The sequence below is a fragment of the Helicoverpa zea genome, chromosome 21 (assembly GCF_022581195.2).
Source record: "Helicoverpa zea isolate HzStark_Cry1AcR chromosome 21, ilHelZeax1.1, whole genome shotgun sequence".
NCBI lineage: Eukaryota > Metazoa > Arthropoda > Insecta > Lepidoptera > Noctuidae > Helicoverpa > Helicoverpa zea.
Window position 1 is genome coordinate 9486380 of NC_061472.1, and position 72089 is coordinate 9558468.

General features: G+C 37.9%; 6 protein-coding genes and 1 pseudogene across 7 annotated transcripts; 5 read left to right on the forward strand and 2 right to left on the reverse strand.

Moving 5' to 3' along the window:
• Positions 1-324: 324 nt before the first annotated feature.
• LOC124640743 (putative nuclease HARBI1) lies at positions 325-1950 on the forward strand. The gene is made up of 2 exons (XM_047178654.1): positions 325-929; positions 1037-1950. The coding sequence occupies exons 1-2, from the start codon at positions 709-711 to the stop codon at positions 1899-1901; spliced, it is 1086 nt and encodes a 361-aa protein (XP_047034610.1). The 5' UTR covers positions 325-708; the 3' UTR covers positions 1902-1950.
• On the reverse strand, positions 1937-4580 carry LOC124640744 (myb/SANT-like DNA-binding domain-containing protein 3). Of its 2 annotated transcripts, XM_047178655.1 has the most exons (7): positions 3979-4580; positions 3439-3664; positions 3160-3333; positions 3032-3085; positions 2735-2797; positions 2524-2659; positions 1937-2312 (listed from the first exon to the last, which is right to left on the reverse strand). In XM_047178655.1, exons 1-7 carry the CDS (start codon positions 3996-3998, stop codon positions 2071-2073), a joined length of 915 nt encoding a protein of 304 aa, XP_047034611.1. In that variant the 5' UTR covers positions 3999-4580; the 3' UTR covers positions 1937-2070. The 2 variants fall into 2 exon arrangements, with proteins under 2 accessions (XP_047034611.1, XP_047034612.1); XM_047178656.1 differs by lacking the exon at positions 3032-3085 and having other exon boundaries at positions 3979-4578.
• Positions 4581-9701: 5121 nt separating this feature from the next.
• LOC124640804 lies at positions 9702-13597 on the forward strand. The gene is made up of 3 exons (XM_047178734.1): positions 9702-10223; positions 10866-11090; positions 11513-13597. The coding sequence occupies exons 1-3, from the start codon at positions 10107-10109 to the stop codon at positions 13571-13573; spliced, it is 2403 nt and encodes an 800-aa protein (XP_047034690.1). The 5' UTR covers positions 9702-10106; the 3' UTR covers positions 13574-13597.
• Positions 13598-16076: 2479 nt separating this feature from the next.
• Positions 16077-17478, forward strand: LOC124641058. Its single transcript, XM_047179065.1, has 2 exons — positions 16077-17120; positions 17320-17478. The coding sequence occupies exons 1-2, from the start codon at positions 16077-16079 to the stop codon at positions 17476-17478; spliced, it is 1203 nt and encodes a 400-aa protein (XP_047035021.1).
• A 24212-nt stretch (positions 17479-41690) lies between these two features.
• Positions 41691-43989, forward strand: LOC124641059. The gene is made up of 2 exons (XM_047179066.1): positions 41691-42305; positions 43240-43989. The coding sequence occupies exons 1-2, from the start codon at positions 41943-41945 to the stop codon at positions 43987-43989; spliced, it is 1113 nt and encodes a 370-aa protein (XP_047035022.1). The 5' UTR covers positions 41691-41942.
• Positions 42336-47762, reverse strand: LOC124640907 (protein ALP1-like). Its single transcript, XM_047178868.1, has 3 exons — positions 47019-47762; positions 44117-46092; positions 42336-43199 (listed from the first exon to the last, which is right to left on the reverse strand). Exons 1-2 carry the CDS (start codon positions 47333-47335, stop codon positions 45168-45170), a joined length of 1242 nt encoding a protein of 413 aa, XP_047034824.1. The 5' UTR covers positions 47336-47762; the 3' UTR covers positions 42336-43199; positions 44117-45167.
• A 434-nt stretch (positions 47763-48196) lies between these two features.
• Positions 48197-49466, forward strand: LOC124640909 (annotated as a pseudogene).
• The last annotated feature ends 22623 nt before the right edge of the window (positions 49467-72089 follow it).

Consider the following 72089-nt stretch of genomic DNA (forward strand, 5'->3'; position numbering starts at 1 on the left):
ATCCGCTAGCTCCGCAATAAATTGCACATTTATTATGCTGTCATGTGAAAGAATACACCTACGGGATGAGTAGTACTTTGGCAATTCCATATTGCCCACGCAGACGAAGTCGCGGGCAACAGCTAGTAGCTAAATAAAATAAAATATAACAATATTCAGAATATTTCATGGTCTGTGCCGTCGGCTTGACCATGTGAGATTACACCTTCATTCTAACCCTTGGAAAACCTATAGATCCTTGCGTTCAGTGTCCTCTTGCGTCTGTCTAGTCGCGGCCGCTGCTACCCCGCACCGCGCGGGGTGTGACGGGGGAGCGCGGGCGGTCGCGTCGCCAGTACGCTTTCGTTATTCCCGCGGAATGCGTGTATTTCCTTCGAAAATAATATTTATTAAAAAACGACGTGTGTCGTTCGAGACCAATATCTAAGGTCGCTAATTAGTTGTAAAGTGTTTAAGAGTGAGTTGCACCAACTTACTTTAACGATAACAAAACTCGAACCAACGGTCAAATCTCTGGTTAAGTCAATAATGGATTGCACCATTTTAACAATGGTTAAAATGACGTCATATTTAACGATAACCGTAACCAGTCAATTTTGGCCGGTTATCGTTATTGCTAAGTTAACAAATGTCAAAATCTTGTCAAAATAATAACCTAGTCCGTTGTTTTCTGTTGTTTTATCATATTTAAGTATAAAAAAATTAAAAATGTCTTTAGTACGTGATATTTTATGGGAATCTAGTTCTTCTGACGACGAAAATTATAATGATTTACCTAATTCTCGAAAGAAAAAAGTGTATCAACCACGTGTTAATCGATTCCTAAAATGGAATGAGCAGGAGTTCTTGGATAGATTTCGGATTTCCAAAGGTTTAGCACGAGCCCTGGCTTCTCATTTAGCACCATTGCTCCAAACCAGAACCATGAAGTAAGTGCCTGTTTAATAAAGGCTTTAAAAACTATAGTGGGAATATTTGAGTCGTCCTATGTATGACTAAGGTATAACTACATAAACAATATTGTTTTTCTTTTCAGAAACTTTGCAGTTACTCCAGAGCAGCAAATAATAATGGCATTGGAATTTTACGCATGTGGTTCTTTTCAACGCTGCATTGGGGATGCTGCAGGTGTTCACAAATCTACTGTTTGTCGAATAATTCATCGAGTGAGCAGAGCTATAGCCGGACTAAGAACAGACTGGATTGCAATGCCTAAAAATATTGAGGAAATGGAAACTGAGGCCAAAAAATTTTATGAAATATGTGCATTTCCTAAAGTAATAGGAACTATAGACTGCACACATATACCAATCAAATCGCCAGGTGGTGCAGATGCAGAAACATATAGAAATAGAAAACAGGTATTTTCTCTTAATGTGCAAGTAATCACAAATGCTGAGATGTACATTACAAATATAGTTGCTAGATGGCCTGGAAGCTGTCACGACAGCCATATTTTCAACAGCAGTGTCATTAAGGGACGCCTAGAAGATGGAGAATTTGATGGTTTTTGGTTACTAGGAGACAAAGGTTATGCCAATAAACCATATTTGCTAACACCTCTACGTAATCCTGTTACAGAAGCTGAAAAACTGTACAATGAAAGTCATATTCGTACTAGAAATATTGTAGAACGCAGTTTTGGTTGTTGGAAAAAAAGGTTTCCTGCAGTGTCATGGAAACTCAGAACAAATACAGCAAGAGCCCAATGTGCTATAGTGGCAATGGCTGTCCTATATAATATTTGCAAGAAATTGAGAGACCCGATGCCAACATGTTACGACTCTGATAATGAATCATCAGATTCTGATGACAATGACCTGACCTCTGCATATGTTAGCCAGCATGACGAGCATAATAGGAATATGCTAATAAATACTTATTTTGATAGATTACATTAAGATAGACTATGTTTTAAATGAATAAATAAAAAAACTTCAAAAATAAAAATGCATTTTTATTTTTTTTCTCAGTAGAAAACAAAAAGTGCATGGCATTTTCAGATTCCCATAATTCAGAAAGATAAGGATTTTGATGAAATTTCTCCTATACAAAAAGTAAAAATGTATCTTAAAAATTTATTTTTTTCTCCCTTAAAATATCTATTTCAAGTTTAAGTTTATCCACTTCAAGCTTATGTTTTTCTTCATTGTGCCTCAGTAACTGGCTGTGTAATTCATTTTGGTGACTAATAGATAACTTTATCTTTTCCATCTCCAACTCATGAAGGCCATCTAAAACTGTCAGTTTCTTTTCCCTTAGTGCTTGTTTTATGATATTTTCACTCTTCCCTTGTTTTTTCTTTATGATACCTAAAATTGAAATAAAATATTAGGCTACACACTCAATAATTAAATGGCCTATTAGCGCAGTCGGTGGTAACCCTGCTGATGTACTAGATGGTGTGGGTTCGATCACCACCAAGGAAAAACACTTGTGGTGAACTCTGGTGTTTTTGTTATATATTTATCTATGTATGTAAGTACAAAGTTTGGCTATAGATTGTCATTTAAAAATACTTACGACTTAGTTGTGGTGCTACTGGTCTCTTTAGTGATGAATGTGGGGCACTAGCATCAAAAACTTCATCTGGGACAATATTTTCAACATTATCAAAACTTTTGTCTTGATCTGTAATAATTGTGTTGACTACAACATCCTGCAAACAAGTTAATATAATTAATTAATGCATCTAATCCAAATACATATTAAATAATTTGGAATACATAAATACCTTGAGTATATTGGGCATGTCATGTTGAATTTCACTATCAGTATTTGTGTCTAGTTTCACTTTCTGTAAAAACATTGCTTTTATTATTAATCTTTTCAATTTATTACTAAATCTAAACAGCAGATTGGTGGCAAATAGTTTTGAATAAATAGTGCAATTTATTTATTTTTTAAATTTTTAAACCTACAAGCTTAGTACTTATAAGTTTTATCACAATCACTAAATATTTGTGATGATATGTAGATAACAGGGTCTAAAAATAATCAAATTATCTTTAACAATTCAAACCCTCATTACTTTTTGTATAGGAGGAATTTCATCAAAATCCTTATCTTTGTGAATTATGGGAATCTGAAAAAAAAAAAAGAATATATTTTATAGTATCTCCTTTACACCTTATTTATAATCTGCAATAATTTACTCACTGTAACAATGGAATTTGGGGAAATAATGTCATCATCATATATAGCCTCATTTCCATCAATAGATCCAGACATAATGGATCTTAACCAATCAGTAGCATCTTCTGAATCTGGAGGAAGTGAGGGAGGATTTCCTCCACCTGTGCGTCTCATTTCCTGACGTTCTCTACTTGCTACCTGCAAAATATAATTTCTTTGTTATAACATTAGACATAAATTGATTCATGTTTTTAGAAGGTGAGATTAGTTCACTTCCAAGCAGCGGAAAGTAGGTAGAATTACCTTCTTTGCAGATCTTTTCATATTTTCAAATTTATATTTTAGCTGCTTCATGTTTCTAGGTACTTGACCAACAGCATTAAATTCCTTTGCGATGCAGTGCCATGCATGGTCTTTTTGTTTTGTACTACTCCCATCAGTTTTTTTACACATAAGTACATTTTTATATTTGTCTACAAGTATCTGCAATCGACTAATCTCTTCCTTAGTAAAATTGACACTTCTTTCCCTGTAAAAATAACAAATACTTTATTCAATGTGGTAAATAACAATAGGCAGTAAGGAATATACCATGAATTTTTCATATGGATGTTTAATTATGTTATTTCACATAGTTTTTTTTTATTTATTGTATGAACAATTAAATAAAACATTTTCTAAACAATGTTGTATGAATAAAAAGTGTGGACTGAGATATTATTTTATATAGGACCTAAGTAAAACACGCTTGATTTAACTTGCATAGGCTAAAAGTTATAATGTACTAATGTAGTGGCGCACTTTTTATCAGGTATAATAAATTTAACATAAAATTAAACTCACTTTGTCTTGAAGTCATCCATTATTACTATTACAATATCCGTGCTTGATTCGGCAAACAGACGGACACAACAAAAACACAACAATTATAATAACACAAACCTAACCTCACGAAACGAGATTCGTGAAAATAAATTTGACATAAGGCTTAGGAGTGGGTGATACAAAACGTATATAGATATTGAATCTATATATTGGTGCAATATCTAAAATCCGATATCGGCTTAATCTGAATCTATATATCGGGCGAAACACTATATTGCTCCAAAACGTATCCGAGGGCGAGTATGAGCTTGTCGTACGTATCGTATTAAACCGATTTACCGAATAAAGACCGAGTATACACGATGTGACACGATCTCTAGTCTCTACACCGACGAAATAACTTAGCAGCCGGCCGAGAGAGGGAGCGCGTGATTAATAAAACCAACGTAGAACGTAGCTTAATAATCCGTAGGTACTATTCTGAACCTTATGTCAAATGCAATAAGTCTGTTTGAAGAATTGTTTTAGTATTTTGGCAAGATTGTTAAAGGAATTTCAACTTTCTTTTAAAGTAATAATGATGCATATTACATTACATAATTTGCAAGGATTTATTAACTTCGCGCATGACGCTTGTTGTCCTCTGGCCTTGAACTAGAAAGCAAAGAAATTTGGGAACTATATTTTTTGTCACCAAAATTTATTTTTGTCATCAAGTTGTATCACCTAATAAATAGATTTATCGCCACGAAATATTTTCGTTCTCAGATAAACAAAGAGTGTTCCCATGTATGAATTACCAAATTATTGTCAATATAATGTATAAAATATGAGATGGATCACCAATAAAATTGTAGTGCATTACATGAATATAAACTTCGTTCTTTTAATAATAGTTTTATTACTTAAATAATAGCTTGGTGCTCAAAATGGTAGATCTGTCACCAAATAAATCGATTAATCGATCCCTGACTGCGACTGCTTTTTATTTGTTATTTTGTCACCAATACAGTAGTTACATTTTATTATGTTTAGTTATTAAAATAATGTATTCGTTACCAATTTAATACATCAGTTTATTTTTAATGAAAATATGTTCAAAGGGAAGAGGAAGGGAAGGGAGACAAATTGGCGCGCTTTCGGGCCTCAACGAATGGGTTGTAGGTTGGTTGTAGGTACGATCATACGATGCTTATTTTGACTTTAATTACGTGTTTTATTTACTATTCAGCTAGAAATTTAATTTAAATATATTTATACTACCTGTGGAAATTAAGACCTTTGGGGGAGGCACATGGCCAGTGAAGTAGTAGACTCTTTTGGTTGAAAGGATGATGACGACCACCCTACATTTTAATACAATTCATGAAATTTTCTAGTGATATAATATATGATTTATTGGTGATCTTTTTAAATTAGTTTGCCTAAATACTATTAGGACAAACCTATTATAATACATACAAAACCATTTATTTGGTACTTGACCCCATATCTCCATGATTTTCGGTAATTTATTGTGGAATTGATTTTATATTGTTTGGTGATACATTTTGGTGACAAATCTACTATTTTGAGGGCAAACCCTATTATTTAAGAAACACAAAATGAATTAAATTGGTGACAGCTTAAATCATACCCAAGAAATTTTAAAATTCTATTTTTTAGTTTCGTGCTAGCAATTATTGAGTGAGCGCATTATTGTTGTTCCTCATTATTACTTACTTACGATTTGATTTTCTGTTAATTTGTGTTAGTTTAGTATTTAAAATAGTTTAATTTCTTAACTTGAGTATTAATGTGTGTAGGTATTAAGGTGTAAATAAAATTTAAGTGTAAAAATTAGAGTAGGTTAGGTACTTATATTGAAACATTTTGTGACTCGTGTTAAAAACTATTTTTAAAAATGTCTCGTATAAATTCGAGTATTTTATGGGACTATTTTGACAAAACAAATTTAGTGGACAAAAAAGCCAAATGTCGTGTTTGTGGTGACAGTTATAGTTATAAAGGTACGACAGGCAATCTAAAGGCACATTTAAAAAAAAAGCATTTAGATGCATATACGAGAGTTGCTACCGGGCAGCAAGATATTACGACTTTCCAAACTGCCTCAGCAAGTCAGATTATTGCCGCAGATTCATCTGCAACACCGTCAACATCGGCTACAATAACTACGTTAGCAAACCCAATCGCCTCAACTTCAACAGCAGCGAATCCAACAGTTTCACCCCCACGTCACGTAAGACAACAAGGTATAGAAAGATATGGCGCCACTAAAAAAATATCAGGTGACTTGAAAAGAAAGATCGACAATGATGTACTAGACTTATTCATAGATAGTTATCACCCCTTTACATTAGTAGAGGAACGAGCTTTTAAAAAAGTTATGCGCTGGATCCCTGGCTATCAACTCCCGACTAGAAAAACTATTTCTAACGTCATGATTCCTGCCTTGTACAATAAAAACGAAGAAACTTTAAAAACGACATTGGGTAGCATTGAACATTTGTGTCTTACAGCTGACTTATGGACGTCAAGAGCCAATGAATCGTATTTGGCTGTTACCGGTCATTTTATCACGGAGGAGTTCGAGCTAAAGACCATCTTGCTGGACTGTTCTAATTTCGAAGATTCTCATACGAGTGAAAACATTCAGAGTGTGTTAAATGATGTAATGAGTAAATATGAATTAACATTAAACAAAATTAATTTTATAGTAACTGATAATGCGGCCAATATTCAAAGAGCGGTTACTAACATCGGTTGGAAGCATTATGGATGCTATGGACACACGCTTAATTTGATTTTACAGAATGCCATTACAAGAGAGCAGACTCTACAGTCCGTATTAGATAAAGTAAAAAAAATTGTGCGCTTTTTTAAAAAAAACAGTACCGCCTTAGAGAAATTATTAAAAGCACAAACTAATGATCAGCCAAACTGCGTACCAAAACGTTTGATTCAAGAAGTTCCGACGCGCTGGAACTCCAGCTTTCACATGATACGGCGCTTCGTGGAACTGGAACATTGCATTAGGTCTACAGTTGCAGTCATCAGAAAAGACCTTCCCATTATTACCAACGAAGAGTGGTTGCTACTTGCCGAAGTCACAAAAATATTGAAACCGTTCGAGGACGCGACAGAATCGATGAGCGGCGAAAAGTATATGACTGGTAGTTCAGTCATAGTCATGACACGGTGTCTAATATCATCATGTGATAAACTCCTGGACGAAGAATTCTGTGATGTATCTAAAGAGCTAATTTACACTTTAAGGACAGGACTAATAACCAGATTCTCCAATCTTGAAAGAAGTGGAACATTTTCGGTATGTACATTTTTAGATCCTCGATACAAACTGGCTGTCTTTTCTGACGAAAATGAAATTATAAATACTAAGAAACGAGTCCAGGACTTAGTAAGTGGTATTATAGCGCAGGAGAGAGCGCGAGAAGAGGCACCCGTCTCGGCATCTGAGGACCACAATGCTGATAAGTTTTCACCATGGACAATTTTAAACGAAATAGTGGGAAAAAAGCAAAATGTCGGGACACCGGTGTCAAAAGCCATTAAAGAAATAGATGGCTATTTGAATGACGACCTGTTGCCAGTTTTCACAGGAACTACGTGGAACTGCCCTCTCGAATGGTGGCGCAAACATAAGTTTACATATCCATACTTGGCGAAACTATTAAAAAGATATGGAAACATCATGGCGACGTCAGTTCCATGCGAGAGGATCTTTAGCAAAACGGGACTAATTATAAATGATCGTCGCACTCGGCTGACAACATCAAAAGTAAACCAGCTCGTATCTTTGAACGTAAATCTAGATGAAAACAGATTTAAATAAATGCTGAACAAACAACGTAAATAGTTGAAAATGTAAAAAGACAATGTAAATAGTGTAAATATAAAAAGTTTGTATATATCATCAAATGAACTGTTAAATACGCCTGCATTATTTTATCGTTCGGCACCTACATTTAGGTATAATTTATTATAAAACTTTTCATAACAGACAATAATGCAGCCAGTCCTAAGCCTGGTAAAAGTATGAAGGACAGTTCATTGATGATGACGATTGTATGTTTTCTCTAACTACGTAATAGGCTTTTTCATCACGTGAAATTAGTGATGTTTAAACTTCAGCTAAGTATCTAGACAAAACCGTTGTTTGTAATTTAGCTCCTTAGAGATACATCGTATTACGATATTTACAATATCGCATGCCTAGGTGGTTCTCACTCACAATACGCTTTATGGAATGATACAACATCATGAGACGGATTACGCGTATCTGTTAATATATAGTTTCAGAAAATATATAGTTTCGAAATCCGATATCAAATATCAATATATAGTTTCGATTTGATATTGTGAAAAAGCTATATTACCCACTCCTAGGCCTTATTAAGGCTCACAGTGTTGTCATAACAAATAATTTTCCCCGTCAGTTTTTAGGGATAATTTATCTTTTTATACTGTCAACCCCATTAGCGTTAACTGTTAACAAAAAAATCATGGTGCAACAAACATTTGTAAAGTTCTGTGGTCATCGTTATAGTTACTGCTAAAATTAATCTTAACTATAGCATTAACTACGCCTGTGGTGCAACTCACTCTAAGTGTTTATCACTACTGTGGATTGCTGTCGTTAAAGGTACGTCGTTTGTTTTCATTATAATTTTTCTTTATACTTACCCATGCTCCTTCCGCAACAAACAGAATATAGGTACCTACTTATTTTAATAGACTCTTAGAAAAGTAGACCTAGTTGTGAAACGAATATAACATAGATTACCTACATAAGTAGGTTATTGTTACAAGTAGATATTTTGTTGCGGAGGGAGAGGGTATGTAATTGGTGATACAGGTAATTAAGATAGCTGGTGACTCGGAACCAATTCCAGTCATTCTGTTGGAGCCTATAAATTCACTCAACGACTCTTAGTCTCGAATTATTTTATTTTACAACCCGATTCGTTCTATACAATTGGGTAGCGGTTTATAAGAACATTGTGCTGCGCGCTCCGGCCCACACAGGTCATTATAAAAAACCGAACGCCTCGATTTGACGACCCATACGGTCCGACTCGAGGAGCCACACGGCTCAATTCGAGGAGCCGCACGGCCCAATTCAAGGAGCCGCACGTCCCGATTCGAAGAGCCGCACGGCCTGATTCGAAGAGCCGCACGGCCCGATTTGAGGAGCCGCACGGCCTGGTTTGAAGGACCGTCCAACCCAGTTTAAGGAGCCGTTCGGCCCGATTGGAGGCGTCGTCACTCTAATTTTGTCAATCTTTTGTCACAGATGGCGGTGCCGAAAGAACCATCGTCACTGGAGGACCTCTTAGAGTGGGAAACAGATGATCCAGATGACAATCTAATTTTGGAACGAATAAAGAAGTTGGCTTCGACCTATCTACCTGATGGATGGCGCCAATGGAAGATTATACCTCATACCAAAGAGGATCTTTTAGGTTCGCACCTGGACCCTCTTGTGCTGAATAGGGCTTATAATTGGCCCACCGTCCATTGGATCTAGAATCAGAGGTTCCGCCGTTCAAAATGAACTGATCGTAGCATCTCTAGCAGAATTAAAACCTTTGCTCTTAAGCAGAAAGGAGGCCTCGAGGGAGCTTGCAGATAATGAAGATGTAGATGACTCATCGACGCTTCGCTCCACGTCGTCCAAATCTAAAAAGCTCATAAGGATAGATAAGCTAGAACAAAAGGAGAAGGGGACTTCTGGGCCCAGCAGTTAACTACCTGAAATATGTATTAAAAAAACCGTTACATTTTTTTAAATAAAATCACAAAATATGGTACCAGGATTCTACCCAGGAAGAGAGAAAACTTAAATTAAGATAATAAGACTAAATAATCGATTAAATAATGCCTGAAATGCCTGAATTACTAGTAATCTACTGTATTTTTATTCCGGCAACACTTGTTGGTGGCATGCGTCTGTCACTGACTGACAGATGCACTCGTTTGTTTTCTTTCATTCTGAGTGCGCACATATTTTCCTGGTTTTACTATTTAAACCCACGACCTTGGCTTTTCGACGGATCTTGCTACTCTGAATTACCTGGCTCTCGATTTTGGACAACTGTTACGCCTATCGATTGGATATCGACGACATGGATCGCTGTATGAATTGTACGATTGCGCTTGGTCGCAGTAATTCTATTGGAAGAAAAGTCTTGGAGGATGAGGCGATTTTAACAGTTATTCGTCAGTGGCGTGCATCTCAGCCTGTAAGTTTTTACCCATTTTTTACATATTCAAATCGTGCTTTTAGCAAGCCATTTTAACTTCATATCTATCGGTTTATTGGACAGTATTATATTAGATCAATAGTCAATTAGTTAGCTTAAGGTCTCTGCACACAGCGGGCGCGGCGCGGCGGGACGGGACGGCGACGCGACGCTGAGCAGTTGTAATGGTCTATTCACACAGCGGGCGTGGCGCGGCGGGACGGGACGGCGACGCGACGCTGAGCAGTTGTAATGTACTAGAGCGACAGTTACCGTCGCGTCGAGCGGGGCGGCTCTGTGTGAAGTCGTCCATAGTATCTAGACGACTACGACTTCACACAGAGCCGTCCCGCTCGTCGCGACGGTAACTATCGCTCTGTGTGAAGTCGTCCATAGTATCTAGTACATTACAACTGCTCAGCGTCGCGTCGCCGTCCCGTCCCGCCGCGCCGCGCCCGCTGTGTGCCTTTAAATAGACATATATTTTAATCTGTGGAATGTGGAGTTTGATCATTTCTCTTATAAAAAAAGTGAAGGTCACCCTCGAGTCCCGATAAATCAATTTCGGTCTCGGTTGTGACATCGACATTATTGAACATGCACTAGGGGTTGAACAAGATTTAAATGGTTATGTTATTTCAGGTAACCAGTGAGAACGTTGTATGCCAAGCATGTTGGGACTTGGCCCAAGATGTGGTTCTTGGAAGACGTGCGATTGATGCACCAACCCAAGTTGGCCATTCAAGCGTATGTCTCCGCTGTGGTCGTTCACTCTTAGCCCGGCGGTTCAACCACCTTCTTCGTAATGATTCTGCTCGTGAATCTGCGATATATAATGTGATTAGAGAGTGGATTCTACCACAAACGGTAAGATAGTTTAGTATTATATTTTAAATTATTTAAACTATATCTATACTAATATTATAAAGTGAAAGAGTTTGTTTGGTGCGTTCAACGCACTAATCTCAGAATCTACTAGTCCGACTTTAAAAAATCTTGTCTGTTAGATAGCCTATTTATTGAGAATGGTTACATAACATTACGCTACATCCAATAGCAGCGGAGCAGTAAACAAAGATGCTAGTGAAACCGTGAGGTTCAGCTAGTTAAAATAATAAAACATTTATTTGTAAAGCTAACATGATTTAAAACTAGCACTAAATCATAAAAATAAAACACTTAACTGAAAGACAAGGGCACCCGACACAGGTTAGGTTAGGGTTATTTTTTTTTATTACTATCTGGACTACTGTATTATAGTATAATAGTGAATTTTTATTTTTTTGAAGGTGGACGAGGCAAGTCGTATATGCCATTCCTGTTGGATATTAGCAGACAGAGCTGCTGTTCATATGAGTACAGGTCCTTCGACTTCCTCACAAAGTAACCCACCGCCAGCCCAATCATCAGTTGGTGTTTCTGTTGGACAATTGGATGAAAATCATGACAACATTCTACACGAACCTGAGAATGTTTCCATTCAACCAGAACAAAACCAAGGTAATGATGATGTGCATGAACCCTCAGTGGAACTACATTCACCAAGTGCCCCAATTGTGGAACCAGTACAACAGCACCCTGAACCAACAATTGTATTGCCAGATTATATGCGGGCAGTTGAAACAGAGCGACGGTGCTTCATAGAAGGTTGCCAGAGAACTGAACGATATAGAGTTCCTCTAGCAACGAGAAAAATGTTGCTTAATGAGCATAAATATTATGTACCACAAAATAATCGACTTTGTGATATACATTTAGTAATTGAGGCATGGGACTTCCTTGATAGTTTAAGGAGTAATTATTTACAAACATTTACTGCAAGACATATCCAAGATATGTTTACACTAAAAGAAACCCCAAAAGAAAGGTTTTTGAATTTTGAAAATATTGATAATATGGACGACCATGTTGTGCATACCTGGATCGGGTTTACTAAAGTTCAGTTCCGTCAATTATTTGATGAGGTTCCACAATTGATAGAAATTCGTAATAGTTCTTCAGTTTTAGCAGCCTATCTTATCAAATTAAGAAGTGGGGACTCAAATGAAAGATTAGCAACATTATTTAAAACATCTAAGAAAACTTTAGCCAAGTGGCTGTGTCAAGCCCGTGACATATTAACTGAACATTTTGTGCCTCGGCACTTAGGTTTAGAACACATCACTAGAGAACAAATAAAAGAAAGGAACTTAGCCATTCCTAGTGCTTTATTTGAAGGAGATTCTAGGCCCATCGCTATATTTGATGGAACTTACTGTTATATTGAAAAAAGCTCTAATTATTTATATCAAAAAAAAACATACAGTTTGCATAAATATAGGAACTTAACCAAACCTTTTTTAATGGTGTGCACAGATGGTTACATCATTGATGTTTTGGGCCCCTATCCAGCTACCACGTCAGACTCAGATATAATGAGACATGAATTTTTAAGTGGAAACCCACTCCAGGATTTTTTCCAAAATGGTGATGTATTTATACTGGATAGGGGTTTCCGAGATTCATTACCTTTGTTAAACCAATGTGGATATAGGACATACGTGCCTGCTACTTTGGCGCAGGGTGAAACACAGCTGTCAACACTTGACGCAAACAAATCGAGGGCAGTCACCATTTGCCGTTGGGTCGTTGAGATTGTGAACGGTAGGTTTAAAAGAGATTTCAAATTATTCAGGCAATGTTATTTTAATACAGCCTCAAGAAGTTTAATAAGAGATTTTAAGGTGGCTGCTGCTCTCATAAATAGGTTTCACCCTCCCATAACCGATAGAATAGACTGTGGGGCTATCATTAATCAGATTAATTTAAATATGAATAGACATAACATATTAGGTGATTTTATTGTTAACAACCAATATAATAGACGTAGGGCTGATTTTGAAACAATAACTATTCATAATGATAATTTAAATGATTTTCCCCAGTTGTCATATGATGAATTAATTCTTGTATGCTTAGGTACATATCAATTAAAGCAGGCACGGTCCTATTTTGGTGAACATTTGCGGGGAAATGATGGGTTTATAATAGAAGTGTGCAGGGAGGTAAGCAGCAGCCTTCTTCGACAGCTGTCAGCTTCAAATACTTCTTGGTTATTGCGAGGCCGAATACAATCCCGCCATATAAGTCGCAAAACATATTTTGTTTATATTTTAGTTGATAGCTGTCGAAGAGGACGAGATTCAATATTATCATATTATTGTAATTGTATTGTAGGTAGAAGAACTGTAGGCTGCTGTGCCCATGTAATGTGCATTATATGGTATCTCAGTTGGGCAAGATTCCAAGAAAATATCGTACCCCCTGCACAATTTTTAGATGACATTCTAATAATAATTGAAGATGAATGATAATACATGTTTAATTATTAAGTATATTGGTGTTTTATTTTACTTCCTTCTCCCTTTTTTAGTTTTTAAAAGGTTGGTTCCTGCTGCTTATAGGTTACAGGAAATTGCAAGTAGAAACTTGTCTTCGACTATAGCGAAAGGCCGCGTTTCCACTGACGCGGAGCTGGGCGGAGAGGAGCTTAGCGGTGCACAAATTGACCAATGATTATGCTTGAAATCTCCGCTCCGCTTCAATGGAAACAGTACGAGCGGGGTGGAGCAGAGCTGAGCGAATATTCATACATCGAGGCGGTGCAGAGCGGAGGACAGCGAGCATTGGGGTGCAGAGCGGAGGACAGCGGGGCGGTACGGAGCGGTGCGGAGCGGGGCGGTGCGTGACTCGCGTGCAGTGTGTCTGTAAAAATGCGCGATTCCAAAAGCATGCTCCACTTCGCTCTGCTCCGCTCACTGACCACTCACCGCTCTTCATCGCTCCTCTCCGCTCAGCTGCGCTCCTCTCCGCCCAGCTCCGCTTCAGTGGAAACACTGACCACTTTTCACCGCTCTTCTCCGCTCCTCTCCGCCCAGCTCCGCGTCAGTGGAAACGCGGCCAAAGTCCAGGGCACGCGCCGGTTGCCGCTGCGTAGGGTGATGTCTCGAAGATCTAACAGGTTAGGCTTTCACATGCTTCATGCATAAAACCATTACACAACCGAAGTGATTCAGAAGTATTTCGCAAATTACATAAAAAATACAATGTTATAATATAACCTAACTTTTACTATAATTCAGATAACTTGGTTTCTGGGTAGCCAAAATTCACCAAATTTTTAGTGAAGCCTTGTTATTATATCCTCTTACAAATAAGGCTACTTTGATTCAGTTAACACCTGGGCCCAGGAACCTATGGAGCCATTCCCTTCTCCTTTTAGCGAGATGAAGGATATGTTCTCCAGCATCATGGCCAGGTTTAGTAGCAATGTCGACGATGATTCCGAAGCAGAGGCGGCTTACCCTTCTTCTGATGAAGATGACATGATGATACAGGAAGAATATCCAAGACGGAACGAGACACTAGAATCTTTAGACTGGAAGGCCCCAGCTCTGACACCAGAGGATGATGATGGAGATTTTGATTTCTCCCCTCAAACTAAAGAACAGGAACCTCCAATTCCAACACCAAAGGCACACATCGAAGAGCAGGGTATAAAATGCATGAGATTGGGCGAGTTGGCGTACAAACAGATCCGGTACGCTGAGGTCCAGAAAAAGCTGCAGGCGTTTCCAGTTTTCCATGCCTCGAAGGTTAACCCTTCTCTAATAAAACTTAATCCGGCAAATGCTTCATCTGATTCTCTAGCCAAGCAGGAATCTTCTTTTGGGACAATCTTACATGGGTTGCTGCTGCAACGCGAGGCCCTTACTAGTGCTATTAAGGAGCTCTCAACCAAGCATCCTTCTCTAAAGTTGGACATAAAAGAAGCGCTGTCAGGACCAAACGCGGCTTTCAAGACGATCTCTGATGACATCCTGCAATATGTTTGTGGTCGTAAAGTGGAAACGATAGAACTTCGAAGGAATGCGATCGTACTAAGAGACGAATACTACGCAACACTGCTTAACGCCATCCCTTAATTCTTCGACACATCTTTTTGATGAACAGCAGGTCTCGAGTTGTTGAAACAACCTTCATTACAAGGATTTTTTCGGGGTTACTCTGCAAATTCCTACAAACCGAGAGCTCAACCAAGAACCTCGACAAACTTTGAACAAAGGAAGAAGATCCCTAAAACGCCCAAACCTTCTTATCGACCAAAATCCCATACCTTCAAAGCGACGAATGCAGAATCGGGAAAGTCCTATCCTAGGAAAGCGACAAAGCGTAGCCAGGTCCCCAGTTCCAGGGACAAGTTCCGCAGAGAAAATGATGCCAAAAAGCCTAGGAGATCTTGACTTACAGGACTTCAGAGGGGGGACACTAGGCAATTACGTAAACATATGGCGACTTTACGGGGCTCCTTCTGGAATCTTAAAGATCATAGAAGGGTACTCCATTCCATTTGCAATCAAACCCCCTCTTGTCCCTCTAACAAGCAACCTTCTATCCAGATTTCAAACTACAGGGATAGACTCAGAGATAAAAGCGCTAATGTCTCAGGGAATTTTGGAAGATTGCCGTTCCCCGGTCGGTTACCTATCGAAGATGTTCCCAGTTCCGAAGTCCGACGGGAGTCTTCGCCCTATTATAAATCTACGCGGACTAAACAATTATTTATGCCCAAAGAAATTTCGCCTCCTGAACCATCACAAGGTGCCAGATTTTCTTCAAGAGTCGGATTTTCTAGCAAAAATAGACATATCTCAGGCATATTTTCATATACCTGTAAAGCCAGGTCACAGAAGATTCTTAGCGATAGTTTATCAGCAAAGGAAGCTTCAATTTACTTGCCTCCCGTTTGGCCTATCAACTGCTCCACTGACATTCGCAAGAGTGTCAAACTGGATAGCAGCGCAGCTAAGGCAGATGGGAATAAGAGTCATTGTATACCTCGACGATTTCCTCATAGCCAGCCAGCAGGAGAACAGCTTAATAGAAGACACAGCACGCGCCATAGGTTTCCTAGAAGAGCTGGGATGGATAATAAACAAGAAGAAGTCTTTAAGCCCACCCACTCATTGCCTTGAATACTTGGGAATAATGTGGGATACAAAAAGAAACAGAGCCTCTTTGCCAGACAAAAAGAAGGTCGATTTGAGAAGGATTCTTGTGAAGATAACAAAGTCACGAACCTGGAATTGGATCACGGGAAAGCGTCTCGTCGGAAAGCTGAACTTTGCTTCGTTCACGGTACCCCTGGGAAGACTACACACAAGACATCTTCAACGCGCAGCCAATTGTCTTCCTCAACATCAGAAGACTCGGAAATATCTACTGCCGACAGAAGCTCTACAAGAGTGCTTTTGGTGGCTCAAGAATCTTCAGAATGGAAGAGAAATTTTTACACGTCAGGAGACAATATTCATCACAACAGATGCTTCAGAAAAGGGCTGGGGTGCTCAAGTCAACGGGTTGCTGTTCAGCGGGCTATGGACAGAATACCAAATTGCATGGCATATAAACCGCAAAGAGCTATTTGCAGTATATCAGGCATTCCAGAGAGCGCTACCTCATCTACAGGACCGACGAGTAATTATTCAGTCAGACAACAAGACTGTTGTTTCTTACATACGAAATCAGGGGGGAACCCGATCCAGTATCTTGACAGACCTAGTAGCGAATATTCTAGAGCTTGCTTACAAGAACAGAATAGAGACATTTGCTCACTACATTCCGGGTATTTACAACGAGATTGTCGACAGCCTATCACGTCAGAAATCGCTTGCAGACTGGCACCTATCAGATCAAGTGACAAGCTTACTGTTCAAGAAGTGGGGAACCCCCCAAATAGACCTATTTGCAACCCCTCTCTCAAGAGTTGTTCCAATTTATGTGGCCCGGGACGCGAGGGACAAAGGTGCGGCTTTCATAGATGCTTTCAGCAGGACATGGGACTTCGATCTAGCCTGGGTATTCCCTCCGCCGGCCCTGATTCCGCGAGTACTATCACACTTGAACAAAGCTCGCGGAACATACATCTTGATCACCCCCCGGTGGGAGCGGGTGTTTTGGAGGGCCGACCTGAAACGGAGGTCTCTGGACCCGCCATTTCAGATTCGCAATTTTCATCATCATCTGACGGATGCAACGAAGAACATTCCCCTACCAGATGCTCGAAACTTACGCTTGGAGGCTTGGAGGGTACGGGGTGGACCCGTATAACAGCTACATGGCCCAAAGAGGACGTCGAGTTATTAGAAAGTTCATGGAGGAAATCTTCTTTGAAGACTTACGCTGCCCCTTGGAAGACATGGGTAACGAGATGTAGACAACTACACTTGGATCCAAATGACCCTGATCCAGCGAGGGTAGCACAACACCTTAGTTATTTACATAGAGTGAAACAGTTTTCTCCAGGAACAATTAAATTACATAAGTCTGTAATATCTGTCTTGGCTAATCCTTTGAAAAGAGAGATTTCTAGTCACCCTTTAGTAAAACATATGATCAAGGCCATTGAGATCTCTAAACTACCGTCCACAAGGCGATGTATTTGGGACATAGAACAGATGGTGCTCTGGTTGAAGAGCAAAGCAGTAAACGAGAACAGCTTATTTGAGGTATCACGGCATGTCTCCCTCATCCTACTATTAGCATCTGGGCGGAGAATACATGACCTTACATTGCTAAGAGTAGATGAGGATTATTTAAGAATGGAAGAGGAATCGGTGACCTTCTGGCCAGTTTACGGTTCAAAAACAGACAGGAGCAGTCACAGACAGTCAGGTTGGTTATTATCTAGGTCTTCAGAAAAGAACCTAGATCCTGTATTTTGGATTCAAAAGCTAATTACCGTGTCTTCCACAAGAAGGAAGCTCGGCTTAAACTCTCTGTTTATTTCTACCCGGGGAGTCGTAAAGCCCGCTTCGAGAGCGGTAATAGCTGGTTGGATACGAACCGCACTAGTGGCTTTAGGAATAAACTTCCCCCCTGGAAGTATAAGGTCCGCGGTTGCTTCGTCAAGAAAGGAGAATGAGGTCCCTCTTGACGAGATCTTAAGACAGGGTAATTGGAGATCGGATAAAAATGTTTTCAAATTCTACTTTAAAGAAATTATTAAAAAACCGTCTACTGCCCAACCTGTAAGGGATCTAATTAGTAATACTTTCAATCCTGTTTAATTGTCTAATTTCAATAAACATACTATCTTTTTCTATACATTAGTTTTCTTTCTATAAACAACCTTGTTGAATGCAACAATCAAAATTACAACTCAGTCAACTGGAAACTTACTGTGTGTGTCTAAATAAATAAATAAATAATTTTACCGACGTAGAATCTTTAACCTCTCTGCTCGACAAGGTTTTGACATATGACTTTACCGTTTATTCGGCGGGATATTATGAATCGCGACATGGAAGTCAAAAATTTGTACGAACTTTCAACACATGAATTTTTCATTTCAATTTTCATTTTAATCGTAGTTTATGGCGAAAGGCAAAACACCTCGGGCTGAATAAATCAAAACTGTCTATGATACATATCAAACTGTGCACGCAACTGGCAGACTTGCCGCCAAACTTCTTAGAAGGGTGGCTATATATAATGGAGGAAAGTCCAAAAAGTGCTCAAGTCATAGTATTTACGGACTATTTTGAGCATGATGTTCTTTCCTCAACGTGGAATTTATACCAACAATTTGATAGAACGAACAATATGGTGGAGTCGTGGAATGCACGAATCAAAAAAATATTCCCGAACATCCTAACATTGCACAATTTCTGAGGGGAATACAAAAAGATGCTAACTACTACTACGGCCAAGTTAATGTCATGGGTGAGTTACGCATCACCAAAAGAAAACCAGAAACGGTAGAGTTCAACCGAAGAATAAAAAACATTGTTCAGGACCTACAAAGTAAAAAAAATAAGTCGGCCATTGCCTAGAAAAATTAAAGATTTTAATTTTGAGTTTCATCAAAATCTATTCAGTATTTATTGCGTTAAAGAGTTACAAACTTCCATAAAGACAATTATTTTTTACTCTGAACTCAGTACTGGCAAACGCCAATCTGGAGGGCAATATTTGCGATACAGGGACGTACTAAAGCGCCACCTAAGATCAGTTGGCTTATCGCCAACTTCATGGGAACAACTAGCGACCCAAAGACCTGAGTGGCGCAGAACTGTTCATAAGAGCGTACAGGATTTTGAACACCGGCGTCTTGAAGCTCTAGACGCTAAACACCAGCTCCAAAAATCCCGCCCTAAGCCCTCCTATAACTACACCTACAATGCGCACGGGCAACTCTACTGCGCTATTTGTGACCGCGTGTTCAAGGCAAAGTTTGGTTTCGCTAGTCATGTACGAGCCCATGAACAAAACCAAACTGCCGATATATGCCAGGGTGTCGCTGTCGACGGAAACGTCTAGGAGGACATCATCATTTTTGAAGTTGTGGTAAACATACAATCGTAAGTAAAGCCGGATTTACATTTGTCTGACGTGTTATGTTTCTGACGCATCAGAATGGTATCGGTTTCATACATTTGGTATGGTGAGATTTATATTTGTGTGTCGCTATCTGTTGTGATGGCTTCTGATGCGACGCGTCAGACGAGATTCCAATCGCATCAGAGGGGTGGGGGTAGGTGGGCGGGGGAGCGGCCGCCGTACGACGCATCAAACAATTGTGAACGCGACAGTATTGCGTTATGACATGTCAGAGCTAGCCACGTGCGTTTTTATTTACGTTTGTCTATCCACTCAATTTAAAGTTTTAGAAGAGAATTTAAGTATGGACGACTTGATAGAAATAGTACGACAATATAAAGTGATTCATGACACCAAATGTAAAGAATACAGGGACCAATCCATTAGAGCATCTGTTTGGGAGGAGATAGGAGAAAAAATTAAACAACCCCGTAAGTACTAGACTGCTTTATTTAATTAAACTGTGTTCTACCTTGTGTAATAGCTTGCATTTGCCATGGAACTTGCCCCTGGGGACTTACAAAATATGTTTTATACGCTTCACGAACTTGAATAGCTTCTTGAGATGGATTTCTATTTAAGGGTTCGATGTCTATTAAGCTAATACCGTCGCTCACCTCGCTTTCATCCATCAGTTTCTTGTGTTTCCTGTTTGTCTTGGGTCAAAAAGTTATGAAGGCAGCAGGCAGCAAGTACGATCTTGTCCGCCATGTTTGGTTGTACTTGTAAAGGTCCCTGAAACACTCTAAATCTAGCTCGTAATATTCCAAATGCATTCTCTACAGTACGGCGAGCACGTGATAAGCGATAATTAAATATTTTATTTGGATTATTGTTAACTAATTTAGCTTTACTGTACGGTTTTAATAAATACGTTTTCAGTGGGAATGCCGCGTCTGCCACAATAGTGTAGGGTAAAGGTTCTGTATTTTGGTTTATAGGTTTATTCGGTGGCACATTCAATTGACTGCTTTCAAACATTTTTCCCATTAATGACTCTTGGTAAATGCCACCATCACTATTTCGGCCATGCGCTCCTACATCTACCATAATAAATCTGTAATGCGCATCAACAAGTGCAAGCAGTACAATAGAATGCTCATTTTTATAATTATAAAAAGTGGACCCTGCATTTATTGGACATATTATAGAAATATGTTTCCCATCCAATGCTCCAATACAATTCGGAAAATGCCATACATTTTCGAATCCTTTCGCAATCTCTCTCCACATTTGTTCTGTAGGTTGGGGCATTACAATAGGGGCCAAATTCTTCCAAATTGCGTTACATACTTGTTCTACTATGACCTTTACTGTAGCAAACCCCATACGGTAATTGAACCCCAATGATCGAAAGGAATTTCCAGTTGCCAAAAATCTGTAATATAAAAACAGATAATTTATTTTTGTTTCAGCGGAAAAATGTAAAGATAATTGGAATAAATTACGAAGTTGTTACGTCAACGCGTTGAAGTGCCGTAAAAATAAAAAAAGTGGGCAAGCCGCTCAATTTGTCCCGCCGTGGAAATATGAAGAACGAATGAGTTTTTTACAGCCATATATGGAATCAAGGTCGACAACAACAAATCTTTCATCACCTCCAGAATCTCCAGATTTCCACTCAGACAGTACTCAATCAGACAAGTCTCGTCCAGCAACACCACATACTGGTAGTTCCTCGCACTCCCGACAGCCTGTTAGAAAACCAACACACTGGACATTCTAAAATACTGATGAAATTTTTGAGCATCGTTCTTAATCTCTTTAACGAGACAGTGAAACTCGCCTTTAGACTCTCTTTTATTATTCACTGGATGAACCCAATATCTTCTTCTCTTTATTTCTTTCTCTTTTATAAGAGTTTCCAGCACCAAAAATTCAATATCTTCTTCATACTCTGAAATTCAGAGTCGGATGATTCATGAGAAAACATTGTAAACGTGTGTACTCTCCGAGAGCTATGACTGTATTGATTCAAAATATCGTCACAGGCCGTCAGAACACAACTTTAGATGTGAACACTAGCCATCACGTCAGAGCCCGTCACGAAACAAAACACGTCAGACAAATGTAAATCCGGCTTTATAAGTACATATCGTCGGCATCAGTGCAGGACCTTCTACACTATTCTACAGGGTCTATTCACTTGGTACAATCGTAACTTGTATGGAGAAACAGACGTGGGCATTAGTCCTGTCTTTCCTCAACAGATGGCGTTTGTACAACCATCTTAATCTAATCTTACAAAAAATATATATTTTTTTATTAATTAAGCATAGATGAACTTTTAAATTAGGCTCAAAATAAAAAAATATTGAAACTTAGAAAAGAAAATGACTCATTCCAAAGAAGGCTGGAGAAAGCCAAATTGCTGTCCACGAATTCAGCGTTTCAAATAGCACTGAAAAAATTGAAAACCTTGGCTGCCATATTTACAGTCATACAGTTTAGAGAAATAAGCAAATCGAAATTAGGACGACGATTTACGAAAGAGGAAAAATGTTTGGCATTAAGCATTTACAAAATGGGACCAAAGGCATATAGATGGCTAAGCAATGTATTTGTTTTACCTTCTCCAGTAACTCTTTCAAGAATGATATCGCGAGCTAATCTGAAACCTGGCATCAATGAAAATTTGTTTCAGCAACTAAAAAAAGAATTAAAAAAATGAAAACGTGTCATCGTTTTCATTGACTGTGCACATTAGTCTTTGATGAGATGTCACTTTCTCCACACTTTGAATATAATAGCAAAAAAGATCGAATCTCAGGCGTTGTGAACTATCCTGGAGAATCCAAACAAAAAATTGCAGAACATTTGCTTGTTTTCATGATAAAAAAGAATTATAAACAGCCTGTGAGTTATTAATTTTGCTCAGGAAGCACACAGCAGGAAATATTGGCTACACAAATAAAGGCAATTATAACAAAATTACAAGATATTGGATTTATTGTTTTACCCACTATATGTGACCAAGGCACGCCCAACTCAAGTGCTATTAACTACTTAATAGAAGAAACCCGAACAGATTATTTGAAAAAGAATAAATGCCTAAAATCGTCCGTATTTGAAATCCAAGGACAACAAGTGCTTCCTCTCTACGATGTGCCCCGCTTATTAAAGGGAATAATCTTCTTACGAAAAATTTAAGATTTGTTATTGTTGGTGATGAGAAAGTTGCGAAATGGGAGCACATTACTCAATTATATGAAAATAACCCGACCTATAAAGGATTGAAATTAATAAAAAACTTATCAGAAAACCACTGCAATAAAGATAAAATCCCCAAAATGAAAGTAAAATATGCTTCACAACTCTTCAGCCAGACTGTTGGGAAAACAATGGGTTATTTAGCGGCTAATTAAATATTATGGATTTATACCTATATCAGAGACTGACCTCTTTGCTATTATGTAAGACTGCCTCGTTGGTCTAGTGGTCGCAAGCGCGGCTGCTGTGCTCGAGGTCTCGGGTTCGATTCCCGGGTCGGGCTGAAATCGCTTTGTGAGTTTTCTTGAACTTTCACAAAGCAGCCCGTAGTCTGGAAGTTGGTGATTGATTCACCCGTGCATCGGAGAGCGCGTAAATGTCGGTCCTGCGCCTGATCTCTTTCCGGTGGTGTCGGATTGCCGTCCCATCGGGCTATGAGAGTGAAGGAATAGGGAGTGCACCTGTGTCTGCACAAATGCTCGTGCACTATAATATGTCCTACGCAGCTGGCTGATCTCCTTAAATGAGAACAGCCGCCGTGTCCAAAATAGGCCGTACTTACCTACATGCATAGCGAGTTAAACTAGTTTTTAGTAAGTTTAAGATTTAGAGTTTTTTATATATCCTGTGTTATGGGCACCACCTTCTAACTAAAATACTTATTTTTTTTATCTGTCAGAAAATGGCATTCTGGCAAAAGAATCCATGGACACTGCTGATTTTATTTTATTCATTGATGATTTATTTGATTCATTAAATGGAAGTCAGAAAAATTCAAATGTAAGGTCTGGTAAAGATTTACTTTGCAACGTAACTCCAAAATCTGGAACACAGATTTTGGATTTTGGATTTTGTTAAAAGCCAAAACAGTTTGTGAATATAAAGGGTAGTGCTGGCACTGTATCATCAATCAATAATTTTATAAAGACAATTGATGGCATGGAACTTGTTAGAGACAAACTAATAAATGATTATAATATTAAATGCTTTTGGTGCAGACATTTGAACCAGGATCCGTTAAAAAACTTTTTTGGAAGTATACGTAGTCACGGGTTTAGAAACATTTCACCGTCATGTGCTGCTTTCGAAGCTGTATTTGCGTCCCTTTTAGTGACGAACCTAAGTAGCAATTATTCATCAGGAGCTAATTGTGAAAATGATTTTTGTACAACCTTAGAATCATTTGAGGAAAGAGATGAAAAACAATCAAATTGTGAGATTGATATGAATCAAGACGCTTTCAGCTTTAAATCATATTCGCATACCACGTTGGGTTTGCAGTGACATGGCTGTCATAACCCAAATACATGTATTCACAGTTGCTTCAAAACGTGCCTATGGAGCATGTGTTTACATCAGAACTGTCAACAGAGAAGGCAAAGTATGTGTCAGATTACTAGCTTCTAAAAATAAAGTAGCGCCTTTAACACCCGTGACAATTCCTAAGCTAGAGTTATGCGTAGCGTTATTAGGCACAAGACTTTGCACTAAAATTTTATCAATCACTCACAATAGAATTTAATGAGTGTTATTACTGGACTGATCTGACTGATTCAATGATCGTCATAGGCTGGCTTAACACTACACCAAGCCGCTTAAAAACATTTGTACGTCATAGAATAGGTGAAATTCAAGACTCTAACTTGAATAACAGATGGAGTTACGTATTAAACGAAAATATAGATAACTTTGAAAATAAAAAAGAAAGCCCACGACTGATTGCTCAGCTCGAATATGTGACGGGTTACCTTGTACGTAAATCCAAAAAAATAACTGCAAAATTTGTAAGATATATCTGTATACAAACGATCCTGGTTCAAATAAATATATTAAAAAAAGATATTAAGAAATAAAAGCCACATAAATAATTTGAAAAATTACATGAAAACAATTTTATATTTTAATTCAAACACAAGCTTTATTAATTGTAAAAGACATAAAACAGAATTAATAGAGTTTTATACGGAGTTCTCTAGCAGATTCTTTGCTAATAATTGGGCAAGAATTACAAACCAGATTTTGAATGGTGTCAGTGGTGTCAAAGATGTAAATACAGCAGATTATGTACAAAATCTTCCAATATTTTATAATAAAAAAAGGTAGGAACAAAAATAAAATACAATTATTTTAAAATTATATATCGGGTGTGTCGTTCATAATCGCATTAAATCATATCACATCTACTTTAACATATTGTATAACGTTTAATTTTAACCAAATCCATTCAGTGGTTTAGCCACAGGAATTATTTTTCGTTTTTATAATTTTGAACAGCATGTGTAAAGCAGAGATAAAGTACTCCAGGGTCAATGACCCCGGCTAGCTATCAAAATAAAGGTTGCCGTTCTTAGCAAAACCCTTAGATGAAAGAGGAAAGAATATTTAACAAGGCAAAATAAAACTTATGTTAATAGCAATAAGGTCCATAGTCATACGTGCACGTCATGAGCGAAAAGAAAAGAAATAGTTTATTGTGTCATTGCTGCCAACCTAGCACTTTAAAGAGCAAATTTGGCACTATTTATGTTTTAAATGCTGTTTTCTACTCATCAATAATTACAATAAAATACTGTAATAACTATTTTATTTTACAAAGTTAAATAATGAGTAATTCTTACATTTTTATCGTGTCATTGCTGCCAACCTAGCACTTTAGATAGCAAATTTGGAACTATTTATGTTTTAAATGCTGTTTTCTACTTTACAATAAAATACTGTTATAACTATTTTATTTTACAGAGTTAAATAATGCTTAATTCTTCCATTTTTATTTGATTTTTCCAGCCGACACACGTTTTAAAAGGGTTTTAAAGCTTTCAATTAACTAAAATTAATTTTTTGCTCATTTCCGTGTTCGGGAGCGTTTAGTGCATGGCCGCCTCTCCCGCTGGTTTCTTTGAGGAGATTTATTTATTTAATAGTTTTGTACACATAAAAACACAAAGAAGAATAAATAATAGAAACAATTGTACAAGGGCACAGCTTATCTCTAAAGAAATTTCTTCCAGCAGGCCCGTTATGGGAGAGTTAGAATAAAAGAGATAGGTACAGATAGACAGTGTAAAAAGAAAGAAGATATAACCAATATATAATCACTAACATAAACTACTTAAATACATATATATAAATATACATACAATAAATACTATATGCATCTATGACAGAGAGGAAAGATAGTGTTCTTTCAACTTGCGTTTAAACACAGCAACAGTCTGGCAGCTCCTCACCTCAGGCGGCAACTTATTCCACAGCCGTACAGCGTGCACGGTGAAAGAATAGGAGTAGAAGTCAGTGGAGTGGGAAGGGATTTTAAGAAGGGATTTGAGATGTGTCCTGCAGGACGCATCAGGTGAGCGGAGAAAGGAGAAACGTTCCCGCAGATAGGTTGGAGATTTAGGATTGAACAGGATATTAAAAAGAAGACACAAAATGCGAGTGTTCCTGCGAAGACGGATAGGGAGCCACTTGAGTTCCTTGCGAAAATGTGAGACATGATCATACTTTTTAAGATTGAAAACAAAACGTAAACAAAGATTTTGCAAGCACGTAAAAACGTAAACAAAGATTGAGATTGTTTGGCGATAAAACGTGTATTTTTGATAGAAATATTATTTTCTGCGAAAGTGGACGCTATTTTATTGTTTTGTTTTTGTTTATTATTTTATTAGTTATCAGTGTAAATAAAACTTAATGTAGTGAACGGTATCGTGTATGCGACAGTGGACGCCATTTTAGTTTTTATTTTTATTTGTTATCAGTGTAAATAAACAATGCCGAGAGTGAATTACACAGCCGCGGAGTACACCGACATGGTGCTCATTTACGGCGAATGCCAACAAAACGCTGCTCGAGCTTTGCGGACATATCGTGAGCGATATGGAACCAGTCGCGTCTATCCTACAGATTCCCGAATCTTTATAAGAGCAGTGCAAAGATTACGAGACAATCAACCATTAGCGCCACAAGGTAGCGAGAATGCTTCCCGGAGATCTGGGTCCTTTGACGACCAAATATTGCAACACTTTGCGCGCAACCCTACGTGTAGTCTCCGTAGAGCTGGTCGCCAATTCAATGTGCCCCACAAAAAGGTCCACGTCGTGTTAAAATTGAACAAACAAAAGCCCTATAAGTTTAGGAAGGTGCATGCATTGCTTGATAGAGATAAGCCAGTCAGGGTGGCCTACTGTAATTGGGTGCTTGAAAAAGTGGAACATAACCTGTTGTTTTTAAGTGACATAATGTGGACTGACGAGAGCACGTTCACGCGAAATGGAATATGGAATAAGCAGAACTTGCGATATTGGAGTCGACAAAATCCATATCAGTTTCACGAATCTTCGCATCAGTATCGCTTTTCTCTGAACGTCTGGGCGGGAATTTATGGAAACCAGATTATTGGCCCCATTTTTATTGATGGTAACCTCAATGCAGCTAAGTTTCTGGAACTGCTAGAAGGACCAGTGTCTGAGTATATCGAGGAACTACCTATAGCTCAAAGCAGGCGTTTGTGGTATCAGCTGGACGGAGCACCTGCTCATTCAGTGGTCGTTGCTAGGGAGCGGCTAAATCACATGTTCGGTGAACAGTGGATAGGACGGTATGGACCTGCACGTTGGCCACCAAGATCACCAGACCTTACTCCTCCAGACTTTTTTCTTTGGGGTGCCGTATAAAATGACGTATACGCTACTGACGTCACCAGTGTCGAGGACCTTAGGGCTCGGATATGTACAGCGTTTGATAGATTAAAAACTTTAGCTGCGAATGAAAACATCTTAAGCAAAGTACGGCAAAATATTTTACGACGCTATCAGCGTTGTACTGATGTCAACGGCGGACATGTTGAAAATCTGCCTATTTAAAATTAATTTCGATAATACGTGAGTGCTATGTTGATTAGAAACAATTTAAACCAAAGTGAATTAAAATCAAGTGATTCATAACAATTTTAGCCCCTTCACTAGTCGATTCTGAGGTGCCGTGTCTGACTGATGGCATGAACGCCTGGAAAGTGGCTTGCCCAAACACAGCCTTCCCTGACAACCCGGCTTCCCAGAGACAGTGGGACGAGCCGCTCTGCAGATTGACGAGAAATAAACTAATTGAAACATCTGTTAATACTGCTGAGCGTGCCCGCCTACTGGCTGTGGGAGAGTGGGAGTCAGGGTTATGGCTTCACGCACTGCCGTCACCCAGCGTTGGGACCATGCTGGGTGACACTACATTCCGGCTCGCTACATGCCTACGCCTCGGCGCTCCCACTGCGGCTCCGCATCGCTGCCAGTGCGGTGAATCTGTGGACCGCCTTGGGCACCATGGTCTTTCCTGTAGCAAAAGTGCTGGTCGCATGGACACGCCAGCATACATGACATTTTAGAACCCAGAGGCTTGGCACGCGACGATGGCAAGAGACCAGACGGGATGTCTATAATGCCTTGGAAGATGGGAAGGTCTTTGGTGTGGGACGCAACCTGCGTCGACACCCTTGCACCTTCCCACCTTCCCAGTACGGCGAGCTGTGTCGGTGCAGCTGCTGCAGCCGCGGAAAACCTCAAGCGGCACAAATATGTAAACCTCACCGGCAATTGCATTTTTGAGCCGTTTGGGGTTGAAACCCTGGGACCATGGGGCCCAAGTGCCCACAGACTCTTTCGAGAAATTAGTAAGCGATTAGTGGAGTCCACTCGTGACCAAAGGGCTGGCCTATACTTCGGTCAAAGGATATGCATTGCCATCCAGCGTGGCAATGCAGCCAGCCTTTTGGGCACGATCCCAGCTGACAGCGATGCGGATGAATATTTTGATACTTAGTTTTAATATTTCCCTATAATAAGATCATTTTGTTATGATTTTGATTGTAAGTGAATTATAATTGAATCATAATGAATAATTAAAATAAAAGTGATCTGATGTGATTGTAAGACGATTGAGATGTTAAGTTTGCCGCCTTTGATTCGCCGCCATATGCGACGATGCGACGTTGCTGCTCCTACAACACAGGTCAGTGAATTATGAAATGTACTTGCTAAAATGGTGTTCTGATTCTCGCACATTTCATTTCATTTAATGTGATTATGAATGACACACTTTGTATAAAGATAATGAAGTTACTGCAAAATATTTGAGGAAGAACTCAAAAGGATCTTTTTCTTGGCTCCTGGTTGATGACGTCTCGTTGGTCGCTGCAGTGCCGTGGTGAATTGAAATTTAACATTGACTGCAAAATTCCAATGTCAAAGATTTATTAATTCGATGCTTGTAGTATGTTCCAGATAATAAGTCTAAAAAAAATGATATCATTTAAAAAGTTTAAAATAATACCAGTCGCTATACTTGCACGGAGGGGTACCGCTTCAGTAATAAGATTATTGCTCAACTTAGCGGTACCTACCCCTTCATGATAGGTTTTTGCGATGGGGTTTTTTGTATATAGAAAGATATTTCTATGTAATATAATTTTTCTGTGCGTGTTTGTCGCCTGTCAACTTCTAAACGACTTGATCGGTTTGGATGGAATTTTGTGTGTATATTTGAGTACATGGTTTGTATAGGTGGAGCAAAAGTCAGGTTCTCATTGTTTTAGTTAATAAGTAGTAACTGGTTGGGTTAGATAAGTTGCAAAGAAAAATTAAACACGTGATTGATCATTTAAAAAAATTTAATCAATAGAAAATTAAAAAAAGAGAAAGAAAAAAGGAACATTAAGCGGGAATACCGTTTGTGATATGGTATGCGAAACAATTACGCTCTGTTTGAGGAGCACACAAGACGCATCGTTTTCCGCATAATTTACAGTTGTAGCTGGCTTTCTGTTGTCTTTTGTGAACACGAGAACAGATGACGCATTTTCGCTGAACGCGTTGGCAGGAATCGTCTTTTGAAAGAGTTTCTAACATGTGATCTTGCACAAAACGGTTTTGATCTATTTCTTGCATTACCTGCCTTTCATGACCTTTATTAATAAGTTGCAAAGTTTAAGTTTGTTGTGAAGGTGTCATGATCAAGTTTTTCATTTTCAGGCTTTATAAAATAATTGAACGCCAAAAATGTATTAGTTTCGATCACGCCAAGAAGGGACGCAAATATTCTATGAGTCCATTTATGTGTTTTCCAAACTTGTTCTAAAGCAAGACCACTCTGGCGAATATGGTTGTGTATATCAATAGACGGTGCTCCATCAAAATAAGTTTCCACTATTTTGGGTCTGGATATTTCTTTAAATCGCACAGTTCCGCAATGATCATATCTTCGTTTTCTGGCAGGAGTGCCTGGCAGTGAGGTTCCACAAGAGGAAACAAAAGTATGTAGTTTTCTATCCCTCCAACTGATAGCATATAAATCTATATTATTGGGTTTGCCAACAGCAATTAAACTGCTTCCTTTGCTAGGTGTCTTTTCTGTCAACTTTTTTAATGGAAAATTTTTATGGGCTGTTTTGAACATACCGATGTAATATAAACCACATTTTGAAAGCTCCACAGCAGTTTTCACTGACGAAATCCATGAATCGCCTACGACAATACGTCCAGTTCCATGCCATGGCTCTGTTAACCGCAAAGTAGTAGCAGTACCAGCACCTAATTGTCGCTGCCATTTTTTGTTACTCATATCATTTTTACCCTCATTTAACTCTAAACCAATCATTATGTTTGTCCGTCTATCAGCAATAGTTTCGGCTTCAAATCCAACACCTTTGGGTTTTCTTTATATTTTCATGACAGCGGGCATTCCGTTGGCGAAATAGGATCCACGACCATACATGCAAACATAGATTCGTCAACAGTTATTTTGTAGCCAGGTGCAAATACAGTTTGCCATTTTTCATTCAGCATTTGAATTAGCCTTCTCACTTCAAACCATTTGTCATTATCGTTTACTTTTTCAGGTGTAAATGATAATGCCATAAGGATTTCCTCAAACCGTAATCGATTCATACCAAATCTTTTTCCAAATTCGGGAGCGGGAAATAAACCATTGGATCCAGTACCCCAATAACTTCTTCTTTCAGGAAGCTGTTGAGTGCACATAGAAAGAGACAGACTATCTACTTGTATTATTACAAATCCTGCTAGCAGGACAGTTCACGTAATATTCATAAAAAAAGGTGCGTCGTACCGGAAGGACCGAAAGTCCTGCTAGCAGGACGCTGGACGATTTATCACTAAAAACGCTTTTTTAACGATATTTTAAAGCCATTTTTCTACAGACACATTTTTTTTTCGTAATTTTTAACTAAAGAATCATTTAGTAGGTAAGTCAAAAGTCAAAGTCAAAAACGTTTATTGAAACTAGGCTAGTTTTTAGCACTTTTTCACGTCAAATAATACAAAAGGACAGCACCCCCAAAACGCCCCCTTTTCACTGTACTGCTCTTTTCAATTCAAATCCAGTTTACTTTACGAGTTTCCATTCTCGTGATATATTTTTTCAGCGTACGTCGTACGTCGTTAGTATGGACGAAATACACCGTAAATGTAAAATAACATATCTTCAGTCATTACAAGACTAAACTTAACATACAAATTGTTTGCACCTTGCAACTATTCACCCTGATTACAGAATCATGTCATAAAAATTAGGTATCAAATTCTCTTTTTTTTTCTCTTTTGTCCGTCTTTTTATTTTCACCGAGCTTTTGCTTGCCTGTTTATGCTGTTGTCAGCTCTGATAGGGGATTCAACTTTTTTCTTTATTTTTGTCATCTATATTGCAATGCATATCTCTATCTATATTGTAATATTTGTCATCATATTTTTCATTACGACTTAAGTAGCGTTTGCATTTGTATACTGTAAACAAAGATCGCATTGATCTTTTCGCGGACACAAAAATGAAATATTAGGCTTACTGTTCTACTCTTGCGCTACCTTGAAGTCATTGAAGAGATCTGTAATAGTTTTGCCCCCGTCTATGTATTCGCGAGAAGATGTTTGCCTTGTGTAGTGTGACGGAAGCCTTGATATTGAGTCTATAAAAGTTTTAATGTCTGAAACCAGTGTTTCATCAGTAGTGGTGTAGTTGTCGTGTTTACCTCTTCGATCATTTTGCAAAACTCCATGGTTTTGACACTTTTGGATTACTGTCCGTATAACACGATCGGATATATTCAGCGTACCAACAAAAAAATGTTAACAAACCCGTTGGTCTACCCGGTCTATTTTCTATAAAATGAAAAGTTTTATTAGCTTGCCTCGGGCGCATGGCGTTTGTATATTTATACCTAGGAGTGACGTCTGACATACAAGACTGAATAATTGATCGCTGCTGATTGAGAATATTTTCAGAAAAGAAAAGCAGACAAAGAAAGCTTTGAATTCAAAAGTGATGCACATATTGCCAAAATTGTTGCGGAGGCTACGAGGTACTCTATAAGAACCGTGCATAGTGTAATTTCTGCGGGTCACTTATCTATGGAAAATTCAAGCCGTTTAAAGTTTCAATCGCCGAAAGAAACAAAAGTTATAAAGAAAAAACACGTTGTCGATGATTTTGACATTGAAGTTATCAGAAGAAAAATTCAGTTGCTATCAAGCTTGAGGCAAGATGGCATATTGAATTGTGGACGAGAATATTTAAGACAACTTTTACACAAAATGGGGAATCGTTACAAAAATAGCAATTCAAAGAGACTGCTCCTTGTAGAGCAGCCTAATATTACAGTGTGGCGAAAAAATACCTTACACAAATCAGAAATTACAGAACGCAAAACCGGAACATATATTTTCTTGATGAAACATACATCAATGCCAGTCACCATGCCAGTAATGTTGGCAATCATCTTCAGAATCAGAGGCGGCTCGCCCTAAGGAGCGCTGGTGCAGTGAACTCCCTCTCATAAAAAAATATAGGTACCTACTCAATAATAAAATTAAACTCCTTAAATTCATTACTAATATTATTACTTACTCAAAAACTATTGTAAAGAACTACTGTAAATACTAATTTAAAAGAAAGACCTTTACACATTACCTACCCATCCCACAGCCCACACCCGTCATACCATACACGGCATACACCATCATGTCATAGGTAACGCGCGAAGCGGAGCGCTCGCTCCAATGAAACAGGATTCAATACATTGCATAATACGAAATCCAACAGGAGTGAAAGAGAAATTTCGCCATAGGCCTGCGCGTGAAACAAAAGGTTTTCTATGCAAAAATAGCCAATTTTGGAGCGCCGCTCACGCGACGTTGCCGGTCGGTCTATTTTACCAATCGCGCGCGCCCGACGTTGCCACTCTGATATAAACAAACAGATGACAGATCATGCATGCGCGCGAACGGCGAATGTAATTACTAATTCGGGATTTTTTAAATTAATAATCACATACGTGTTGAAATAGATTGTATTTGTTACTTATTACTATTAAAGTGAGTGTTAAAATGGACAATTATAATGTGGAGTTCATTAAAAACTGTGAAAAACCCTCACAAATTCGGCTTGAATTGAAGGCAAAGGGACCGCCACGGCCTGAACTTAACCTTACGCAAAAATGTCCCACAAAAACGAAAACATATACGCGTAGTAACAAATTATTTTGTTTTCCGTGTCTTTTGTTTGAAGCGGGCATGGCCGGCGGAGGTGAGACTGCTTGGACTGAAACGGGCGTTGAAGACCTAGCTCATCTTTCAATTAAAATGAAAAAACATTCACAATCTCGGTACCATTTGTTGAATGAACTGCAATTAGCGTCTATCGGACGACAAGATATTTGTAAATCTCTAGATTCCGCGTACCGAAAGTCTATGCGCGAGTTCAATGACCGTGTCGACGAAAACAGGTATATTTTACGAAGATTAATAGATTGTGTACTATTTTGTGGTGCATTTCAAATTGCTTTACGAGGCCACGATGAGTCTTCGGAATCCCTGAATCCCGGAATTTATAGAGGTTTGGTAGATTTTGTAGCCGAGATTGATTTGGCCATGAAGCAGCATTTAACCAGCAGCTCCGTTTTTAAAGGTACTTCAAAATCAATTCAAAACGACATTTTTGACGCGATCTATGAGGTTTGCATATGTGAAATACAACAACAAATTAAAAAATCCAACTTTGTTGCTATTCAGGCAGATGAGACTACCGATTGTTCTACAATTCAACAGTTAATGTTCATTGTGAGGTATGTACTACATGATGGTAAAATTTATGAGAGATTTATAAAATATTTGCAACCTAAAGGGCACACAGCAGATATATTAGCGGCAGAGATACTGAATGAGCTGGATTCGTTTAATATTGATAAAAATAAATTAATTGGCCAATGTTACGACGGAGCTTCAGTTATGAGTGGAAATTCAAATGGTGTGCAGAAAATTGTAAAAGATATATACCCATATGCATATTATGTGCACTGTTATGCACACCAACTCAATCTGATATTAGAAAGAGGGGCATCGATTAATAATGCTATAAGAAGTTTCTTTTGCAACCTACACGCGTTTCCGTCGTTTTTTACGCGTTCGCCGAAACGAACGGAATTCCTAAAAGAAATCATCAACCGCAGGATACCAGCCGCTCCACAAACTTAATGAAATTATTTCACAAATAACTTTTGCAATAGCAACCGCCATTTGAGGTAAGAGTTACCAGTTTATATATACACAAACTTCCACTGAAATTCTACCACTGCAACATTTTATATTTAAGTTAAGCCACATTAAATATGTTGAACTTATGTTAATATTTCCCATGCATAGTCATATGTGTTTAAAAATTTGTACGTTTAATATCTTTGGAATTTAGATATAAATAAAAGCCCTAAATTATAGAATAATTTACTAATTTAGTAGAAAATATTCAATCTGTCTCTCGTTAAAATTACTTATAGAGAAATTGCATACGTCTTTTTGGTGTGCAAAAATATCTATGACTTTTCTGTGAAAATCAGATATCTGATTAATCAGCCGTTTTTGTATAGATGTCATGCACAACGCATTTAAACAAACACAACAAATAAAATAACCTGCTCAATAGAAATTTAGAATACACTACAAAAGAAGGTGTAAAAAAAATCGCAAAATGGTCTCACTTAAAATTACTATATGATGAAAACCCAGGTTATAAGGGTTTTAGATTGATCCCAAAGTTAACGGAAAATCATATCAACCCTGAAAAACTGAACAAAATGAAAGTGAAATTGATCCCAAAGTTAACGGAAAATCATATCAACCCTGAAAAACTGAACAAAATGAAAGTGAAATTGATCCCAAAGTTAACGGAAAATCATATCAACCCTGAAAAACTGAACAAAATGAAAGTGAAATTGGCCTCACAAATATTCAGCCGTACTGTGGCATCTAACATGGGATATCTAGCAGGTAATAGTTTGCTTATTTCTTTCATTAGTGGCATCGTCCATGTGAAGTGTTTTACCATCCCAAGGAAATATTACCCCAGTATAAAGTAACATAATCTACCTCTGTGCCAAATTTCATACAGATAGTTCAGCCATTCTGACATGATTGAGTTACAAACATCCACATTTTGAGTATTAGTAATTAACCTATTAGAAATATTAGTATAACTCGCCTCAGTAATCAATTATAATAAACGCAATCCCGAACGCAAACTTTGCACCGCCGACCTCGGACTGGCAGGCAACAAGACACCTGTTTATGTCGTCGAACACCGTCTCCGGCTCATAAGGCGCTCCACGCTGCTACCAGGCTCAAAGCAAAGGAAAAAGGATACAAGTTCGTATGGGTAAGGAATGGTCGTATATTTGTCAGAAAAAATGTTGATTCGGAGCACATGCTTATCAAAAGTCTAGAAACTGTAAACAAGATAGTATAATGTTATCTATTTTATGCTATTTCCATAACATCCTGTAATAAAAACCATGTCACATGTACCTAAAACAAAAAAAAAATCAACAACTTACAGTTATATTATCAAAATAGTCGCGGTTTGAGGACAAAAACACATGTATTTTATCGTAACATTGTCTGTAACAATTATGACGTAGTAATTTTGACAGAAACGTGGCTAAACAGTTCTGTATTGAGCAGTGAGCTTTTTGACGAACGGTACGTTGTATACAGACGCGATAGAGAAAGCTCCAGTCTGCATTGTGGTAAAGAAGGTGGCGGTGTCTTAATTGCTGTCAAGAAAAACCTTAAATCTAAACATATCCAACACTGGGAAAGTAACTGTGAAGACCTCTGGGTTACTTTAGAACTGCCGCTGTCGAGAAGTGTTCGTCAATTGGCTCTCTGCGCAGTATATTTACCTCCACCTATACGCCGTTCTTCTTTAGAGTATTTTCTAAATAATTGTACCGCAGTTCTTGAGCATATAAAAGATATAAATATTTATATTGTGGGAGACTTTAATATGAGTGGCATTGATTGGCGTTTAGTAGGAGAATCAAATAATGATAACGCATTGCACAGCACATACGAAACTCTAATTGATTTTACTCATGTTAACAGGCTTACTCAATTTAACACGGTGGTGAATGCCGCTGGGCGGATACTGGACTTAGTTTTATCAACCCATCCATTATGTAGTGTCACTGAAAGTATGAATCCACTATCCAACGTTGATCAGCAACATCCACCATTAGAAATAAGCATAGCATTTAACCAAAGAACAAAGTTACCATATAATCATACACAGCTAAAAAGTAATTTTAAAAATGCAAATTATGCAAGTATAAGAAAATTTCTGTTAGAACTCAATTGGATTGAAATTTTCAAGGGACTAGAGGGAGTGAATGAGATGCTTGATTCCTTTTACGAGATGCTGCAAATGGCCATTCAAAAATTTATACCGCCGCGCGTTCCAAAAACCCGTAAATATCCATTGTGGTTTAGTCGAAACTTGATAAAGTTATTAAATCTAAAGAATAGGTTAAGAAGGCGATACTGTAAATATAAAAATCCATTAGATGCGATTGAATTAAAAGTTATTGGTAAACGCTGTGATACATTAGCTACTACCTGTTATAACGCCTACATCAATAATATAGAAGAGGAAATATTAAATAATCCGAAAATGTTTTGGACGCATGTAAAAACCAAGCGCGGAGGAACTAGTGCATATCCTGTGACTATGACAGACGGGATAAATACTGCATCTAATGGTACGGAGATGTGCGAGATGTTTGCTAAGTATTTCTCGTCTGTTTACACAACTGATCATAATACTGGAACTAAATACGAGATACCTGACTACTTGATTTCTTTAGAGAATAACAGCCAAAGCTTGACATGTCCTGATATAAATCCCGAAATTCTATTTAAATTATTAAAAAACCTGGACTCTAACAAAGGCGCAGGTCCAGATGAAATCCCACCAATTTTTATAAAAGAGTGCGCGTCAGCGTTAGTCTATCCACTCATGCTAATATTTAAAAAATCATTAGTTACAGGCGTTTTCCCGTCAAAATGGAAGATAGCAAAGGTAGTTCCTGTACATAAATCGGATACAGATGATATGGTATCACATTATAGACCGATCTCAATTCTCTCGACGTGTGCCAAAATATTCGAGTCACTAATCTGCCCATACATTCAAAATCATCTAAAGCTATATCTAAGCGACGATCAACACGGATTCGTAGGCGCACGCTCCACAAGCACTAACCTGGTGCCGTTTACTGAAGTATTAATTAAGGCTATCGATTCTGGACACCAAGCAGATGTTATTTACACCGACTTCAGCAAGGCGTTCGATAAAATCTGTCACAAAATATTAATACAGAAGTTAAGGGCTTACGGCATTACTGGCACGTTGCTGAATTGGTTGAGTTCGTACTTAACTGATAGAACATTTTTCGTAGTAGTTAACGGCTTCAAATCTTCTATGTTTAAAAGGACCATGAGTCAAATTGGGCTCATTGTCCAACAGAGTTATAGCATACGCCGTTGTGAAGGTTTTTGTTTGTACTAAAATTGTTACTATGGGCACTACCTTCAATTCCATGGCAAAAAAAAGATACGCACCTAAATAGGTTTACATATTACGTAGGTATAAGTACATTCTGGTTAACAGAAACGAAATGGGTCGAGATGCCATCGCTCTGTATTACTGCTCGTGTCTAACAGGTAGACGCTCAGTAGGAAGTTGTGCTCATATCATTTCAATAATATGGTATCTAGGGTGAGGCAGGCACTCACAATTTAATCCACCGGCAGGATATTTAGACGACATTATTATTGATATTGATTGAAATGTTAACAAAAATAATTTTAACTGTTAGCAGCTGTTTTATTTTTTATGTATACATTAAACCTGGAATTAAAACTAGTTAAAGGTGTTCAATAACAAAACCTACACTGCCATAACAGCACTACTTTTTGCAGAATATTAGTTTATTTATGGTCGGAGAAAAATATTTATAGCAAAATAACCCCATGGATTCTTCGCAAAAATGAGTTTAAATCTTTATATTTAGTGCTTTACAAGTATATTCAAAATGGTCTCATCTCTGTTGGTGGGTGAGCCCAGGCTTCATACATTTTTGCCCATGGTCCTTTCTTCAGGTGTTCCGCAGGGCTCACATCTCGGGCCCGTTTTATTCAACTATTTTATGAATGACATACCTGCGTGCTTTCAGAACTCCGAGATTTTTATGTACGCAGATGACTTAAAATTTGTCAGAGTTGTGAAATCTGAACAAGATGCTATGTATCTGCAAATGGATCTTAACAGGCTCATTCAATGGTGTAATAATAATGGAATGTGTTTGAACTCGGGTAAATGTTACCACGTAAAATACACGAGAAAAAATGGCATAATAAATTCAAAGTATCGTATCAATTTAGGAGTAATATAAGAAGTAGATTGCATAAGAGATCTTGGAGTCCTGTTCGATAGGAAATTAACTTTCCTTCCTCACCTGGATAACATTATAAAATCGTCGTCCAAGATGCTGGGCTTTGTGATGAGAAATTGCAGAACATTTCGTAAACCTAAAACTAAAATAATCTTATATAACAGTCTGGTCAGGAGCAGATTGGAGTACTGCAGTGTGGTTTGGCGACCACACTATGCGGTACATAGCTTGCGTGTTGAGCGTGTCCAAAAGCGTTTCCTTTGGCACTTAGCATTCTCGGCTGGTATAGCTAGAAAAAAGCCATCGTACAAAGAACGTATGAAACACTTCAACATGTGCAGTCTAGACAATAGGAGGCGACTTAATGACGCCATATTTATTTCAAAAATTTTGAAAAACTTCATATAGTGCCCCAGGCTGCTGGCACTGTGTAACTTGCGTGCTCCCTCAAGAATCCCACGCAACTCAATCACTCCACTCTGTCCTCCACATAGACGAACTGTTTTGGGTTCTAACTCACCCTACGCCCGTTTTTGCAAGGTCATAAACAGCAGTAGTGATTTAGTTGACTTGCATCATGACTCATTGGCTAAGATCAAAACAGCAATCACGAAATCCTTGTCTGATTTATAATAACATTACATTTATAACATACATCTTATAAGATAGATTTATTTGCAAATATTTACATAATTATATACATAAGTTAGTTATAATATAAGTACATTAGTCTGATTAGATTACTAGAGATATTAATATTGTGTTTGTGGTGTTTACCTATAAGTGAGTGTTGCACTCTATTCTGTTTATTAATAGTTATAAGTACTCATGCATTAGTGTAAACATTCGTTGGTGAACCTAATAAATAAAATAAAAATAAAATAAAATAAACATAATGTTACTGCCTGTATTTTTGTTCTTTACCTTTTATCGATTTTAAATGTACCTATGTATATTTGTCCACATAATTGTCTCCAAAATTACTTATGGGACCCTATCACTAAGACTCCGCTGTCTGTATGTCTGTTTGTCTGTCACCAAGCTATTACATGAACCATGATCGCTAGACAGTTTAAGTTTTCTCAGGCGATGAATATTCGTTGCCACTGTAACAACAATTACTAAAGAACAGATGAAATATTTAAGGGGGACAACTGACAGCATACCACAGATGTGATTTTTTTGCCGTTTGTGAGTCGTCTCGCGCTTGGCCAGGTTTTGATTGAGTATTTTCATTTAATCTTGTTTTGTTTTTTGTGCTTGTTTCAGATAAGAACATCCTTCCTAAAGAGTTCCAGGAAACTGCTGATTTCTTGCTCTTCATGGACAATATATTTGACTCCGTGAATGGAAGCAAAATGAAAAATATACACGCCAAACCCCTACTTGGCCCAGCAACGCCAAACTCAATACACAACAAAACGTGGGTGGAAGGCATACAAATGTTTAAATCTATGAAATTTGTAACTTCGGCTGGTAAAACAGAAACTGTTCCTTCTGTTACCAATTGGGTATGGACACTGAAAGGATTACAGATGTTAATAAAAAAACTAAAAGAAGACTTTAACGTGTCGTCAATATGGTTGCGACACCTTAACCAAGATCCATTGGAAAATTTCTTTGGCGCAGTGAGAAGCCACGGGTGTCGCAACACTAACCCGACGTGCGACCAGTTTGAGTCAGCTTTTGCTACAATTATAATAAATAATATAAGCAGTGTCCATACCCGCGGTAATTGCGAAGGATACTTCTGCGATGCATTGTACCCTCTCATCATCAACGAAAATGCGAAAGCACCATCGACCTGCTCGTCATTTGACTTTCCAAAGGTAATCGATTTCAATTGTACCCCCCTAGAGGTAAAAGAAAAGGATCCCAAAAAAATTGCTCCAATACAATATATGAGCGGGTACTTTTTAACACATTCATTGCGTTACGGCAAGTATTTGGCCGTATTTGACTCTCAGCCAGTGCGGTAGCTCGTTGTCCTTGTTTTGCGTACTGTGCGGAGGCGATTTATCTAAGTTCTCTTGCGCGTAGGAATGAGATAGTGATATTTTCAATATTGTTGCTTTTAATATAATTATATTGTACACTAACAATATACGGCAAAATAGTTGCCGTAACGCACAGTAAGATAATTATTTTCATTCAGTGCGGTACGGCGAATATCTTGCCGTACCCCCCCAACCCCGCACCACACTGCATGCGTCCGCGCGGCGGTTCAGTGTGCGCTAGTGCTGGCCGTAAGCAAGACGTAACAATATTTTTTGTGAAAAATATGACGCGGTTCTGCTACAATGAGACGTTCACGTAAAAAACTGGATTTGACTAGAGGGGTTAAATATGAAGGTGCACAAGCAAGAAACAAATTTCTGCAGTGTAGTACTAGCTCGGGTGAGACAAATAATTTTCAAAAATCGAGTCTGTCATCAAGAAAGATACAAGTGATTGAAAGTGTTTCTATAAACAAAGGGAGTCAAAAGGAGGTGAATTCAATTTTTGTAAGTCCGTCAACTAAAAAAGAATTTCTTGTTTTGAATGAAACATCAACACAAAAAAATAAATACAATGATCCAGATCAAATATCTTTGGATGACATTTCCGTAAGCAACTTAATATCTCCACTCGAATCACCGTACAAATCAGCACTTCTAAAGGACGTTTTGTTGACACCCAAAAGTAAGCAGTTTAATACACCGACCAGTTCTTCAATTATAAACACTGATGGAAATATTTGCATTTATCAAACATCGACATCAACTAACTACCGTGGCAATATCTTACATAGCCCAAGCCATGATGATTTTGAAACTTCATTTACACGTCACGAAATTCCTGCTCCAGGTGAGTCAGATTCCGAAGACGAGAATATATTTGAAATACGCCCAAATAAAATTATAAAATCGAATGTTAAGGTGGCGGTTCGCGCCGCGACAGAGACGGGAGACCGAGACAGGAGACTGAGGCCAGAGACAGCGACCATTACTTGACGTTATGCCTCGTTTACACTCAGCACGAGTGGGCAGGGAAGTGGGAAGGGAAGGGAGCAGCGCGAGAGTGTAAACACGATACTTCCCATGCCGTTGCCGCTGCCACTCGCGTTGTCCGGCGCTCCCTCGATTGTCGGTTTTTCGTGCGCGAGTCAAAGGACTTGCAACGCGAGCGGCAGCGTGTGTTTACATTCAGCCCTCCCTCGCGCTCACATGTCGCCCGGCGTTTTGAGCGGAAGGACGTATTTTTTGCATTTAATTTTTTGTCCATTTCTAGACGTCAGCATTTACTAAAGTATTATTATATCTGTGACTATGTCTACGGTACCACCACTAGAGTGGAGTAATGAAAAATTAATACAGTTTTTGGAATTGTACGAAAGTGAGAGAATAATATGGGATCCACGTGATAAAAATCATAAATTGAAGCATAAAGTACACGATGCATGGAATCGCATCAGTACTCAAATGAACAATACTCCAATAGAAGAGCTAAAATGGAAGAAGAAATCGCTTATGGCTACATTTCGACAACTCTTAAAGAAAAAGAAAGCGTCCATACGTTCCGGAGCAGGTGCTGATGATGTGTTCCAGCCAATATGGTTTCCTTTTGAAACTATGGAAAGATTTTTAGGCCCACTGTATGACGTGGATGAAACAATTAACACGGAACAAAAGGTAACTTCATTCAAATATTAAAACACTTGATAAAATTTATTAAACATTTTTAATTAGATGATTATTACAGCTTACATAGTATTACTACTATATTTAGTTATTTTCTGTATTCAAATTATGAAAATAATGCGCAAATTCAGTTCGAATTTCACAAACGTTTCTAGATGAGCGTCTTGGTACATCCGCTATTGGCCTAATAGCTAAATTATCTGGGTTGGTTTGATTTTGTCTCCAAGAGCCATCAATATTTACTCCGTCTACTACGGAAAAAGTTCCCGGAGGAGCGTAAATATTACTAGAGGTTTTACTGTTTTTTAAAAAATAATGTAATAAAATACAGGTCATTGTTACTGTTGGTACATTCTCTATATCGATCTCGATTGGTTTTCTAAATATTCGAAAAACAGTTGTTAAAATACCGAAGACATTTTCTACAATGACACGAGAACTCGAAAGTTTGTGATTAAAAGTGCGTTCCATTGTGTTAAAATTATAATTACCAGGAAAGGGTTTCATTATATGTTTATGTAAAGCAAAAGCTCCATCACCAAGAAATACATAGGGTACATCAATTTCTCTTCCGGGTAAGGGCGCGTCTGGTGGCAAATTAATAGTGCCTGCGTCAATTTTTTGCCAGAGTAAACAGTTTTGAAAAATTCCTCCATCACTAATACGTCCCTGGGCACCAATATCAGCAAAAATAAAACGGTATTCACTGTCAACTAGAGCCATTAGTACGATGCTATATGTATGCTTATAGTTGTAATATTGTGAGCCACTGTGTGGAGGACATTTAATTACAATATGCTTCCCATCTATAGCTCCGACACATCGAGGAAATTTCCTTCTAAATCCTTCTTCTATAATTAACCATTCCGCTGGTGTTTGTGGTAACTGAAACAAAAAAAGTATAATTATTTATTTAAATTTTCAGAATTTTTATACTGAGGATGAGGCACAATCTCCAGATGTCGAACCGCCACTTCAATCACCATCACACCAGCAAATCAATTCGCCGTCATGGCCAGTTCCTTCGCTGTCACAGTCAGTTCCTTCGTCATCACAGGCAGACCGATCATCAACACCAGTACATAACAGGCCAAACAAAGCCAAAAAAAAACCAAGCCTTGACATAGATGAGGCTCAAAATAAAATATCTCAGACTTTAGACACTTTGAACCAAGTGCTAAGAGATAAAAGAACTCATACAAATGAAAACAATGAAGACGAGTGTGATCTTTATGCGAAACTCTTAGCTAAAAAATTACGAAAATATCCCGAGTCAATACGGGGAACAATTATGTACGAAATAGATGGGTTACTTTTGCAAAATCCTTATCCCACCATCAACCATCAAGTTGATCGACCGTCAAGTGTCTTATCAAATCATTCAACGTCATCGCAATCACAGTATTCAGATTACCAAGTCACATCAAACCCACCGATTCAACAATCTCAACGTGTTTATATCATGCAACCAACGGTACAGTCTGACTCATCAGTAGAGATCAGTATCCCAGAAATGAATGTACCAGCTTCTCCAAGCCATGAGATACCACGAACTTCATCAACACAATATATTATGTTGGAACCAAGAGTACAGCCCAGATTCGAAAGAAGTGTTATACCTCAAAACCAAATGAATGTGATTGAAAGAGCCTACTGGAACGCTACCCAGAATTGAATTCTATTATTTTTTTCATTTAGATTGTTTAATTTCGTTAGTGATGTGATGCGCAGTGTATTTTGATTATATCATTTGTATACCTAATTTAATACAATAAAACATAAAAAGTACTTGTGTTACTCACCTTAATTTGATCCTTGAGAACAGAGTTGATAGCTTTGCATACTTCAGGAATAATTAACGAAATGGCTGGTGTAGAAACCTTGAATAAGTAGTGGAGACTTTTGTAACTATCCCCCGTTGCTAAATATCGTAATGTTATTGCCAAACGTATTTTTGCTGGTATGGGCATTCGCAGTCTCGTTTGCTGTTTTTCAATCATAAATGTAATTTTATGTAACAAGAATTTAAAATCAGAAGGTGACATTCTGCAAAAGTTAGAAAACTCGGCAGCATCTTCGGAAGTCAACTCCATAAAAAAATATTCATGCTGTTTCTGTAACAAAAATATAATCATCATGAATTCATTTATTAAACTATTATCAAAAGTGTATGCACTTTACAGGTAGTTATAGTAGTACTTACGTCGTTCGATTCAGATGAATTTTTTTCATCCACCATCTTCTTTGGCGATAGCGTCTTTTTTTCTGATTTCTTTTTAAAACGTTTAAATAATTCAATAAAATAAGTAGACATACAGCTGTCGCCGCAACAACCTCGACGTCAGCCATGTTTGCGAGTCGCCCGGCAAAGAAGTATGAGGGCTGAATGTAAACGACACACTCGCGTTGACACTGCCGCGGCAACATTCGCGGCGACGCGAGTGGCAAGGGAAGTGGCTGAGTGTAAATGACATATTAGGCAATATATACGCGACAGTTCGCGAGTGAGACAGAGACAGGAGACCGAGACGCGAGACAGGAGACAGCGAGACGGTCGCTGTTCCGGACCAGTAGTGTCTCGTGTCGCGCTCGTGAAAGCACACGTGTTTAGGTCTAAAAATGAGTTTTTGTGATGAAGACTGTGAGACTCTGATTGAACTAATCAGACAGCATCCTCCGCTATACAATGCACAGTTAGACTCCTACAGAGATGAAAATTTGAAGGATAATATTTGGAAAAGCATAGCTGAAAGCATAAATAAAACAGGTGAGTTATTCTTATTTTATTTATTTTGCATAAAATTAATATGTGGAAGGAAACATATAAGAAAGAAAAGGTGGAGTGGAATCAGCTCAAACAAGCCGTGTGACATGTTGTAATTGCCAGTCTACTGCTCCTTGCTGTGACGTGAAGTAATTGGTTAATTTTACTCTAATATCGAGTCCGTTGCTGTTCGAAAACCCTCCTGTTCCACGTAATGAAACAAAATTTGAAGGCAAATTTTCTTCTTCTCGGTTCCATTGGTGTACGGGCATTTGAGCAGATACCAAAAATCCATCTCTTAATAGGTTATGCATGCAACAGACAACCAAAATCATGTCGGTGCATGTTTCTGGCGCTATTCCAATAGGAGTGTAAAATACTCTAAACACCTGAGACAGCAAACCGAACGCGTTTTCCGATACTCGTCTCGCACGACAAAGTCGGTAGTTGAATATTTCTTTGCTTAAATCGTTTTTTGCAACTCTTCTAGCGTAAGGTTTCATCATAAAAGTATCAAGACTAAATGCTTCATCTCCAACTAAAAAATGTGGTAATATTATGTTCGAATTTGGTAGATTTTTTGGTTCTGGAAAATTAAATTCATTTCTCATGATTTGTTTTCCCATTGTAGATTTTTGGAATATTCCACTATCTCCTTCTTTGCCATAAGAGCCGACGTCTACTGCAATGAACTTGTAATTATGGTCTACAATAGCCAAAAGAACAATTGAGTAATACTCCTTATAATTAAAATACAACGACCCACTATTTTCAGGGGCTCTTATTCTTACGTGCTTCCCATCAATAGCACCTGTGCAATTGGGGAATTGCCATTTATCCCAAAATCCTTCAGATACAAGCCTAAAATCACTTTCTTTTGGAACAGGCATAAAAATTGGCACCAAAACAGTCTTTAAATGTTTTAACACCTCTTTGACTATTTGTGAAATATAAGAAGGTGATATACGAAATTCGAATGATAGCGAAGCATATGTTTCTCCAGTCGCCAAGAATCTGAAAATAAAAAAAAATAATATTATTATTTATTACAGATTCGGAATGCCGTAAAAAATGGAAACTGATCAGGGACTCTTACAACAGATATAAGCGCAAACAAAAACAATCGACGGGATCTGCAGCACCAGCTAAAAATTCAAAGTGGCAGTTTTATGAACGCTTAAGATTTTTAGAAAACACACCATCAGAACGGCCAAGCTGCACCAGTGTAGAACAAGAACAGCAAAGCTCCGCCAGTGTAGAAAAAGAAGTTACTAATACCTTCCCAGAAGTAGAACATGCAGATACTCCTCACGAAGCTGCAGACACGTCAGTACATAACACTCCTTCAAAGGAGTTACCAGGCACTTCTAAATCTACACAAGAGAAATCTAATATACCAAGTAACAGTTCTGCCAAGAATACAAAGAGAAAGAGACCAAAAGAAGATGAATTTATAAAATTTATGAAGGACAGACAGGAAAACCGAAATAGACAGCTGGAGTCATTAAAATCTCAAGAATCAGTTGATGATATATCGACATTTACAAAACATATTGAAATGATGTTAAGAAAATTGAGCACACGTTCAAGAGCAATGGCAAAATCTGAAATTTTTAATATTGTCTCGAAGTATGAGATCACAGATATCGAGAGTCAAACTGAACGCCCCTATACAAGTTCACCTTACCATTCACATTTTCCAACAATAGCGGCTTTATCAGGACCTCAAGCACAGAGTGATTCATCACGCCAGTTATCATATAATTCAAATTCATCATACAATTCATATTCTCCGATAAGTGCAGCTTCGTCAGAACACCAAACACAGACTGGATTGATTGATTTAACATCTCGCCAATTACCAAATATTTCCGGTGAACCATTTCAAAGCAATTACGGTGAAATCGACCAGAATAATTTCGATGAATTGGCAAACTTACCTTAAAGTTAGTGCTAATTTTTCTTTCACTGATATTCTTCCCTTTTCTTGCATTGATTTTTTCAGTAAATTTAATACGTAATCAAACTGTGTTTTATTCAGCCGAAAATACTTCCTGAATATATTGTCATCATGCTTCTTTACTAATAGCGAAAATGATCCTTCTTGACCTCTAGTTAAATATAAATCCTTAATAGGTAATCGTCTTTCAGTTTTGTATTTGTAATAATAATATAAGAGCAAATCATCGTCTTCTTCTTCCTCCAATAGCAGCTTCACTTGGTTTTCCATCACGACACAAAACACCACTGACTTCATCGACAGACTCTCTTGAACTGAGCGGTCGCTCCACGACACTTGTCGCGATCTTCGGTCTCAGTCTCGACCTACAGTACATGCCGAAGAGACCGAGACATTTGTCGCTGTCTCTGGTCTCAGTCTCCTGTCTCGGTCTCCCGTCTTTGTCGCGGCGCGAACCGCTACCTTTACACAAACCATTCCTCAAACAAACACAACAACAGGCGCACTTTGAAGTTAACGTGAGTGTAAGTAAAGGAACGTGCACCTGAAGATTCTTCAATTGCTAGTAGTGAGTCTGATTTTGAAAATACTTCCGATACAGATACATTTGATGAAATTTATGATAGTAATTCGGAATCAGATATTTCAAGTTTGCTTCAAGACGATAATGAAAACCCTGAAAATCAATGGATCGACATTACCGATCAAATCAGTTTTGCGCAGAGTGAATTAGCAACCAAAATAACACTTCCACCAAACATACTTTTAGAAGAACCACTTGATTATTACAAATTATTTGTAACCGAAGAGGTCATTGCAAAAATGGTGATGGAAACTAACAAACATGCAGCAGATTTTTTAAGTTCACATGTTATAAAACCAAAATCTCGCCTAAGACATTGGGAGCCAACTACTTTTGAAGAAATGGAAAGGTTTATGGGTGTGTTGTTGGTAATGGGTATCAATAAAATACCTAAACTTGATTTATACTGGTCTAAAAAGAGTTGTTACCGAAATGAGTGTATATCAAGAGTGATGCCTAGGGACCGCTTTTTGCTGTGATTAAAATTTTGGCACTTCAGCGAAAATATTGACAATGGTGACAAATTGTATAAAATTCGAAATGTGCTCGATATTCTATTAAAATCATTTTCTGATATGTTGAAACCAGGTCGATTTATGGTGATTGATGAAACAATGATACCATGGAAAGGACGGCTACAATTCCGCCAATATATTAAAAATAAGGCCCATAAATACGGAATTAAGTTATATAAACTTTGCACACCAGAGGGTTACACATACTCGCTAATGGTATATACAGGAAAGGATGAAGAAAAATCAGGGGAAGGTCATGGTTATGATGTGGTTTTCAGATTGACTAAGGATTTGTTAGATGAGGGTCGAACTCTTATAGCAGATAACTTTTATACGTCAGTTTCACTAGCTGAAGCATTACTGAAAAAAAAAACTTATTTATGTGGCACCGTGAGGACTAATCGGAAAAGGTTACCCAAGACAGTTATAAGTACAAAATTAAAGAAAGGACAAGTTATTGGAAAAATGAACAATGGAGTTAAAATAATAAAATGGATGGATAAACGTCCTGTGACCATGATAACGACCGTTAAAGAACATAACGCTTCTTTAAGACACTGGAAAAAAATCACGAAAGACTAATCTGCCGATAATGAAACCAGAGTGTGTAATTATGTATAACGAAAACAAAAAAGGGGTTGATTTTAGTGATCAAATGACTGCGTACTATTCATCTTTAACTAGAGGTCTAAAGTGGTTCCGCAAGCTGATGATGAGTGTATTATTTGGAACTTGCTTAGTCAATGCATGGCTTATTTACAAAATGAAAACTGAAGATCAGTTACCATTCTTAGAATCAATTATTCAGTCGCTTACAAAATCATCATTTATCGAAAATACTAACAATCAACCACAGAAGCGAATTAGTCACACATTAGAGAAAATGGAAAAATTTAGAAACTGTTTTTATTGTTACCGCAATCTTAGAAAAGACTTCAGCAGCCGTGAGACTGATAAGAAAGTTAAAAGAGTGAGAACATTTTGTCAAGAATGTCAAAAGGCTATGTGTTTAAATTGCTACAATGAAAATCACGATAAATAAATCTGTTAATTTTTACTAGTTTTGCTATTTATGTAAGTTTTATGTCTGAGATAATTCTTGATGCCAAAGATGTCAAGTGTGAAAATAATTCAGTGGAATAACTACCTACTTACTAAGTTTCATACACGTCCTTTATTAGTTTTTAGTTTTTTAAATTTATTGGTCTGTTGGCGTAGTGGTTGTGGGTTCGATTCCCACACAAATCAAACATTCTTTGTCTGGTTGTCTTGGTCTGGGTGTATTTTCTAAGTATGATTGTGGTAGAATATAAATACATATATAAATATATATCTGTGATCTCATGTTGATTAGTAATTATAATAATTAGGTTGATTTATATAATAATATAACACTGTTAAATATGAATATTTTATCTACAATAAAAAATATTTTTCAACTATCGACTATCATTCCAAAAGTAAACCCCATCCCTAGTATTTTTTCACTTCTACGCTGTACGGCATATATATTGCCGCGAATGAAAGATATTGAAAAATCTCTGTATCTTTCAAAGTATAACAGAGAACCCGGGGCGACTGCAGCTAGGTATATACATTGCATATCAACAGTTGATTTCATTTAAATAAGTTTGATCACAAAAGCGTAAGATTATGTACCAGATAACATGAGTTGAAATAAACGCTACATATTAGCGTTTCAAATCATAGGTTTTACACAGGTCTGTTCCCATGCAACCGAATACCCCGCACATACTCTCGTGCGCAACAGGATTTATATCAGTCTCTAGTGGGTCACCCCAGATACCTAATAAGGGCTGGATTTACACAGGTCTGTTGTCGGTTGCGCCACCGACTCACCCCAGAAACCACCAGTGTCAGGGTCACCCCAATACCAGGCGCACAGGATTTACATGGGTCTTTTCCACTGAACACCACACATTATCATACACATCACAGTAACTAATAGTCTGTTTCATAATCCAGCTAAGAAATATTGAAAAGAGTATGTAAACTTAACTCAGCAAACATAATAGTAATTACACAATAAACGCAAACAATAGGTACCTTCAAAAAATGCAGCACAAGTTTCGGGTGTCCATTCACCCTTCCACAACACCATGTATGTGGCAGCTGCCTGACTGGTCTTTCCATAAGCCCCAGCCAATAATTGGAGCTCATATCTATCGTTAGAGAGGAGCTTGATAACCTTATACGGACCTCTCATGCCGCTATCCAACTTTCCTGTACTCTGGGAGCTTTTAATCACGTAAACTAAATCATTAACTTGAAACTTTTTAGGCGGTTTCCTATTTTTATTTACGTAAGAGTCTTGTTTATCTTTATTTTCGCGAATGAGTTCTTCCGCACGTTGCCGTCTTATTTCGCGAATCGCATCACGGTTCGGGTTCGAACCCTCGCAAGTTATGTCCTTAATCAAAGAGTGTATTATAGGTGTAGTAGAATCAGTGCCAATAAGAAGATTTAGTGATGGATATTGTGTAGTCCTGTGTTTAGTGATATTTAAGACTAATTGAAGTTTCCATAATATTTTGGACCAATCACTTTTGTTATAGTTTACTTCGACTCTTATCATGTTTAAAACTGTACGGCAATAACGTTCAACTTGTCCATTTTCCTGATGCATTTCAGGGGAAATAAAATGCACTTCTATTCCGTAATTAGAAATCCAATGAATGAACTCATGATTATCAAACATGCGACTTCTATCGCAAACTAGTCTTTTAAAAGTACCAAACAATGATATAATTTGAGTTATTACGCGTTTCAGCTCGTTACAATCTTGTCTCGGTAAGGGATAAAGTAAACAATATTTAGTATATGCTTCAACTACGATAAGCACATGTTTATGACCGTCACTTTCTCGCAGGGGACCGAGAACATCCGCGTGAATTGTATCAAAGGGTACTGGAACCTTTTCCCAAGAAGATATTGGTTGCAAAGGTGCGCGAGGAATATGCTTATGTGAAATGCATACTACGCAATGTGTGACATATTTGCTAACAAATCGTCTAAGACCGGGGAACCAAAAGTGTCGCAGGATCAGATCAGCGGTTTTGTCTACACCAATGTGTTCATGCTCGTCATGGAAAACGCGTAATAAACTTAAACGAAATGCTTTTGGTACATAACACAAGAATCGCGCTTGCTCGCCGGTCACGTCATACTTATAGTACAAGAGGTCATCACGTTTTACATAACGCGTTATCTAATTGACCATTATTTAATTTTTCAAGTAACGTTAATGTCTCCTCGTCACCTGCCTGAGCCACCTGAGCCCAATTTTTTGGTTTTTGAACAATATCAATAATATTGACCGGATTCCTACTCAAGTAATCTACATGTGACATTAGTGCGCCTTTACGATATTCTAGTGAGAATTCAAAGTCCTGCATATACATCCACCACCTTGCAACTCTGGGTTGGAGGTCCTTCTTACGTTGTGTCATTTTTAATGCATTACAATCTGTTATTATTTTGAACGATATTCCAATTAAATATTGCCTAAAATGTTGTAATGATTTCACTACCGCGAGGGTCTCCAACTCATAGCTGTGATATTTCGATTCCGCACCGGCGGTCAACTTACTAAAATAAGCAACTACCCGCCTACGACCGTCTTTATGTACTTGCATAAGGATTCCACCGTAACCGATAGAACTGGCATCTGTGTGCAGCTCAGTTGCCAATTCGGGGTCGAATATGGCTAAAATTGGTTCATTGGTTAAATATGCAATGATGCCTTGACGTGCGGCTTCGTGTTCATCACTCCAATTAAAGTTTATACCTTTTCTAGTTAGCGCAGCGATTTGTGCCGTCTTTATCGCGTAATTAGGAATGTACCTACGAAAGTATCCTGCTAGACCAAGAAATTGGCGGACCTGTTTGACATTACTCGGTCGCGGTGATTTAACCAATGCATCAATTTTATAATTGCTCGGTCTAACCTGACCATCTTTTATGACCCTACCTAGGTATTCTATTTCATTAGTTAAAAAAGTACATTTCTTTAAATTAATTGAAAAACCTGCATCAGTTAGCGTTTTTATAACGGAATCTAATAAAATAAGGTTTTCCTCAATCCCTTCAGTCATTACTAATACGTCATCGATGTAAACCATGACTTTTCCGGCATCAATGAAGGATTTAAGCGTTTTAGAGATAGTCTTTTGATAGAAAATTGGCGCGTTTGCTAAACCGTAAGGTACCTTGCAATATTCATACTGAGCTTCTGGCGTAACGAACGCGGTCTTATGAATGGACTCTTCAGCAACTCTAAGTTGATGGAAGCCTGAAACCATATCTAACGTGGTAAACCAGCGAGCATTACCTAACCTATCTATATAGTCGTTGATCAAGGGGAGCGGATATCTCAAAGAGATGTCAGCAACTAGTTTTGACAGTTATTTGATTCAGTGCACGGTAGTCCACGACCATTCTATCAGATCCATCCTTCTTTTTTACAAGTAAAATCGGGCTAGCGTATTCTGAATCGGACTCACGAATAATTTTTTTGTCAAGCAAATCCTTCACTATAGCACGTACTTTTAATTTTTCGGTATGCGATAATTTATAGGGTCTGTGGTACACAGGTACATCCGTTGTTAACTTAATATGCATTTCGCTATCTTTCACTGTTGTGGTCGCGGTACCACTCAAAAAGAATTCAGAATACTTGGTGAGGATCTCTAATAACCGTTCCCTATATTCTCCGGATACTGACGTATTAATCTGATCGGTCAAAGAAATTGTATTTACTTGCATAACATCGTTTACGATCACTTTACTACGAACTATACGTTGACAGTCACTTGTCCTAATATAGGTTATACCTTTCCTATTCAGTACATCGGTACCGATAATGACAGAAACATTTAAATTATTACCACCTACAATATAAAAATCTATTTCTATTGTGATATCACAAAACTCAACGGGAAGTGTAACAAATGATTCTGACTTAATTTCCGTACCTCCTAAACCGCGTAATAACTGATTAGTAGGTTTTAGTTGGCACGGGAAATGTTTAACAATGTTTTCCGACATTAAAGAAACACATGAACCACTATCAATAAGTACGTCCAACGGTATTCCCATTATGACAGCAGTGGTCACATCGTGATTTTTGTAACTACCGACTATTTCGCGACAAAAATTGACACCATTATTATTCCTAGACTTTGTACGTTCCTTAGCAAAGCAAGTGTCTTCAGAATGACCTACTTTTTTGCAAAATGTACATTTCAACGGATCGCCGCGAGATGTCGTTGGTAACGCGATTGTTTTGTCGTTGTTATTAGTCGAAATTGTGTTTGACCGTTTGTTACAATTAATGCTCCTATGACCGAATTGCTTGCACTGATAACATTTAATCGATTTAACCCTCAAGATATAACCCTCAAGACACAGGCTGTAGCTTAGTTTGAGGGTCATTGCCAAACTTTATTGTAATTCTTTTTTGATGAATAAATAATTTTGAATTTTTTTTGAATTTTGATTTTAAATCATTAGAATCATATTGGCGTTTACGATTTGAAGAATTGTTATGGAAAAATTTATCAGATCGATTGCCAGTAGAAAACACTCTTTTGTTATGGTTGCTGGAAGGTTTGACAAAGCTCGATAAAAACTCCACTATGGAATCGGGTGATAATTTAGCGTTGGCAGCTATAGCGCGGACGTGTGGATCTGCAATTCCACGGATGATAATAGCAGTGAGCAGCTCGGTACTTAGACCTTTAACTATACGTAACCTTAAAAGTGATTTACGAGCGTACTCGGCGTATGTGGAGTATTTATCGGACTCTGTTCGCATTACGTTATAAAGAATGTTCGCGACATCGACAGAACGTGGGCATAGCGCTTTTAATTCTAATTTGAAATTAGACCATGTACGAATATTGCTCGTCCATTGGCTAAGCCAGGTGCGAGATTCACCCTTCAGACAATGTCCGATACGAGCAAGGCATTCCCTGTCGTCCCAACAATTTGAAATACGGGCCTTTTCAACTTCATCACACCACGTGTCGAAATCATGAACACTCGGATCAAAATCAGAGACAAAATAACGGTTGGATCTGACCTGAGCACAGCTGATGGCGGTCAAAAGACGCTCTGCAGCGTTTGTCACCACGTCTTCAGACTGCGTTAATCCCACGTTGCTAGTGCGTGAAGTCGACGGTGGCGTCCTCGCCACGAGCTCGGGCAGCGGTGTTGATGCCTCCAGTTCCGATGTAGGCGGTGTGATGTTAGCGGGACGGCTAAGGTCATTGCTGGTCGTTGCAATAACTTGCGTCTCCACAGATGAGCGGGATTGGTCTTCCAACGCGCGTAGCCTCCTCAGGATTTCTTCCATCGGGTTGGGCGAAGGAGTTCGCCCACGTTTTCGTTTGTTGCGTTCATTGTTGGCAGGCATAGCGCACGCAAAACTCCGTCCGAATCTTATAGTCACGAGAAGGAATACTAGGTTTCCCTTTATAAAACCAGAAATGTAGGGCGTTCACCGGCTTTTCAGCCTTCGAATCCCACTTCTGATGTTACAAATAGAAACACAGAAGGATTTTTTAAAAAAGATTTAATCGGCCACCGGCCGTACAAATTAAATAAAGAAAGAAAATTATAATTTAAGGTAATTCAAAATAACGACGATCGCTAATTATTCGGACAGAGCTTCCGCACTCTACGATGACCGATGAGCAAATGGACGAGTGTCACCAGGCACCCTCCTTTGATAGTGTTGTCATTTTTGGTTAGATTTTTTCTCTAATAATATATTAAATATAGAGAATATGCAGGTCGACGATGGCTTTGCACTCCCAGCAAAGAATTAATTCAATTAATTTCTAATATGCAGGACATAATAAATGAAATAATAACACAAAACATTGAGATATTTAATTTAAAAGAAATACTCAAAACTTCAATAATTATATTATTGGATTTTAAATTTATAAAATGTAAAAAGCATAAAATCAAATTAACAGATTATTTAATTGACATTGTTATTAGATGTATGGTTTTTAACTATTGTAAAAATATTAATAAAATATTAGCTGGGAGAAGACAGGTTGATGATGATGAGGATAATCTCCAAATAAAAGCTAAAAAATATAATAAGTGCTATAAAAGACATAAATAAACATTTTTTTTTTATTAATAGCTTGTTTCAATTCTATATTATTATCCATAAATAGCCTACTAATTTATCCATTCATAAAATATATACATAGTACGCACACATACGTAAGTATGTCGCACACGTACGTGGGCATATACAGGGTGTTTGGCGCATGGACCGACACAATTTTTTGGGGGATTCGTGAGGCCATGTACTAGTTTTCACTCATAGACCCAATGTCCTATATGTCACTGTATTCGAGATACGATTTTTTTTGTTTGTTTTTAAAAATTACCGGAACTATCACCTTTAAAACGCTATAACTTTTCAGTCTGTTGTCGAATTTACACCAAATCACTTTCATTGCGTTCTCTGATGTATTATTATTCCAAATAAAACATAAATTCATAGCACTAGATGGAAAAAAAATACTTGTTGAGCTTCCAAAGTCTTAAAAATGAAAAAACGTATGAAAAATGTCAAATTCAAAATTAATTATAAAAAAAAGTAAAAGCTTTTATGAACTTCATTTAATAAAAAAAAAATGCCTACTTAATACCCTTTCCAACGATATGCCACATGGGTGTGAAATCATTAATAATGTCGTCACAAACCTAAAGGTACACATTAACCAGTGCCAGGGTAATGAAAACACAAAAATGTTTTAAAATGTTTTAATTAAATTTAAGTTATAAATTATGTTCAAAATGACTGCCTCTGTTGCGAATGCATGCACGGCATCTTTTTCTAATTTCTACAGTCGTCGTCCTCAGTCGCATTTCTGCTTTCATAATTTCAAAGGCGCAATTTATTCTTTCGATTAAAATTTCTCTTGTGGGTACTTCAGTCGCATACACAATTTCTTTTGCACGGCCCCAGACATAAAAATCCAAGGGCGTCAGGTCTGGTGAACGTGCAGGCCAAGGAATTGGGCCGCCTCTTCCGATCCATGAATTTGGAAAACAGTTGTCCAAATGTTCTCGCACGTCTCGCTGGTAATGTGCTGGACAGCCATCATTTTGGAAAATAATTGGTTCTCCATCTAATACTGGTAATACCAATTCAGGTAAATCTTCGAGTAAAAAATTCAAATAATTTTCTCCGGTCAGGCGCTCTGGTAAGAAATGTGGACCGATCAGGTGTCTTCCAATAACCCCCGCCCAAACGTTTACACTAAACTTAGTTTGAAAGGAACTTTGTCTTTTCTTGCGGGGATTTTGTCTTTTTTGCGCCCAATGGTGAAGGTTGTGGAGATTCACAATTCCCTCGTGATTAAAATTGGATTCATCAGTCCACAAAATTCTTTTTAAAAAATTTGTATCATCTACGTCCGTATGCATCATAAATCGGCAAAAATCGAGCCGTCTCCTGTGATCATCATCTATGAGACCTAGAACAATCCATTAAAGACTGGTAAAAATTCACTTTTTGAATGGCAAAAACTAACATAAATTTAAAAGATAAAATTAGAAAAAATAAAAGTTACTAGGTATTTATTTGAAAAACGAACCAGTAAAGCTACAAGGATATTTGTAAACGTTTAAAATAAGTGTATGGTTAAAACCATTTTAAAATACAAGTTTTTTGGGTGCAAAATTTCAGCACAATAAGGTCGAAGATAACTGGTTCAAAATTTAGTTTTACGATTTCGCCTGATAAAATAAATAAAGTACTTAACGTACCTTGAACAGAAGTGTAGTGATACGCATGCTTTCCATTTTCCCGAAGAACTGACCAAACTTTCCAAACCGACAAGTGAAGTCTTTCAGCTACAACTCGAATACTTGTCGTTGGATCCTCATCAAAAGCTTGCAAAATGCTTTCATCAATTACAACATTATGTTGCCTCAAATTAACGCGAGGCTCTTGGAAATTTATGTTTCCAGTCTCCCTCAGACGTCGATAGGTTGTAGCAAACGTCTCGTGGTGTGGTATACGCCGGTTAGGATAACGCTGCTGGTAAATTCTACGCGCTTCACGAGCGTTACAATTAGCGCTGCCATATGCCAACAACATGTCAGCATACTCTTCGTTGCTGAAGTTAGGCATTGTAACAAGCACGGTGAATACACCAACAGTTTAACAGAAAAGTTCAACAAACAAAACTTAACAAAAACAAACTTTAACAAAAAACAACGAAATAGGAAAACGTGAAATACACGGACACTTCCGATAGCAGAGATAGTCAAATCTCGACTAAACAAGGATCACATAACAAACTCCAACCCAATGATAGACAAAGACAAGAGATATTTTTCATGCGTAAGAAAGAGACAGGCAGTTTACCTGCCAATTACCTGCTTACCATTGTTCTATCAAACGGGTTCGTTGTTAGAGACGTTAGAGTGCGTGTTCGTTCCTGCTCTGATTTTGACGACATTATTAATGATTTCACACCCATGTGGCATATCGTTGGAAAGGGTATTAAGTAGGCAATTTTTTTTTATTAAACGAAGTTCATAAAAGCTTTTACTTTTTTTTATAATTAATTTTGAATTTGACATTTTTCATACGTTTTTTCATTTTTAAGAGTTTGGAAGCTCAACAAGTATTTTTTTTCCATCTAGTGCTATGAATTTATGTTTTATTTGGAATAATAATACATCAGAGAACGCAATGAAAGTGATTTGGTGTAAATTCGACAACAGACTGAAAAGTTATAGCGTTTTAAAGGTGATAGTTCCGGTAATTTTTAAAAACAAACAAAAAAAATCGTATCTCGAATACAGTGACATATAGGACATTGGGTCTATGAGTGAAAACTAGTACATGGCCTCACGAATCCCCCAAAAATTTTTGTCGGTCCATGCGCCAAACACCCTGTATATATACATATGTATATAGTTATAGAAACAGTGAGTAAAGTTTCCTAATAGGGATTACAGATGGCGTTGTAAGTGGTTACCCATTTTGAAGCCGAAGATTGGTCTCTATTTCAGTATATTAGAATGTACTCTGTGGTGGTCGTGCAATTATTCGATACGCTGATATTTCATTGTTTTCAAATATTCAATTTATGGTGAAAAAGACAACTTCTTGTGAATTTCTACTATGGATCTTACACAACCAGGTATGTTCTTATTATTTTATTTAGTTTTGTTATGGAACGACGAAGTTTTTGTATCTTTAGCTCCATTAGTAAATAATTCTAAAAAACAATAAAATATAATTGCTTTGTAAATAATTATTGAAATAGATACTAACGTGTTAACATACATTATTAAGGTCAAGCAAGTACTGTCCCAAAAGTAGCTGAACAACATACCTAAGCGTCAAAAGTAGATTAACACACGGCAACATTAAAAATATACTTTGTTAACCTAATTTTGTATTTACTGCTGTTCAGTGACTTTTGATACAATGATGTTCAGCGACATTTGGATTGATGGTGTACAGCGACTTTAGGAATACTAGTGCACAGATACTTTTGAAATACTCGTGTTTAACGAATTTTGTAAGTTTCTGGTGTACAGTCTATTTTGTTTCCTAGTTGCGGCTATAACTTATGGCATTTTATTGTGAACAGGTGTTTTGTCATGTTGATTCTGTTCATCGACTTTTGGTGCTGACTTTACATTATAAGTTATAATGTACATAATGTACTACGTCATTGAGTTATAATTTATAACTTAAGTAAATTCAACTCAATTCAAATTAATTATTAATTTTAGCTTTTTTTACCACCACAGACGGTGTTATAGGGACTAGGGACAAATGTCCGAAGCAAGTTTACCTACATAGTTTGGTTATAGAACGACGAAGCAGGTGTTAGTGTGGTAGAATGGCTCGCCCCTTACAATGACTCCTCGTCCATGTCCTTTCATCATTGTAGAAATGATGTGGCGCCCGACGTGGGGCCTAAAGAGGAGAAATACTTAAGGCCACGACCCACTCGTAAACCAGAACGGTTTGAAAGTTCGACAAGTGATCCTAGAAAAATGGCCGTCAACATATCCGACAGTCAATTTAAAGAATTGATACTGGCAATCACACGGGAACGAAGCAGTTTTGCCCACTGTCCAGCCAAAGGACAATGCCAAGAATAGGCCCGAATCATATAAAGACCGACAGATTTTCTATAATTATGATCATTCGTATTAAAAAAATTGGTTGTCTGTAAAGTCGGTTTACTGACGATAGTTGAACGTGACAACGTCATAAGAAAATACTGATGGAATGGTTGCATTTTTCAAAAGAAAATTTTCATTTTATTTGTTTGAGAGAAGGAGGTTAATGGAAATCATAATTGAACTGATCAAGTTACATTTATTTGTACGCATAAATACAATTATGTCAATTTTTTTTTTTAATATATTTATTTATTTTTTCCTAAGTTCCCTAAGTAATTTCATACTGGCTCAGTGATTTAAAGAAAAAAAATATATTGATTGATTTAATTGAGAAATGGAAATTGAGATGGAATTAGATAATCAAAAGTGTTTCTAATTTAAAATATAGGTTAAATTTTCTGGTTTGACAAGAAAAAACTACTTCGTACCTTGGTACTTTTCTTATTAACATGTTTTACCTCGAATTTAATTTATTCTTTAATTAAATGAAAAACATTTTGTATAAAAAAGAAAAATAAATTTTATAAAAATTGGTGTCAATTAAATTGGCCCGAAGTGTTTCGTCGTCCTGACGTACCTCAACCGCAGCTAAGAACCAATCCCGAGTGACGGCTATGACGCGATGCGCTGCGGGCCAATCACCGCTTTACCGCCGCCCCCGCGCTCCCTTCATACCACCAAAGGGACCCAATAAATCACTTCTGCGCAGGTGAAAGTCAGGGCTCGACTTCCGTGCCGGTAACTGTACTTAACTAGCAAACGACAAGTCAGTACATGAACGCGCGATTGATTATTTAAAATGTATAGGTAGTTATAAAAAGTAATCTCGTAATCGTGATTGCAACTACAATTTGTATTTAGTAATCAAATTTTTTAACTACTTTTTACGATTATTTAATGTAATTTGCAGTTTTGATTACTAACTACAATATGTAGTTGTAGTTAGTAATCAGTAGTTAGATTTCATTTTGCCCAACACTGGCTATGCTCCATAATTATTTCGATCGAATAGTAAAGCAATTGATTTTTTACTCATCGTGAAATAGTTCTATTACCTTTTATTTATTTTCAAGCATATAATTTACATTTTTAAATATTAAATATAAAAATAAAAAACATTTAAAAATATAAAAAATAGGTTGCCACCGATATCGGGCACAGGGTCCAAGGTACCGGTGGTTAGGGTCCCAGAGACAGAAACCTCCTCACAATACGTGCCGTATCAAGGAGTACTGCCTTCTGAATCAGTCCCTTGATCCAGCCGCCCAACGAGAGCCTCCTGAGGTGTTCGTCGAGGCTCTTGGCTATTAAACCATTGGCCGTAACGACAATCGGCACAACAACAGCCGTGTCGACACTCCACATGGCGACAACCTCGTGCGCTAAGTCGAGATACTTTATTTGTTTCTCTTTCTCAGCTTTCACAAGGTTCTCATCATGCGGAACGGCGACATCGACTATCATCGCGCGGCGCGCTGATCGATCTATCACCACAATATCAGGCTTATTGGCTACAATAGTCCTGTCAGTGATGATAGATCGATCCCAGTACAACGTGATATGGTCCTTTTCGAGAACTGGGTCGGGCGCATACTTGTAGTACGGTACCTCAAGGTCTACAAGGTTATATTGCAGAGCAAGCTGCTGGTGGATAATCTTGGCCACTTGGTTATGTCTGTGCAAATATTCACCATTAGCCAAACGAGAACAACCAGATATAATATGTCTGATAGACTCACCCGGATGGTGACATGCCCGACATATGTCAACCGTCCCGTCTTTCACGATATATCTCCGGTAGTTATTCGTAAGGATAACTTCGTCCATAATTGCACATACAAACCCTTCGGTTTCTCCAAACAAGTCACCGAAGCGTAGCCAAGATACGGACGCATTGAAGTCTACATCGGGGCCATGAAGAGCCCCGAAGAAGCGTCCGTGTAGCTGTTTGCTCTGCCATACCTCCTTGCGATCATGGGTAGTTAGTACCACAGGTCTGCGCCAGTTCTCATTTGCCAACGATAGCGGGGTGAGTCCTTTGTCCACTGCTACCATATCACGATGGTTTATTACCTTATTATTATAGTTTTGTTATAGCATAACCTACAATCGCTGCACTAGCGGACTGATGCTATTTATTTTAATTATGAAAGCACGAATATTCGACAATATATCACTGAACATATATTTAATATCGAAAGAATCATTACCTTTATCGTCGCAATTATCGTTGCTATAAACAATTTACACCACATTCATTTTTCACTGCACTTCATACTTGACGAAAATATGTAAATATATTATTGAATAGCAGCTGTTTACGCGGACGCATCGCTCACTCAAGTGGGAGAGAGACAGATGTCGAACGCTGCCGAACGCGTAGGCCGATTGTGCGATGGAACGCCTCAGAGCGAGGTAACGCCGCATGAGTCATGTTTTTTCGTGCGTGCAGCCGGCTCCATCGATTTATAAGACGTTGTCACGTCAAAACATTAAGAATTATACAACATAATCAAAATCTGTAGAAGTACACCGTTGAAAAGTAATTTTAAATAGTAATTTAACTTATCAACACATGTCACACCGATTTCACTATTTGAAATGTTACCAAGACCAAAATAACAATATCGAAACGAAATTGCACTTGCCAATCGATTACAATAACAATATCATTACGAGAAGATGCGCACGTGAATTTATTACGTAGTAATCCCTATTATAATGAATAATATAATAATAAGTTATGTTTCTGAATATAATCATATTTTATTGTAAATATATAAAAAACGATTATCGATACCGTTAATCTAATCATGTCATTATAGCGCTGGCAACACTGAATAAAACTTTTTGACAGTCACGTCATTGTCAAAAAGTTTTAACACTTCTCCCGCGTTTCCGAGTGACGAAGTATTCCGATTTCCTTTTGAGTATTGTTTATTGCAGTGTTTCTGGATTCCGATTTTTCTTCTACCATTTGCGACTACCTTGGCTGTTAAAACTGAACCTGAACCTGTATTACTCGCTGACTCGTCCCGCCCAACTGAACATTTGGAGCTGCCTATTTGTTGACCTGGCTTTTCTCACATGGATATCTGAACCTGTAATCTATTAACCATGATCCGCTGCATCAATTGTGGTTTAAATGTCTTTCGGATGCGCCGATACTCGTTAGAAACTGAGACTGAAGACATTCGGCGATTGATCCAGCAACAAAATGCTATTACCGATGTAAGTTGTGTTTTATTATTTATTGTGAATATTGTAATAGTATATTCATTGCGATTGCTTCATGTTTCAAACAAAATAATATACTCTATCTGGTTAATGGCAATAGCGTCGCCCCCTATCACATGGGACTTAAAACCTAACTGGCGAAACACGATGTTATGTGTAAAATATAAACATGTCACTGAGCTCATTATAAAAAAAAACGTATCAACTTAACCCATCCAATAATTTATTTATAGCTCATTATCAGTGGTTTGAAAAATCTAAGTTTCTTTTTTTTTTACAGATACCGAGGGATAGCGTTGTGTGTCATGCTTGTTGGTTGCTACTACATCAATCAATTGAAGCACCAGGACCACTTACACATACTGTAGGGCATAGGAACATATGTGTACACTGTGAGAGGTCTTTGTATCGGTCAAGAGTCCATACATTATCAAGCAATACTGAAAGAGAAGTACGCATAAGGGCTGTTGTTGCAGAGAGGATTTTGCCACGCTCAGTATGTATTCATGTTAATATTTTATCAAAATGCTATAAAATGTTAAGCTACTTACACGAATATACGCAAGATGCTTTTGCATACGTGCGCGCGTGCTCACGGCCGTCCCGATCTCTTTGTTACATTCACCTGTAACCCATCTTGGAAGGAGATAACCGATGAGTTAATGCCAGGTCAGAAACCAATTGACAGACACGACTTGATAGCGAGAGTATTCAGATTAAAAGTACAGAAACTTATGGGTGTCATTACCAAAGGTAAAGTATTTGGCGACGTGCAATGTTATATGTACTCCATCGAATGGCAGAAAAGGGGGCTGCCACATGTTCATATTTTGATTTGGCTCAAGGAGAAATTGCGACCTACCCACATTGACAATCTGATTAGCGCTGAAATTCCTGATCCTACAGAAGATAAGGAGTTGCACGACACTGTGGTTAAAAACATGATGCATGGTCCCTGTGGCATTCGTAACTCTACGTCACCGTGTATGAAGGAGGGGAAATGCACAAAAAAGTACCCGCGATCACTTATAAAAGACACTATCCACAATGAACAGGGCTATCCGTTATACAGAAGAAGATCACCTGAAGACGGGGGCCGAACGGTTACTATCAAAACCCGCAGCGGAGCTTTTGAAACTATGGACAATAGTTGGATTGTACCGTACTCGCCAATTTTATGTAAAATATTTAATGCCCATATAAATGTGGAGGCCTGCGGTTCCGTGCGCGCTATTAAATATATTTGTAAATATATTAACAAAGGAACCGATCAAGCCGTGTTCAATTTTATACAGGAAGCTGGATCGTCTGTCTTAAACGAAGTGCAAGCTTTCCAACAGGGGCGTTATGTGAGCAGCAATGAGGCAGCATGGCGACTTTTAGGATTCCCATTACATGAAAGGCACCCCACTGTCACTCACTTGGCCGTGCATTTAGAAAGCGGAGAGCGTGTGTATTTTAATGAAAGCAATTTTCATGATAGAATGGCGTCTCCGCCAAAGACAACACTGACCGCATTTTTCCATCTTTGCCAAATCGACCCATTTGCAAAAACCCTTTTGTATTCAGAGGTTCCCCGATACTATACATGGAATGCCTCTAGAAAAGAGTGGAAACGTCGCATTCAAGGCACCCCAGTAGAAAACTGGCCCGGGGTAAAATCAGGGGATGCTCTTGGTCGTGTATATACTGTTCACGTGTGCAATTTTGAGTGTTTTTGTTTAAGAATGCTTCTGCACCATGTTCGTGGACCAACTAGCCACAGGGACCTTAAAATTGTGAACGGTCAAGAGTGTGCAACATACAGAGAGGCATGTGAAGTTCTTGGTCTGTTGGAGAATGATAATCATTGGGAGGAAACCATGATAGAAGCAGTTCAATGCAGATCACCTACAAAAATAAGAGAGTTGTTTGCAACCTTGATCTCAACCTGCGGTGTTTCTAATCCTCAACAGCTATGGGAAAAATATAAAAATGATATGGCAGAAGATATTTTAAAAGGATTGCAGATGACACATCCGGACATCACGTACAATGATTTTATTTACAACGAGGCTCTCACTAAAATAGAAAATAAAACTATGGAAATAATCGGTAAAAAATTGAGTGAATTTGGAATGACTAGCCCACAACGATCAGAAGAAAGCGTAAATGACATCGCCAGAGAGCTAGATTATAATGCTACTATTCTGCAACAACAAGTAAATGACATGGTCCCACAATTGTTACCCGAGCAAAAAACTGTATTCGACGAAGTAACACGCTACGTAGAGTCAGGGAATGGCGCACTTTTCTTTCTTGATGCTCCGGGGGGCACTGGAAAAACTTTTTTACTGAATCTTCTTCTGGCTTATGTCAGAAAGGATAAAAACATTGCAGTAGTTGTTGCTTCCTCTGGAATTGCTGCCACCCTGCTCACTGGAGGACGAACTGCGCACTCCGTTTTGAAACTGCCTCTAAATCTTGCTCAAGAGGAATCCCCAATCTGTAATTTTAGTAAAAATAGTGGTCGGGCCGCGATGCTGCGCCAGTGTAAGCTGTTAGTTTGGGATGAGTGTACCATGTCGCACAAAGGAGCTATTGAAGCTCTCAATAGGACTTTGCAGGATATAAGGGACTGCAAGAGCATAATGGGAGGATTGGTAGTTTTATTAGCAGGTGACTTCCGGCAAACACTGCCAGTCATACAAAGGGGGACTCCAGCAGATGAAATAAAAGCTTGCCTAAAATCTTCCAAGTTGTGGGACCATGTCATAAAGTTTCAATTAACCACAAACATGCGAGTGCGATTATTCAATGACATTCAATCGGGTAATTACGCGGAAACATTGTTAAAAATCGGTGATGGGAAAATGACAGTAGATGCAGAAGGAATGATAACTTTAACGGAAGAGATTTGTAATGTTGTGGGTAGCGAATCGGAGTTGGTAGCAAAAGTTTATACTGACTTATACGCTCATATGTATAAATGATGATCAATGGCTCTGCGAACGCGCAATATTAGCACCAAAAAATGAAACGGTCACTAAAATAAATGAAAATATTTTGAATGAAGTTATGGGAGAAAATACCGAATATTTATCTGTAGACACAGTGATAGAAACAGGACATAGTGCCTCATATCCTGTGGAGTTTTTAAATTCTTTGGAATTATCTGGGGTGCCTTCTCATAAATTAAAACTAAAAGAAGGTGTTCCGGTGATGCTCATGCGTAATCTCGATGCCCCTAGACTGTGTAATGGTACCAGGCTGCGTGTCACTCAGCTTGGGCGGAACATTATTACAGCCACTATTTTAACTGGCGCAGCAAAGGGTGAAAGTGTACTCATTCCTCGGATTCCGATTATTCCAACAGACCTCCCATTTCAATTTAAAAGACTACAATTTCCTATAAGGGTTTCATTTGCAATGACCATTAATAAAGCACAAGGCCAAACTCTAAGGGTTGCTGGAGTACACTTAGAAAAACATTGTTTTTCGCATGGTCAGCTCTATGTAGCGTGTTCCCGGGTTTCCAGTGCCCAAAATCTGCATGTTTTTACTCCACAAGGGAAAACGTATAATATAGTGTACCATTCAGTTTTGGTTTAACAACTAATCGTATCCAGCGTTACATCGCGCTTCTTAGATTTTTCCGTGGGAATGAGAAGTTTTCTTATAGTTGTGATTTATACCGCAATATAACCGAATTCCACGCGGGCGAAGCCGCGGGCGGAAAGCTAGTTGCTAATAAAGTATAAAAAAAAAAAAACAAAATGTCACTACTAACACTGAAACGGTTGCCGTAAAAAGCCGTAAAAACCCAGAGTGGCGACACGCCGAAGTTCACCTGTTATGGTTGTGGGGGGCCAGGGGTAATCCGAATTCGTTGCCCTAAATGTCAAAAGAAGCAGTCTCTAACAGCAGTAGATTTTTGCTTCTGTGCAGCTAACATGACTGTTGATGTTCGGCCACGCCCCACAGTACCCGTCAATATAGGAGGTATGCATAGCATACATTGACACATGCGCCAAGTCAAGCATTGCCTCCTACCAGCTGTACAAGCTACTTGAGCGGAACGGCGTAAGCTTCGAGAAGGAAGTGGTGTACGTAACGCTTGCCGATGGAGTACCCAAACAATGGAGGACGTCTGTTACTCTTTATGGCCGAGTCATAATGACATCTTTCTTGGTGTTTGCAGATGCCAGAACAAGTAGAACGCTGCTTGGAGTAGGATTTATTGAAGATGCTATGTTGGCCTTGAACCTACCTCAGCGGACTTGTAGCTTCGTCTATGAACCACGAAAGGAATATGACCTGAATCCAAATCCAGAGAGTATAGAAGAACTATCGAGAGGAGGCTATCGAGGCTTCAGAAATAGCTGAAGTTGAAGAGGTGACTGAAAATCCAGAAAGCGATCAGTTAAATTTAGAGTCTGTTAACAACAAGTCTCTCAAAGTTGAAGCTGCTCGAAAGAGAATCTCTGTTTTGGACGACACATCTTATACATCTTCTAGAGCAAGTGAGGTAAACCGAAAAATTAAACGTCAACCAAAAAAACAACATGAACTGACACATTTCCAACAAAAAATGATCGAAACAGAAAAACAGAAAGTACAAGCGTTTAATAATGCAAAAAACGACAAACATGATGAAGACATGTTGTTTTTAAGATCATTAGCACCATATTTTAAATATTTATCACCAGTGCAGAAACTGAGAATAAAAAGCAAAATTCAAAATATTATTGCTGGTGAAATACAAAATATAACTACCCCTTCGACATCATCAACACCAGTATCACTTTCTATGATACCCTCCCCGGTAAACGGATCATACAACGATAATTCAACGTCGGTGCGCCACTACTACGAAAATGATCCGCTGGGTCTACATGAGTACGAAACTTCAACAAATGACTCTATTTATTAGTGCCAATGGGGAAATAAATCAATTAACCTGTGACTTGCGATTTGTTCTGTTTTTTTTATAATACTTGAATAAACCTTCAATTTAATTTATAGACTTAGTTTTTCTTCCCTATAATAAAAATTCTGCGAAAGTGATAAAAAGTGATAGTGGAGTTGAAAATACACCATGTTTGTTTTGTAATGGTTGTTTTTTGGAGTCAAATGAAGGCTGGGCTGCCTGTTCTGCATGTGGCAAATGGGCTCACTCTAGCTGTGCTGGTATAGATGATGAAAATGAAGATGCACGATGACGTTTACTTGCGAATTTTGTCAGCAAAATTAAATTGGATTTTTTTAAACCCCATCTTGCCCCTCAAGGTACCCCATCTTACCCGGAGGGGCATTATGAGGAGATCTGACCTTTTCTACTTTTCGTCAATTTTCTATTTAATTATTTAACATATGTTCCTAATTAGAATAAGTAATGGAAAATGTTAGTTTTATTGAGATTCAATCGTTAAGCACCCCGTCTTACCCCCCTCTCCCTTAATTGCTCTAAATCAAGGTGGTTTGACAGTGCCATTTTTAAAAATTATTTCGAAACAATAATCCTCTCGTGGGCCAAAAATATTGTAGGGACTAAAGTGGTAATCTGCGACAACTTGTCTAGTCATTTGAGCGTTAAAGTAGTAGAATTATGCGACCAAAATAATATCTTTGTTTTTATTTCTCCAAGATTAACACACCTGACCCAGCCACTAGATGTATTCTTTTTGGGCCGTTAAAGAAAGCCTGACGTAAAATCTTGTACCAGTATAAGCTCCGTAATCCAAATCAAACAACATTGAATAAAAACACAGGGAGAATTTGTTACGTTGACTTACTGTCACTCCTGCGTGATTATATTGCCGTCACAGCAATATTATTACGCAGGTTTTGGTAACAGAGACATATACTTACGTGAACATAGAAAATTCTTCCTGATTTGCGTCTGGTCTATAAATAAAACCATTTTTTACTTACCAACAACCACTACCTTATCAAACTATATAATAAATGATACAAGTTTCAACGTTTGCTTTTTTGTTTACTATCCACTTTTACCTCATACTGTTCTCTGTGGAAATAAATTAACATTTTTACTATATGCGCCAACTATAGCATTTCTAAGTGGCGAATTTTGGATTGTATTAAAAAGTGAAAAAAAATAAGGGTAATATTGCACAATCCTTTCAATCAAGAAGTTTTGAAAAAGTCGTTAACTAAAGTAAACGCAATATTTACCAACATTATTGTACTGGTTTTTACGTCATTTCCGTACGCGTTAAAATGGCGTCGAAAATGAATGTGAGCAAAGTTGGCTAAAAGTCCAGATAACATTGCCCGTAAACAAAATCAACCGAATTTTAAATTAAATGTTCAAAAATATTGTATTTAGCTATACTCAGGTTTGTTTAAGGTGTTACAGTTAACATACTCATGTTTCTATAGAAAAATTGTATAAAAATTGAAATTATTTGAAAAAAGTGGGCAATGCATGTTTGACGGTACTACATAAGTCAGTAAATTATTTTATTATTCTCTCCTTTTTCTTCAGATCAAAAGATTCCCTCGTGAAGGATGGGAAAAATTAAAATCCGAAAGTAAGCTGTACTTTCAGACGACAAGAAGGAGTACAACAGCAACGGGTGGATATTTGATATTAAATGCGATCCTGTCCTCGAACAAGTGTGTGCATTGCTTGGTAGAGAATGTACAGGCATAATTGGTGTCCAGGATTCCGACTCAATCACTGAAGAGTCCTGGACTCCAATTATGCCTGTACATCCGTCGAGTCAGCGTCTCGTTACCCAGAAAGAGAGATAATACCATCAACTTCGGAGGTACCATCTACGCGGAGGAACCATCTATTTTGGAGATACTATCTATTTCGGAGGTACATACCATCTATTCCAAAGGTGCCATCTACTTCAAAGGTGAGTACTGTGGAATGCTAGTACGACTACAGTTACTGTAGTTACTGACTGCATTAAAATTTGGTATTTCTATGTTAAGTTTATTTGTTTTTTAATTGCATGTTGAACGTTGTCAGTCAGCTGCTGTGGCTCGTGCCTTGTGTTTGACCAATATCCCTAATATTCACAAATTAAATAGTCAATTTAAAAGTACATATTTATACCATTAATTATCATGTCCATATAGTTACTACTTATGATAATATCGACTTAAAATTGTTCTGTACACCTCTATATATTAATCAAAGTCAGGTTAGTTATAACTCTTATAACTCAAGATTAAGATATATGTTACTTTTTACTCTACTAAAAAAAAAGAGGGTACGAACACTTGTGGAACAAAGTTTGTCAAGTAAGCCAGTCTGATCACAAATATATAAGTAAACCAAAGACACCATTGGCGTTGAGAAGGCGACCACAAATATCTCAAACAAATGAAAAGACGGAAGCAACACTGTGCTCCAGCTTCACTAATATAAACAAAAAAAAGGAACACAATGAAGACCTAAAAAGGCAACTTCTAGAGGATGAAATTGATTTTAAAAGAAAATTGTACGAAATACAACTGCAAACAGCAGCAAAGGGTCTAGAAATAAAACAAATAATAATTGATCAAATTAAAGGTTATTATTAATCTTGATTGTTTCTAGTTATTGACTTTCAAAATATTGTGTAATTAAACTCTTTTGGAAGCCATATATATAGTCAGAACTTTGTTGGAAAAAATAAGAAATTTTTTGAATCAGCAAGTAAGCAAACACAATACAGTATAGATGAAATGATGATAGCGTATAAAGGGATAAAAGCTGGAAAACGTAAACAATACATGAAAGACAATCCTATCAAGTGGGGCTTTAAAAACTATGTGAGGGCCGGTGTTTCTGGCATCATCTGACTTTTTGTTATACGCAGGTGAAGATACCTTTCGCTATCACACATTTTCTGAAGAAGAAGAATCTCTTGGTTTTGGCGCTCAAGTAGTGATTGCTTTGTGCCAAAGTATCGATCGCAAGCCAGCAATAATATATTGCGATAATTTCTTTTCATCTCCGGAATTGTTCTACGTTTTACGTGAAAAATATGGAGTTTTCGGTCTCGGTACTATACGTAATAATCGTATCAGAGGTGAAGAAAAACTTTTACCAAATGAAAAGGCTTTCAAAAAGAAGCCAAGAGGGCACTTTGCTGAAGTTAGCTGTGACAAGAACCGTTTGGCAGTTGTTCGCTGGAACAATAATAAGTTCATTTGTTGCCAGCGAGCCAGTAGAGAAGATCGTGAGATATTCGAAAGACGAGAAGAAGAAAGTATAAGTAAAGTGTCCACAAATCGTGCGACAGTACAATAAACACGTGGGCGGAGTTGATCTCGCGGATATGTTAGTATCACTGTATAAAACACCGTTAAGGACAAAAAGGTGGTACATCGGTATTTTTGCACAAATGCTGGACATATGTATTAACAACGCTTGGCTGGTACGTCGAAAAACGAATGGAAGCAGTCGAAAAATACCATTGAAAGCATTCTGATATGCTGTGTATGAGAATCTTTTAAATGAAAAGCGATGTGCCCAAAGGAAAAGAATGACTACGCCAAAAGTGGTCAAACCTCGTGTGGCACGCCCTTCTAGCCCAGTTAAATTTGACAATCTAGGTCATTTCCCATCGACGACTGGAAGAAGGACGCTGCAGGTATTGTCAAAAAAAGACTGGTGTTCTGCATAAAATGCCAATCACGACTTTGTTTTGTGACTGGTAAAAATGTTTTTTGGACTTTCACACTAAATAAAATATCATTTCAATATGTTTTATTACATTTTTTTAATTTTCCTAACAAAAAATATAACAAATAATTGGTTTCTATTATAATTACCCTCCTTTGATACTGTCCGTCACACCGAACAGTCAAATTTGTAAATCGGCTGTTACTTATTTGGCAATGTCCGGTGGGACGGTAATGTTGTTTTCGAAAAACTGAACATAAGAGATTTTTTTGTTATTTTTTTCACACTTGTGAATACACGACTATTCAAATATTGGCATAAATACAGTTTTTTTACTTTTCTTCTCTTGCCAAATAAAGGGTTAATACTAACACTTAGTATATTCCCCTGTGTCCTATTTTACTTAAGATCGATATTTTTTTGTACTTTTTAGAACATAAGCAAATTATTTTACTTTTTAAAAATAAAACAATAATTCATGAAATCAATCTCTTAATTACTACTATTACTTAATCTAAACCTTACCTTTTAATTCAGTATTTATACTTAGCTGTATAACTAACTGAAAAACATCATAAACAATAGTACATATAGGTAATAAAATAATAACATATAGCTCGGGGTACGCGAACTAATTAATAAAACAGTGAATAGATGTAGAAAGACGTATAATGTAGGAAAATATAGTGTAAACAACAATGGATGGACAAAACTAAAACTTAGAAATTATACTAGAGACACCGCGTGTTGTTGCTGGCGGAGCGGGTCGCGGACGAATTGGACTTTTGGACTGGCGCGGCGGCGTGCGGCGGGGCCGCAGCACTCGCCGCGCGCCGGTTTGAAGCGGATCGTGTGCGTCTTTTGCGCGCCGGGCGTCGACGG

What these genes read in the sequence shown, in the direction of transcription:
- LOC124640743 (XM_047178654.1), top strand. Translation starts at nt 709, where the DNA reads ATGTCTTTAGTACGTGATATTTTATGGGAATCTAGTTCTTCTGACGAC. An exon ending in CTCCAAACCAGAACCATGAA is followed by an intron (nt 930 to 1,036) that starts GTAAGTGCCTGT and finishes TTTTCTTTTCAG; the next exon opens with AAACTTTGCAGTTACTCCAG.
- LOC124640744 (XM_047178655.1), bottom strand. Translation starts at nt 3,998, where the DNA reads ATGGATGACTTCAAGACAAA. An exon ending in ATGGATGACTTCAAGACAAA is followed by an intron (nt 3,665 to 3,978) that starts GTGAGTTTAATT and finishes TTATTTTTACAG; the next exon opens with GGAAAGAAGTGTCAATTTTA. An exon ending in ACATGCCCAATATACTCAAG is followed by an intron (nt 2,660 to 2,734) that starts GTATTTATGTAT and finishes ACTTGTTTGCAG; the next exon opens with GATGTTGTAGTCAACACAAT.
- LOC124640804 (XM_047178734.1), top strand. Translation starts at nt 10,107, where the DNA reads ATGGATCGCTGTATGAATTGTACGATTGCGCTTGGTCGCAGTAATTCT. An exon ending in AGTGGCGTGCATCTCAGCCT is followed by an intron (nt 10,224 to 10,865) that starts GTAAGTTTTTAC and finishes ATGTTATTTCAG; the next exon opens with GTAACCAGTGAGAACGTTGT. An exon ending in AGTGGATTCTACCACAAACG is followed by an intron (nt 11,091 to 11,512) that starts GTAAGATAGTTT and finishes ATTTTTTTGAAG; the next exon opens with GTGGACGAGGCAAGTCGTAT.
- LOC124641058 (XM_047179065.1), top strand. Translation starts at nt 16,077, where the DNA reads ATGGGAATAAGAGTCATTGTATACCTCGACGATTTCCTCATAGCCAGC. An exon ending in GGGACTTCGATCTAGCCTGG is followed by an intron (nt 17,121 to 17,319) that starts GTATTCCCTCCG and finishes TTCCCCTACCAG; the next exon opens with ATGCTCGAAACTTACGCTTG.
- LOC124641059 (XM_047179066.1), top strand. Translation starts at nt 41,943, where the DNA reads ATGTCTACGGTACCACCACTAGAGTGGAGTAATGAAAAATTAATACAG. An exon ending in CAATTAACACGGAACAAAAG is followed by an intron (nt 42,306 to 43,239) that starts GTAACTTCATTC and finishes TTAAATTTTCAG; the next exon opens with AATTTTTATACTGAGGATGA.
- LOC124640907 (XM_047178868.1), bottom strand. Translation starts at nt 47,335, where the DNA reads ATGAAGTCAGTGGTGTTTTGTGTCGTGATGGAAAACCAAGTGAAGCTG. An exon ending in AAATTAGCACTAACTTTAAG is followed by an intron (nt 46,093 to 47,018) that starts GTAAGTTTGCCA and finishes TTTTATTTTCAG; the next exon opens with ATTCTTGGCGACTGGAGAAA.